At 30.4% G+C, this 72,089-nt stretch overlaps 4 protein-coding genes across 4 annotated transcripts; 2 read left to right on the plus strand and 2 right to left on the minus strand.

Annotated features, from left to right (window-relative positions):
• Nucleotides 1-15,141: 15,141 nt before the first annotated feature.
• Nucleotides 15,142-18,747, minus strand: LOC113868088. Its single transcript, XM_027503653.1, has 4 exons — nt 16,856-18,747; nt 15,897-16,463; nt 15,618-15,776; nt 15,142-15,531 (listed from the first exon to the last, which is right to left on the minus strand). Exons 1-2 carry the CDS (start codon nt 17,487-17,489, stop codon nt 16,030-16,032), a joined length of 1,068 nt encoding a protein of 355 aa, XP_027359454.1. The 5' UTR covers nt 17,490-18,747; the 3' UTR covers nt 15,142-15,531; nt 15,618-15,776; nt 15,897-16,029.
• Nucleotides 18,748-41,502: 22,755 nt separating this feature from the next.
• LOC113866585 (protein SINE1-like) lies at nt 41,503-44,848 on the minus strand. Its single transcript, XM_027501406.1, has 2 exons — nt 42,913-44,848; nt 41,503-42,003 (listed from the first exon to the last, which is right to left on the minus strand). The coding sequence occupies exons 1-2, from the start codon at nt 44,320-44,322 to the stop codon at nt 41,503-41,505; spliced, it is 1,911 nt and encodes a 636-aa protein (XP_027357207.1). The 5' UTR covers nt 44,323-44,848.
• Nucleotides 44,849-54,052: 9,204 nt separating this feature from the next.
• LOC113867556 (probable dolichyl pyrophosphate Man9GlcNAc2 alpha-1,3-glucosyltransferase) lies at nt 54,053-63,102 on the plus strand. Its single transcript, XM_027502947.1, has 6 exons — nt 54,053-56,101; nt 56,454-56,637; nt 56,746-56,853; nt 57,505-57,666; nt 62,177-62,429; nt 62,528-63,102. Exons 1-6 carry the CDS (start codon nt 55,713-55,715, stop codon nt 62,974-62,976), a joined length of 1,545 nt encoding a protein of 514 aa, XP_027358748.1. The 5' UTR covers nt 54,053-55,712; the 3' UTR covers nt 62,977-63,102.
• Nucleotides 63,103-66,301: 3,199 nt separating this feature from the next.
• LOC113867850 (NADPH-dependent aldehyde reductase-like protein, chloroplastic) lies at nt 66,302-67,521 on the plus strand. Its single transcript, XM_027503346.1, has one exon. The coding sequence runs from the start codon at nt 66,354-66,356 to the stop codon at nt 67,161-67,163; it is 810 nt and encodes a 269-aa protein (XP_027359147.1). The 5' UTR covers nt 66,302-66,353; the 3' UTR covers nt 67,164-67,521.
• The last annotated feature ends 4,568 nt before the right edge of the window (nt 67,522-72,089 follow it).

Here is a 72,089-nt window from a genome sequence, read left to right on the forward strand (position 1 = left end):
TATATTAATATAATAATTAAATAATTAAATTAATAATAATAAAATTAAGAGTATAAAAAATTTGTTAATATAATTTTATTATTTTATTTTTAAATTTTATTTCGTTTAATTTTAATTATGTCTTATTCTTATTTAAAGACTTAACTATTCTTTAACTTGTTTAAATATAATAAATATAATAATTTTTTATTAAATAAATTTATTATTTAAAAGGTGTAATCATTTATAGATATTTTTAATTTTTAATAAAATATAATTTCTATTTATTATAATTATAAATAAATAAAATTATAATATAATATATAAATTTAATAATAACAAAATTAAGAATATAAAAAATATATTATTAAATAACTTTATTATTTAAATATATTTTAATAATTCTATTTTTAAATTATAATATATATATATATATATATTTATTTATTTATACAGCAGATCTATCAAGCTTAACAAGCTTTATATATTTATTTTAACAGACTTTAAAAAAAGTTTAAACTTAATTTATTTATTAAAAAGACCTGACTTATCAGGCAGTCTGACATATCACCAGCGAAAAATCATACTACACCTCCCAACTCAAACAAATAAAAGTTTTGACGGTAAACTTTTGCAATATCCCCATTACTCATTTTGTGGCCATCTCCAACCTCCAACCTCATTTTGTGGCAACTTAAGTTCTTTCACAGTATGTTTGGAGATGAAATTGTGAGAAGCCTGTAGTCTATTAAAATCAACACCTATTTCCCTTGCATTATTTCTCACAACTCGAGGGTTTTGATGTAAGATCAGCCATATTACTAAGATCCAGCTGAGTAGGTTTTAATTCCCATTCTATATTATCCCCTTCTTCCTCCTTTGTCACTTCCCCTATTTCCTTTGGTTCTTCTTCTACCAGCATGACCCATATTCTTGCATACATGTCTTGGAAAAAATTTCTCATTACATCTAAAACAAAGGCCTTTTCTCTATCTTTCACAGTCATTTTTTTAAAATTCCATCCTCTTTGACTAATTCCAGTAATTTCAAGAGGTTTTTTAATAGAGTTTATACTTGTAGCAGCAGAGGCTGTGGAGATCAGACTCCCAAAGTATTTTCACGCAATGTCTTAATTTAATTCTATGTAATGATTAATAAATTTAGTTTTATTCCATGTTTAATCCCATCTATCAAAATCTTAACAATAATTGAATTTAACAAATTTTTAAAATGTAATAAATTGACGAACAACTAATATCAACACAAATAGTGTTCAGTAGTGTCAAATAAAAAATGGAGCGTGGCCAAGTAACATGAGTAACCCCATTTCCCACTGTTGTTCCTCCTGACTTTGGCCTGCCATTGTAATCTCGTACTTATGTTCTTGAAACCAAATTACTCCTATTATGAATCTCCTCCCATATTCCCACTTCCTTTCCTCAAGATTATTAGATTTTGTTAGATTTTTTTTCATCGATTAACTGCGCCAATCATTTCCGCCGGATCCCATCACCTGTAACTTTAGTTCAGCCCTCACCTCTTCTCTGAGACTATTCATAAAAATACCCTTCAAATATCCCTGTTCAGTGGTTCTTACAGACCCTGCATATTTCTCAAATTGCTCACGATATTCCGTGTTTTCTTGTTTTAACCCTAACAAGATTTCGCATGGATTCTGCATCATTTGAGGGTTGGAAATGCCGATTTATTGCTTGTTGGAACTGCTCCCAAGATACACTTCTGGAACACAGACTGAAACCACATTAATGCTTTTCCTTCTAGTTCAACCATGATGAAAGACATGCGTTCTCCTTCCAGCAGCCTACAACTGGAAATACCTTTCAATCTTGGTAACCCAACCATATGCATCTTCGCCCTCAAAAATTGGGATTTCATGTTTTATCCAACAATCATTCTTCTCTGTTCTGTACTCTTCTTCGTCTCTATTTTCACTTCCCGCATCCATATTTGAATTGCGGTATAAATCTTCTTGAATCTCACCTAGCCCCCGCAGGATTTCTTGAACATTTGTTTTTAGTTACGCGAATACGAGCTTCAATTAAAGGACGTCGCTCACTTTCTTCTTCTCCTAATGCCGTAACTCTTGATAAACTCATTTCCAACACTTCTACCCATCCCTCCATTCTTGTTCCCACCATGAATCGTGCCCATGAAAGTAGAGCTCTGATACCGGTTGTTAGAACTGGTTCTATACAGATGGAAAAACAAAACATTGTATTTATTCACAAGAATGTTCCTGATCAAGTTGACCATGAAACAGACAAAGATGTTACACCTGTTCACAAGGTATTCGAGACACCTTGAACTCTCTCCAACCTTACGATGACCCTGTTCATATCCCTTTCAATCCTGTCATATTTCCTTTTATATACAATCTCTCACTGACCATTCCCAACTAATTATTTTAACATATACTTGCTTTATTAATGGTTTGCTATGGATAAGTAGATAATTTGTGGACAAATGAATTGAATTGCTACCCTCACTTGGTATTAAATTTTTGGTTTGTAAAACTAAGTTGTATGTGTCTTTTCAGCAAAATCAAACCAATGTTAATGAAATTATCCTTGATTGTGGGTTTATTTGTTATTACACAAGTGGAAGGGAGGATTATATAGAATGAACAAAGAGAAAAAGTTAAGTACGTTTTCCACCCTACTTTTCGGTGAAGGCTAGCATGAGTTAGGATGTTAGGTAACTCACAAATAAGTTAACAAAATGATCTACTACTACAAGTTTTAAAAATTTAAAAATTAATCCTTATTAAATTTTATAGATAAAAGATACAAAACTCTTAAATATTTAAAATAGGTCATTCTTTAACATAATTCTTTTTTAGGTTAAGAAAGAACATAATTACTTATTCACGGGAAACTATATCATATTTTCTTAAACTTACTCCTATCTTTATTTTTGAAGAAAAAGTCTTTTCCCACTTTAGGTTAATTATGTACTTTGATTTGGACAAAGGGCTCCCTCCTGAAGAGATACTAACGGCCAATCTCATGCTGTCTCACCAACCCTCTCTTTACGACTTTAATGCTGGTTATTAAACCAATTGAAAGCTAGGCCCCAAAGTACCATTTCTTTCTAAATTAATATGATCTTTCATCCGTTGCAGTCAGGTAATTCTCTTTTAGAATCTTGTCATAGAAAATTTGTTCAATTTTTCTTTCTTCTATTTCAATTCTTTTTTTTTTTATTTCTCTTCCTTAATAATTTGCAAACCCATTTGTCATATCTATCATGAACTCTAAACTTACATAACCATTCTCCTTTTCGATTGTTATACTCTCAATTATAAGGTTTTCCTATTTAAAGACATTGTATACTCATCTCAATTATATACTCATCTCAATTATCTTAAAAATCATCATTTTTGTTTAATCAGAATAAAGGTAATGATTAAAGAGATTTTATTGAACAAAAAATAAAGCACGAATTCACTTTGCTGTAAATTTAGCTTAAGCTAGAATTATCCGCTTAAGCTAAATTTACACATAGATGAATCTAATTGGTTTGTCAAATTCACTTAAGCTAGCAAACACACGCGTAAGCTAATCAAAGACTGAGAAGAATTTAAATTTTTTTATCAAAACGAGCTTAAGCCAAAAGAAATGAGCTTAAGCTAATTAAAGATATAAATGAATCTAACACATATTCGCTTAAACTCATGGGTTCTGGCTTAAATTAATCTAAGACAGAGATAAATCTAATTTGTTCATCAAATTTGCTTAAGCTAACACATATACGCTTAAGCTAATCAAAGACTGAGATGAATTTAAGTTTTTCATCAAATTAGCTTTAAGCTACAACCTATAAGCTTAAGCGAATTGAAGACATATATGAATCTAACACACATTCGCTTAAGCTAAATCGTTGTGGTTTAAGCTAATATAAGATAGATTAATTTAAAATACTTGTTATAATTAGCTTAAGCGTATAGTTTAGCAAAAGCGAATTACAGCTTCATTTAAGTGATATTTTAGTTAAAAACATTAATTATTTTTCTATAAATAGGCTTAAATCCATGTTATGATTAGTAAAAATGATAATAATAAAATACACTTGGCAAATACAAAGTTGCAAAAATTTTATAAGGTACAATAACATTTTATGTTATTAGCTTTTAAGCCAAGGATATTGTTTAATTGAATTTAACACTTAATTGCCATACATCTCTTACTTTATGTTAATTTCTAAAAGATTAATCATATTTATACAAGATGGCATGATTTGAATTTTGTAAAAAGTGTTCAGAACTTGATAATGTATAAATAAATACATAGAGAATAATATGAGCAATGTAACAGAAGATAACTCGTTTCTCGAAGTACTTGGATCAACAAAGGTATCATCAAAGTTAGTTGAATAGTAGTGCATGTTTTTACCTTGGATTCAAATTATATTTTTAAAAGTGTTGTTTGCTCTTGTTATAGGGATTGGATGAAATTTTGTTAGACATAGAACATGAAGGTGAATTTCATTTTGAAGATGAAGACGAAACTGAAGTTGAGGAAACTTACGCCGATGATGCAAATGACACTAATATAAATGATGAAATGCTTGAAGGAGATGACAATGATGTGGTAATTAAAATTAATAGCTTGGAAGACATTCTTGAAATGGATCTGAAAAACTTTAGCCCTTACCAAATAAGAAATGTTCATTTCATAAGTTTAGAAGTAGCGTAATTGTTTTATACATAGTATGCAAGACTAAATGGTTTTTTTTGCTAAGAAATACACAATCCTTAGAAATAGTAAACATGAAATTTTGCAACAAACATTTATTTGTTATAGGTAAGGATTCTGTGTGAAGACTTCAACCAATGAGAATAGTGAACGTCAAAGTAAAACTCTAACCAGGTGTGGTTGCAAAACAAAGTTTAAAGTGCATATAGACATGAATTCTAATTGGTGGTATGCAACTAATTTTTTTTATGACCACAATCACGAACTACTAGATGAACAATTCTGTGAAATGCTTCCAACATATAGGAAATTGAGCAAGTCAGATATAATACAAGTAAATAGTTTCAAGAAAGTTGGTATATGGCCTCACCTTACATATGGTTCATTTGCTACCTAATCAGTCAGGAGGACATTGAAAAATAGGCTTTTGTCAAAAAGATATATATAATCAGATTGGAAGACAAAGAAAAATGCGTGAATCAGATTTTATGAGTGCTTTACAATACCTTAATGAATTGAGATTGATTGATCTGCTAATATTTTATCATCACACAATAGACGAGGAAGATAGATTGAAACATTTATTTTGGAGTGATGGCTTTAGTCAGATGAATTATAAAGTTTTTAGTGATGTTGTTGCATTTGATGCAACATACAGAAAGAACAAATATCATTGTCCAATTGTTGTCTTTTCTGGTGTAAATTATCACAACCAAACTACAATATTTGATGTTGCAGTTATAGAAGATGAAACTGAAGAAACTTATGTGTAGCTGTTAGAACAATTCATGGAAGCAATGGAAAAAAAAATACACCTATATCAGTTATTACTTATGGTGATTTGGCAATGAGAAATGCCATAAAGAAGGTGTGGCCTAATGCGCATCATAGATTGTGTGCATGGAATTTGCTTCGTAATGCAAATACAAATGTTAAGATTCTTGCATTTACTATTAAGTTTAAGAAATGCATGTTATTTGATTATTATGTGGGTAAGTTTCGACGTAAGTGGGGTGAAATTGTGAATAAGTTTGATTTGCAAGAAAATGGTTGGGTTAAGGAAATGTATGAAAAGAGAAAAATGTGGGCGACATGTCATATATGTGGTAATTTTTTTGCTGGCCTTAGGACTACTTCCCAATGTGAGGGTTTGCACTCCCAAATTGGAAGATTTGTTAACTCCAGGTGTACTTTAACAGAGTTTTTACAACAATTTTATATGTGCTTGAATTGCATTTGATACAAAGAATTTGAGGCTGACTTTTCTACCATGCATGCTGATCTAGTATTGCAAACAAATTATCAAAGCATTGAAAGGGCAACTGCTAAGGTATTTACAAGGGAAATATTTTTATTGTTTTATGCTACACTTATTAGGTCATCAACGATGATTGTACTTAGATGTAAAGAATCATTTACACGAAATATTTATGTAGTGTCAAAGTATGGCTGCTCTAAACATGAGTGGCATGTATCTTTTCATCCAATTAACTATGAATTTAAATGTGGATGTCAAAGAATAGAATCTTTTGGTGTTTCATGTAACCATATTCTAGCAATGCTCATTTTTTTGAACATTGTAGAATTGTCAAAATGTCTAGTATTAGATAGATTGACAAAGAATGCAAAGGACTCAGTTCAAGGCACTTTGAATAACCAATCAAATTATTGGGACTCACATTCTATTCCTAGACTTGCTGTATTGATGCATCAATATAAGGAGTTGGCTACACTTGCTTGTCAAAGTTCAGAGGATTTCTACAATGAAAGAGATAGAGTTACAAAAGCACTTGAGGTCCTAAGGTCAAAGAATGCTTCTATTGGTCAAAATGATAAGGATGAAGTTGAGATTATTCAGAATGGAGTAAAAGATCCAGCTACTGTTGGGAGCAAAGGTAGTGAAAATCGTTCCACATCATATATGGCAAAGAAGTCAAAGGGATCAAGAAAGTGCTCAGGATGTAAACGTTACAGTCATAATAAAACTACATGTCCATCACTTAATCAATTTCGTCAGATGACACAGTCTGCATTTGAATCAACTTTGGAGCATGAAGAAGATGATATGCCTCTAGACTTTGAGAATTATAATGCTAACTAGATAAGTATTGTTGAAAAATTTAATCCATAATTTACTGGATTTTCAATTTTACATAGTATATTTGTTAAATGTATAAATGTTGTATGATAAGTAAAACTTTTTTGTTTTAGGTATCAACTCCTGGGACAAATTTGAAGTTTGCATGCACAAGAGAGATATCCAAATATTTAACTTTGTTTTGTTTCGTTTGTTTTCATTTTTACATATTTTGTAAGTTTTAAATGTAGGATTGAATCTCAAAATGGAAAACAAAACTTTGGTGAATGATATAATTATCAGTTAAGATCATTTCACTTTATCAAAAATGAGCTAAAAAAGGAATCAATTGATAGTGATAATACATAAAGTGCTCATTTGCTTAAGCTACATATTATTTGCCTAGATTGTCACATTACGCACTTAAAAGCTAAAGTTATTTCGCTTGATCTGATGATACTTCACTTGAGCTATTTTATATTCGCTTAAGCTATTATGCTCAACTTAAGCCCTCCATGTTTATGCTTAAGCTAAATTTGCAGGTAAATATCATTTGTGATATTCGCTTTAAGTATTAATATTTAGCTTAGGCAAACCTGAATGCAATATTTATTTGGTCTCACTGAGGTTAGCCCAACATCAATGTTTTTCTAAATTTTTAGCCTTAGCTAGTTTAATTTTGCTTATACGAAATGGTGAGTGCTTAAACTCTTTTAATTCGCTTAGCACTGATCAACCATAATTTAGCTTTACCAAATTCTTAGGAGCTTGGGCAAGTCTATAATATTAATAATATATTTTTAATTCTATTATTATTAAATTAATATATTATATTATAATTTTTTTATTTATAATTATAATAAATAAAAATTATATTCTATTCAAAATTAAAAATATTTATACACGACTACATTTTTAAATAATAAATTTATTTAATAATAAATTATTATATTTATTACATTTAAATAAGTTAAAGAGTGATTAAGTCTTTGAAAAAAAAAGATGCAATCAAAACTATAGGAAATAAAATTAAAAAATGAAATAATAATATTATATTATTATATTTTTTTATATTCTTAATCTTATTATAATTAATATTTAATTATTATATTAATATATTATGTTTAATTCTTTTTATTTATAATAAATAGAAATTTCTTAAATATGAATTATATTTTATTCAAAACTAAAATTTTATAAAACAATGATAGAAAAATAAAATAAAAAAATTCAATATATATATATATATATATATAATAGGACCATATAGTAAATAATATAAATGATATAATTTTAAATAAATTATATATAATAATATATACTTTTTATAACTTATTACGTGTTTTATTTTTATTGGTATAAATTTTTTGAGTAAGGTACCTATAAAAAACAATTTAGACATAAAACACAGTTACACACTTAAATATAAATTTGTTAAATTTTAAATAGTTATTTTTAATGAATTTGACATAGATGTAGATATATTTTTTAAAAAAAATATAGTTGTTAATATATATTTGAAATTCAATAATTAATAAATATTTACATAAATAAAAATTTTAATTATTAATTAATTTATCAATTTATATATAATATATAAATATATGTTTTATGTATATTTTTATATTATAAATAAAAAATTTAATTATTAATTAATGTATTGTATTAGTAATATTTTTTATATTATATTGTAGTTAACTTTACGTATATTTAATAATTTTAAATAACAAATTAATTAAACAAGTAACAAGCAAGGTTCAAGCTTAAATAAGAAAAGATAACTTAAGTTAATTTTTTTTAAAAAAATGATTTTTAAATTTATCTAAGCTTAAGCGTACTATTGGTTGCATAAGCGAATAGGTGCGCCATTTGAAGACAAAATGTTTCAGTTTTTCACTTTATGTTTTTGTTTAAAATCACCACTTTCTCTTTCATTTCGCACTTCTCCTAACTTTTCCCTTAGTCTCTTCCATCTTCATTTGTTAAGTGAGTCCCAATCACGTTGTTGTCACCAAGTTCATTATTCCAATCAAGTAAGCTACTACATTGTCAGTTTTGTTTCAGTTCTTGCTTTTCAGTTTGAATCTAATTTAAACCTAATTTCATTTTTTGTTTTTGCATGATTTTGTATGTTTAAACATTTTAGGTTTTATCTTTTTGTCTAGTATTGTATGTTTCCAATTTTTAGTTTTGGATTTTGGATTTTAAATGTTTTAGGTTTTGGGTTGAGGTTTTGTTTGTGTAAACATTTGTGGGTTAGTATGTATGAACCTATGCATGCATTTGATGAAATTGTGGTCAATGAACAATAGATCTCACTTAAGCCTACATACTATAGGTGAAACATATTTTTCACTAGAGACCCAATGTGTTTCCAGCTAATTGATTGTTTTATATTAAGAAACATGTTGGCTTCTCCTCAAGTTAAAGTTTTTAGTGCAAATAATTGTATGAATATACTGGATTTACATTAGCAGTAATTGGTTTTCCTTGGAATAATTTTGCTTTGTTTTACTATTTAAATCTAGGATGGCCCTTCCTAAAGCAAGTCGTAAGGTCCTGGTGAGCAAAAAGAGAAAGGCTTCTCAGTTTGGTGAAGCTTCCCACAATGTAGCCCACCAGGAAGATGAAGTAATCCTCACCTCACCATCCACCCTTCCCCCATTAAATAGGTCAAGGTTTCATTGTAGGCCTAAACAACAAAGGTATGATACACTTGAGCACATGGAGCTTTTACTTGAGAGGAAGATCCAGCTAGAACTAGATGAATATCAAGAGTTTCAAGATGAGCTAAAAAGAAGGAAATGACATTTTTAGGCAAACCTTCCAAACCAAATCAATGAGGATATTGTGAAGGAGTTTTATGCCACCAATGCTTGGCCATTGAAACCTGGAGCATCAGAGCAAAAATCTTGGGTGCGTAAGTCAGTAGTGTTGTATGATCGCAATGCAATTAACGCCTTGCTAGGAGATCCATTGATTTTGGAGGAGGGAGAACTCTGCACTTATCAACATATGAGGAAGAACAATATAGGCATGGGCTTCAAAGATGATGAAGTGACAAAAGTGTTATGCCTCCCAAGCCACTCCTATGAAACTAATGGGCAGGGAAAGCCAATGCGATTCAAGAGGCAAAGTTTGAAGACCCTCACACAGATTTGGGCCTCATTCCTGTATGCAAATATAACTCCCACCACACACACATCGGATCTCATTATGCCAAGAACTTACCTCGTCTACTGCATCATGAAGCAGGTGAGTGTAGATATAGCTACAGTGATTTCTGAGGAGATTCATCATTACATAATCTCCAATTCGTCTCAACAATCCTCCACCTATTCTGCAACCCTTTGCAAAGCCCATGGAGTTAAGATTCCTGCATAATTACCACCTATTCTGCTTAAAAGACCCATCAATATTTAGTTCATAAAATATAATTGTGTTATCCATGCTGAGCACAATCCTTAGCCTGAGCATCAAGCTCCCACCCCAGCACCTTCTGCCCCACCACCTATGGAACCTTTTTTGATAGGTCATCTCTTGCACATTCAGCAATAGTTGGCTACAAACCACCAAGCCTATACAAGACTCAACCAATCATTCTATAGTTTTACATTGCATCAGCCACAAGGCATCTCTTCTTGTTACCCTTGGCCTACTCCCGAGGACTTTGCTGCTCATGTTGCATGGCCTGAGGATAGTTCAATAGTCTTGGAGGGAGAGGTCCATGTGGGTGTAGATGGAGTAGAGCCACAACCAAAAGAGCAACCTGAAACAGAAGTTGTGGACTATGCAGAAATGGAACCTGAGAAAGAAGCAGAGGACCAAGCACAACCAAAACCTGAGCATCAAGCAAATGGCCAAGCTAACAAAGAACCTAAAAAAGAAATAGAAGAGCAACCTGAAACTAAAGTTGTGGACCATGCAGAAATGGAACCTGAGAAAGAAGAAGAGGACGAAGTAGAGGACCAAGCACAACCAGAACCTGAGCATCAAGCAGATGACCAAGCTAACAAAGAACCTGAAAAAGAAACAAAAGAGCAACCAAAAAAAATAGGTAGAGGATCAACCACAACAAGATATAGAGGATCAACCAGAAACAAAAGCAATAGATGAAGTGAGAGAAGAAGCAGAAAATAGAAGTAGAGAAAGTGTTAGATATTCAACCTCTTTAAGCATGTGATGGTGATGACTTAATGTTTAAACGAAGAATGACTTGATGTTTGAATGACAATGTTTTTTGTTTAGCTTTAATGGATGCCAAATTGTTACCCTATATAGAGTGTTCAATGATTGGATTTTTGTTGAGCATAATGAATGTCAAAGCTTTATATATTGTTTGAGAAATATATTTGAAGTAGTGTAGGAAAGAAAATTTAAGCAATCTAAGCTTTACCTATTGTCCTTCGCTTAAGTTGTATTCAAACATATATAGCTTAAAAAAGGCCCACAACCAAAATGAGCTTAGGCCATAATACTCTACTTAAGCATATTAAAGAGAATTTGTGCAAATGCATAATTAGCTTAAGCCTAAGTAACTTCACTTAAGCTAGCTTAAGCTTATGTTCTTTAAAGCTTAAGCTACGCTTAAATAGCTTAAGCGATATTCACACAGAACAAGCAACCAAATTAAGAAAATCTTCGCTTAAGCTAGCGCATTAGTCGCTTAAGCTATAATCTAACACACCATAGTTAGGAATGAAACACGAATATGTGCTTAAACTAACATTATTCAATTAAGCGAATGATGCAAGCAATTCCCTATCTGCATAAATAGCTTGAGCCAAAACATTTAGCTTAAGCGAAGTTTTACTATTGAAGTTATTAGCTTATCTTCACGTAAGCTATGGATATTTGCTTATGTATTATTAGAATCTACTTGCATATTTAGCTTAAGCTGTCAAAGGTTACTCAAATGTGCTTAGTAATAAAGCTTAAGCCTATGTTAACTACCATAAGCAAAAATTGCACAGAATAGGCAACCCAATTATTGTAAGTTTTGCTTAAGCTTGTAATTATTAATTGAAGCTTTTTATGCAGGCAATTTCTTATATGCATAATTAGCTTTAGTGATTAAATGAAGCTTAAGCTAGGATGAAATTGCTTAAGTCGTGGTATACAGCTAAAGCTAAAATTACACAGAATGTATAGGAAGCTAATTATGTATTTTTTACTTTGGATAATTCACTTAAACTTGTGATATTACATAAAGTGCTCAATGTATTACTTTTTGTGGAGGATAGATGTCAAATGCTATAATATTCTATGATGATTATTTTTTTAATGTTAATTTTTTTAAAATCAAATATGCATTCACTTACGCATTAAAACTTACTATTTAAAAATACTTTAATGCCTTTAGAGAAATTTTTAAAAAACCTCAATCAAATATATGAAACTAAATCTCATTCTTATACTATTTCATAATGAAAAGCAACATGAAAGATAGATAAATGAATTCTTCTATGCTTAATAATCACTTTATAGCACTTGAATACGTGTAGGTGTGGTTAAAGTTGTTCACACTAGCCTCCAATGTAGACTTCACTTCATTGTGATGTCCTTCTAACAATCCAATTATTGTTTTTACCCGTACAATGTCCTCATCTAGCTGAAACATAACATTCATAAATTACTCAAATACATTCAATTTTCAATAGTGTAATTTATTTCAACCATTATTCTAAGAGTTTAAGGAAAGACTATGACTAAAATAAATATGAATGATGTTGTAACTCACTTGCCCATAGAGATTAGGTGAGAAGGAATTTTCCATATCCATCCAATCCAATACCCACAATGCAGAATTATAGTATCTAACAAAAAAAAATTTGCAAAATATTTTAACATTATAGTAAAGGTATAAGATACTAAACATTATAATTTTACCTATTTGTATTGTCAGTAATTCCATATGCCTCAGTTATATTACAATCAAGTACATCTTGTAGAATGTCATTTAGATAGTTACATGGATAGAAGCTTGATCTCGTCATGTGAGAAATGGTTTCACACTATAAATTTCCAATGAAGCGTAGTTAATAACCAATATTATTGAACCATTTGAAATTCCAATTCCACTATTGTAAGATACTTACCACTTTCCTTATTGTGTACTGTCTTAGATTCATATTTTGTTGTTCAGCATAAGAATCCAAGTGATAAATAACTTGATCCTCAATTGAGATAACAGTTAGGTACCAATGTCCACCGCACTCTTTAATAGGTACATAAATCTAATTAAGCAAAATATATAGTCAATTTTGGGATACAGTATAGCCATAAATGTTAAGAAAGAAAAATGACTTACATATTTCAAACTTTCAAATGCTGACATCCACTGCTTACCAAACTTAGTTATAAGGTCTTCAATAGTTTCACTTCTCATATATCTCTGAATAGAATAAATTGCAAAAATTAGCTCTTATTTGTTATTTGGTGTTTCTGTATATATTAAACTTACTGTAACCAATATATAATATTAAACTAAATGTAACCAATATATAACAATTAACCTTAAAAGATGGTGGAAGGGTCCATATAATTTGGTTTGATGCATGTATTTGCAACCACATAATTTTTGTTGCCTGAATTGCAATAACCTTTTTCATTTAAAATAAAAATTATTGTTACATTTAAGTAAAGAGTAAAATGTCAATTCATTGAAATTTTGAAAAGTTAAAACAGAATAACCTCACGCTCCATTATTCTTCCCAACAACCAAGATTGGAAATCTTTGCGAGAACCAACCATATCCCCTATCTTAAATATAATCTCACTATTATATAACATTATCATATAAAAAATATCATTAGTCAAATTGAAAAAACAACAGAAATAGAGATATAACACTGTTTAAGCTAATATTCACTATTTAACCCAAAATTGTATTGTATTTCATGGCTTAAGCTATTTATCTCCTGCTTAAGCGAATTACCTCAAGTGAGTCATTTTTTGTCCATAATTTTAGCTTAAGCAAAAACACACGACTAAGGCTAAAGTTGATGAATTTGTGCGATATAAAACGACCATTATACAGGGAGAACATGAGAAAGATTTAAAAGAGTATTAAATAATGTATCAATACAAATGTCATTTTCATGATGAATTGAGATTGTAAGAGTGAATGTAAAAGTATTAATTCTAAAAATATTGATCAAAAATAGGGTTTGTGAAGAATCCATTATTGTTGTCCTTATTTAGCTTTCAAGTGGGGGAGAACTTTCGTAGAATGAGCCCTTCGATCGCAGCATTCTTCGAAATCCCTCCTTCACCCTTCACCATGGTCTGACAATGATCGGATCCTATCAGACAGATTGATGTTAGCTTATTCATATTCATATGCATCTGTTGACCCTTGCCCCATCATCATTCCCATTTGATTCAATCAGTCTTCATAAAGTGTTCACTAGACTTCAAATAGATAAACTGAACATAGGAAATTGGATATCCTTGGGGATAATTTAATCTATGTATCCTATGAATGTATTGAGGAAGATGAGAGGGGTCTCTTATTCTATGTGGCAAGGAGTTGAGGCATTAGAAAAGTTTTCAAGATACAAAATAAAATATTTTGAAGGTCTAAAGAGAAATTATAAAAATTCTTATGAAGGATTAAATGATAAATATGTATAAACTTGTATTATTAAGTTACAAGTAAAAGATCTAAACCGTTTATAGATTTTAAAATACATCTAACGGTTCAAAAAATAGTTACTCACTTATAAGTTACTTAACATGCTAACTCATGCTAGCCTTCACCCCACTTTTTTAACCATTTATTTAACTATAAAATTGAAATTCAAGAACACTGATCATGCTCTAAATTCTTTGCTTAAAGTTTTGAAATTATACGGCAAAAAAATAACAATATTTTAATATTCTTATTTACATCATGCAACCTCATTATAACGTACTAACGAAAAATAAAGTCGTTTAAAAAATGAAGAAAAGAGAAAACATTATCCAAGAAAACATTCTTCATAGAAACTTTTTTAGGTATAACAATTCATTGACTCTTGTTTTTTTAGTGTTAAGAGGCAAAAAAAAAAAAAACTATAAAATTGTACTCAATAGTAAAATTTTTTAATCATGTTAAAAAAATACTTTTAATTAGGTTATTACATAAACTTGTACATTGGTCAATAAAAAAAATGTTACAATTATCTATATTTTGTGTCATGAATAAGCTATGAGTCATAATGTTTCTAGGCAGGGAACTATCATCAACCCACTAGTAAGTTACTAGCACAGAAATGACAAAAAGCGACTTTCGTTTGTTGTTAACGGATTTTTTCATTTATTACCATCCATTATATACCGGTTTACTTAGTTATTCGTAACGAAGTAAATAAACTAATTGTAAATCTGAAGAGGAAAGGTATCAATATATATATGGCATGGGACATTCAACCATCCATTAAAAAATAGTAACAATGTAGATATTACACCACGCGGAACAAGTTCTGTACAACTAGATAGATACAATGTTCTGGTGCCAACAAATAAATGAATTGAGCAATGTGACTGTCTCTGTGTGCAAGTTCACATACATAGCAAAATATGAACTCGTTCAAAAAAATATAGTATCCAAGAGGACTGCATTGATTCTTATACACCCTTCTTTTCTCAAGGAGTCAATGCTACTGATTTGCATATGGGGCAGACATTTTTCACAACCAACCAATTCCTTATACAATCTGAATGATATTTGTGCCCACATTGAAGAATTCCAATCCTATCTTGGTTCTTATATTCATCCTGTGAAATCATATACAAGCATTCCAATTAATGGTAAAAATGGATAACATTACCCCTTAGTACAAATATTATGCAATTATGTATACCTGGCATATGATGCAAATATCAGCTTCTTGTTCATCACAGCCTGCCTCCTGTGAGTTAGTAGGTAGTAAATAAGTTATTGTCTTCATTTGATTTGTAATCGTTTCCTCTGATAAAGTTGGGTTTCCATTGCCAATTCGCTCGCCCAATGCAAGAAGCTCCTGTTGCACAGTTCCAAAGAGTAAACAAATTAAAATTTTCTACAGGCACTAAATTTTTAGGATCCTAGATCTTATTATTCTAATTCACATTGATAATACATCAGATTTATGTCTACTTACCTCATAAGACATGTGCTCAATGTCCAAGCGCATATCTCTATGATGGTCAAACAGTATAGCAATATTCTGCAAAATTTATAATAAGACAATCAATATACAAAAGTAAAGATAAATATTGTCTACATAAAAAGTCCTACGGAACTATGAAGTACAAAAAGCAATTATGAAGAGAAATACAAAATATTACATCAACTTGGAGAGAGGCCAGGGGAGGAAGAGTTTGATGTCTAACAGTCACACTATGAGGTCGGTATATCCATGCACCTGCAGGTGGCACCGGAAGAACGCCCCCAGTGCCCATCTCAAAATTATTTTGTATGGAAATTTGAGCACTGCTTAAAGGATTTGTTGGAACTCTGTGTGAAACTGCAGTTACTGGAGGATGCAAGTTGAGGGAGTGACCTCTTCTCCCTTGTACAGGCCACATTTGATGATGAAAGGTATGGTATTGCGGGTTGACCAGAGCAGTATAAGTAAATCTTAGGTCATTTCTGCTGCCAGATGTATCGTGGTATCTCTGCAAACCCATATTTGTATTCTCTAATGAGTGTCCATCAGCATTGGGAGCTAGAGAATAAAACAGAGACAGTCAGAAATGCCTAATCCATTCACTATGCCAAGTATTTAAAGAAAATTTGAGTACATTGTTTGGCTATTGAATTGACATTGTGGGAGGCAGATTATACATGGAAAAATAACACACCTATGGATTTATTCAAATTTTATTTGTACAACTAGACTTCACAATAAAAAAAAAATATATCGCTTGGTTGATCCAAGGAGCTTAGTTAAGTTTCCTTTTTTATTAAAACACCTGAATAAAACTTTCTACATGCATGTTACCATAAATTATTCACTTTATTCACTCACCAATCACATCCAAATAATATTAATATACATGAACACGTCTAAAAAAAGAATAACAAAACAAAAAAATGGAGAAAGAAAAACATCTTTACCTTGTACAAAGAGCATTGGAAGAGACTGATTCCAAGCCAAAGAATGGCCATTATTATTATTGCTATTCAGCTGTTCAGCCAACCTAGAGTGAGGAGCTGGATGAAAGCGTTGGCCCGAATAGTTTCCTTGAATTGAATGGTTAAGTTCATGCACCATAAGAGGTGCATCTGATCTACTCCACGGACTAGAATGTGGTGGCGTACGAATTCCATTTTCAGCATGTCTTGCATTACGAGGACCAATTGAAGAACTAGCTGAAGCATTGAAATGTTGACTGTTTCCTCTGGTTTCTACAGAACGTTTGCGTTTATATGATCCAGTGGCTGTGAATGTGCTTGAACCTGACAACTGATCGGAGGTTATGCAATTTCGAGACACGGCATTACTAGATGGAGGATTCATGTCAGGAAAATATACATAGGCAGCAGCTGGAGCACTCATATGATGATTATGTTGACGGTGAATTCCGTGAATCATGGCATTGTCGTGAGCATCTAGTAAATAATGGGAATCTACATTCATTGCATGCACCACTGTGTTAATGTTAGGCTGAGCAATGTTGGTGCCTCTTGCAGGAATACTTTCAGAAAGAGAATGAATTTGCTGCCCTAATTGCTGCAAATCTTGATCCATGATGAGGAGATTTATTGATGCAGTTTAATTCTATAACAAACAGAATGAATAATTTCAATAATTTCAGTCACTAAAAAAATATTAGCAAATAGAAGACAAACCAAAAAAGAGTCTGCGCATGAAAATACTGACATTTCACACTTGAAATTTCTGATCAACTCTAGTCAAAAGTTAATGAATCCTTTCAATGAATACCTTATCATTACACCGTCACAGAAGTTATCCAATAAGAATGGAGATTAAGCATACACTGATTCATTAAGCGTTCCAAATTTTATTATTTTATTCAATAAATAGTTCAAATAAAATAAGCACAAATTGTAACAAACATGAGAACAAATTGTCCACAATGGCAAACATTAGAACTTAGTAACAAACATGAGGACAAATTGTCCAGAGATGAAATTTAATTATTAAGAAATATGAAAAAATAAGCTTTAGCATAATCATTTGAGTATGCATAGCTAATTCGTAGATGCATATGATCCCCAACCATCTAAAAACTATGATACATTAGGCACATCCAAAAGATGATTGTCAATTACTTAATGCAATTGTCTATCATTTCTGAAAAGCCTTACTACTATTTCAAAAACTTTCACCCTTCTTTTATATACATTTATCGATTATGAAAAGCGCATCCAATTGATACCCACGTCAACGTCATGACTACTACACAGATGCCATTTCAGAGTCCACACACATACGTCATGACTACTACTCAAGTCCCACTTCTTGGAAATTATTTACACTAACATAAAGATAAGGAAAATAAATTTAATTAAGAAGAAGAAGGAGGAGATAAAGCTACGTCTTTGGAGAGAAAACAAACTTCGAAGAAATAAAATACACCCACAAAGCCAAGATATGTATACAATGTAAGCATTCCAATTCCAAGCATAAACATGTCAGAGCCCTCAAGAATTAAAAAAATAATCAGAATGGTAATTAAATAAACAGAAAAGACAACTTTTACATAAAATCCTGAAACCCAAAATTAAAATATAAAAAAGAAAGCCAAAATCGACGAACTAACCGTAGCTGACACGTAAGTTCACCGACCAAACAACACCGAATTTCAAGAAAAAAAAAAATTATAGCTGGTTATCATCAAATGAAGCGGTTCGATGTTATGGAGAGAAACTGACAAGTGAAATTGAAGAAACGTGGACGAGCCAGAGGAAGAAGAAGAAGCGAGCGGGAAGAGAGAAACAAAAGAGAAGTACGAGAATTCAAGGAGAAAACAACTCAAGTACGACAACTTTAACTTTTTCAAAATATATATATATATATATATAAAGGTCAAAAATATTCTCAAATTCGTGTAAATTTAAAAAGATTTATATTAAAATGATAAGATATTATCTTTTATATATATAAATATATATATATATATATAATCAGAGTTATTTATTATTATAATTATAATAAAATTTACTATTATAATTTAAAAGGTTTAAAATTATTTTTTTATAAATAATAAATTTATATTTTATTTTATATATTTATAAAAAGTTAATAATTATTAAATTTTAAATATTTAAAGTTATTTCTATAGTTAATAACGTAATTACTTCATTAAAATATATAAATAAATTTGCTGAATTGTGTATTTATTTATAATTATTATAATATTTTTTTATAATTTAAAAGTTAAAATTAAATAAAATTATATATAAATATTTTACAAATTTATTATGAATGATATTTAATATTAAATTATTAAAATTTATAACAAATAAAAAATTAAAAAATCTACTGTAAAATGTTGAAAATGAAAAAATATTAATCTAATTATATAAAAATAATTTTTAAAAAATTTAATAAAATTCTCAAGTTATTAGTTAATTAAAAATAAAATTTTATTATTTGAAGTCTTATTTAAATTTAAATAACTTTAATTTTAATTTTTTTAATTGATTAATTTAATATATTTTATATTTAAAAATAAAAATTTAAAATAAAAATTGTACTTCAAATAAAAAAATTATGTTAATAAAATTATTAATTTTTATTATATACTATATTAAATATTATTTTTAACAAAAAGACAAATAAATTATAATAAAAATAAAAAGATAAATTTTATTATATTAATTTTTTATTTTTTAATTCTTCATATATTATTAAATAAGATTTTATCTCCAATTATATAAGAAATATTTGAAAATTTTTAATGATTATTTTTGTTATTTTATTTTATTTTTTTATTTTGTACTTATGTTAATTACTAAGAGTTACTTATTAATGTAAGTATATCTATATTTTTAAGTTAATATTTTTATTTTATTTTATTAAATTATATTCATATATTTTATTTTAATTTATTGAGTAAGTAAATTTATATTATTTTTAAGTGATATTATATATTAATTTTTTAAGTGATTAAATTATATCAAATTTATTTGTATTTTTTAATTAATCAAACTTACAATAGTATAAATTTAGATTATCTAAATTTATGTCTGAGTTTATATTTTAATTTTTATTTATAAAAATATTTAAAAAATAATAAAAATAATAAAACCATAAATTATAAATATATTTAAAATGACAGTAAATAGTTGAAGTTATTTTCACAACTCTTTAAATATTATACGCACTTCGTATATTTTTTTAACTAAAAATAAGTATTTATTTTTAAAATCTATTAAAGATAAAATTTTACAACAAATAAAATAAAAATTTAAGTTACTAATGAAAGAAATAAAAAAATTAAATTACAATTTTATTATTTTTATTTATAATATTTATAATACAAGAAGGAATAACTTTATTTTTATTATTTTATATAAATATAAAAAATGACATAAAAATAATAAATTTTTTACGTGTATTTCTAAGTGTAAGAATACTAAATTTAAGAAAAATAATTTATAAACAGTAAATGTCGAAGTAAAGCAGTCAAAAATTTAAAAGATTAAACTACTTTTGTTACATTATTATACAAATATTTTAAAGATTTTATAGATTTTGAAAACTAATTTGCAACCAATATCTCTATTATTTTTTATCAAAATATTTAGTTATTTTCTTATACATATCATTCTTATTTAGTTAATTTAATTTTATATTTGAATTATAATATTTTTAATTATTTTAAAATTAAATTAACTAATAAAAAATATATAAATATACTCGAGCAAATATTTGTAACGCACGTATATTTATCAGTAATAAAGTAAATGGGGATTGATTTAGGCACGTAAACTTGATTATTTAAAATTTGAAAATAAAATTAACATATAAACTTAAAATTAAAATACTTGTAATGGTTATATTTGTATGATCACGTTCCTTAAATTATAAAAGATATCTCTTTATAAACAAATTTTAAAAAAAAAAATCTAAATAAATTAGTGCTTGAAGAGTTAAAAAATAATATTGTTATTGAGAGTAAAAGTAAAATCTGAATTTGGCTTGAGGTAGAAAATATATTAAATGAAAAAGAAAATGTAAAGGACAAGAAGATCAAATGAATGATTAATCTTGATTCACCCAAACAGTATAAGAGATTTTTACCAACTTAACAACATCACATCAATGATTTATCTTGATTCATTAAAACCAATTCATGCGGAGAAAGCACGTGAAAATAAACTGTCGTTAAAATTTAATAAAAGGTGTTTATAATCAATTCATCTGGTCGTTCAAAAAATTGTAAAATCCAACAATTAATGCTGAATTTTAGTTCAATCAATACATTTTTGTAAAAATTAAAAATATCTATTGTTAAAAATTTAATGATTTATATTATATCAAATTTATTTAGCCGGTGATGATTATAAAAACAAACTATTATCTCTAATTTATTCATTTAACTTAGCAAATTTGAGTTATGATCCGTTAATACTTATTATTAAATTTAAACATTTATCTTATTTAATAAATTTTCATAAATATAAAGTTTATCAATGTAAATATTAATTTAAAATATTTTATTAATTAAATTAGCTTTATAAAATTTCATATTAAAATAAATTTTATCGCATTATATTATTTTAATAAGTATTATATTATTTTTTTTTGCTAGAATAAGTATTATATTTTTAAAATATAAATAAATATTGAATTTGATATAACAATATCTATAAATATTTAAGTTGTAAATATTTTAATATATATATATATATAATTATAAAAATAATATAGAATTATTTAACGGTTGAGTTAATCAACTCAAGTGTTGAGAGCAAAAATATCAAAAGTTGCAGTTACTGTTAACAGAGATCACTTTGTAGGCTATTCATGTAAACAGTAGTCAACAAAACAAATACCTATATATATATATATATATATATATATAAACAATAAACTACAAATGAAATTCAGTAGATGTATTTCTTTCAAGCTTAAATATGATTTCGGTTTCTACATTTTCACGAGTTTTTCATTTTTGGCCCTCTAATTTGTTATGGTTTTGGTCCCTATATTTGTATAACTTAGGTGTTTTGATCCCTCTCACTGTCGTGGTAACACAAATAGTCATTGAAACATGACAGTCTCTTCGTAAATCATGTCATCATTTAGTGGTTATTAGGGACCAAAAAGGCCAATTTAGAAAGATTGGAGATTAAAACTTAACAAAAAAAGCTTAAAGGAACTAAAACCAAAGTCAAAATGTAGGGATAAAAGATATATTTAATTATTTTATTTTAATCTTCATTCAATCTTATATGCATTCAGGTTTTCACTCGATAGCACCCACAAGGTTCTTATTCTCATTCATAGCGCACATCCTAAGTCAAGCATATATTTTGTTCAGTCTCAAGATACTAACACTTTTTTTTCATTCACACAGCAACGATTTTTCTTTCATTATTAACACTCTAACCACACATGGGGATAAGGGAGAGGGTAGAGTTAAAAAGGGCCACACATATTAATTGATGTATAAGTTGTTCATGAGAAGTTTGTTTGTTACACTTGCTTGATAGAATGAGGTTTTATCTTTTTAACCCCCATAAGATAGTCTTCCTCAAGACCATTAAAATTCAATCCTCACCCATTTTCAACAAAGCCTCTTTCATTGTTATTAGAATTCTCATTTTCCTCCAATAACCTATTATTGCAGTAGACAGTTACATATTCGAAATATAATGTGTAATTTCTCTGTGAATGACAGTTATAATAATATTTTCTTCTTTTTCAGCAATCCTTGCTCTGTAGGAGTTTCTGAAACTATGGGACAGAAATATTAATGGCTGCATTTCTGTGTTTTTTTACAATTCCTATAAATTAATCAACCGTGTTCTATCATATTTCCAATGATATTTCTCCTTATCCCAGTAATCAAAACAGGATTTCAAAAAAATTCTCAAAATGAAATTGTCTACAGATTTGGACATGATCCAAGGATTTGCTATCATTGCGCCTCAGGTTTCTTGTTTCAATCACAACCTAGTAAAATGGACAATAGTACTTGTATTGATTATGAGAATGCACAAGTTCCTCTCATGCTGTGACTGCAAATAGGACAAACATCAAATAATACAGGTCATCCGGGAATAAGAGACACAGTCAGCTCCACACCCTCAAATTGGAATCATACGAGGCATGTCCCAGTAAATGGAAATGTTAATCCCGAAATAGAAAATAAGAAGCAAGCTTTTACTCTCAGATCAAGACACTCAATGCCTCAACGTGACCCCATGAATCCTAATGCTACTTGTGCCCCCATACTGTTAAGAAAATTACGCCGAATTTTCTTGTAACGTCAGATTTGTGGAAGTAAAAAATAAATGCGGAATATTTGCACACACAAAATTGATAACGGAGTTCAGCCAATAATGTCTACGTCTCCAGACTGCTGCAGATATATTACCAAAAAAAAGAATACACTCAATATTTACATAACACTTAAAAATACTCACAACCACTCACAACCCATAACCCAATTATACCTAAAAGCTAAACTATTTTCTCTTTTTTTTTCTTTCTCTTATTTGCTCTCTATTTTTCTCTCAGAAATGGGATACAAAGAATGGATCGAAGAGCTTCGTATTTAAAGGCAACAAAGCATCACAATTTGCTAATTTTTCAACCAAAATTAGGCACCGAAAACGCTAACATTCAATCGAATGTTAGGTACCGAAAATGGCACACCGTTCTTGACTTTTCAACAATCTCCCACTTGAAGACTGATTTCAATCTATCTTCACACCTCAATCAATGTAGTAGTCTTTTCATGATCTGTTATTCTAGCAGGCCAACTGAAGTTGAATGTCAGCACCTCAATCAATGGTCACCACCTTTGTTAGCATGTCTGCTGTGTTCTTGCTTCCTATAATCTTTTTCAATGTCTGCACCTCATCCTCAAGCAAAGATCTGATGAAGTGATAATGTATATCAATGTGCTTTGTTCTAAAATGAAACGCTGAATTCTTCGCCAAATGTATTGCACTCTGACTGTCACTGTGCAAAACACTCCTTTCTTGGATGAATCTCAGTCTGTTAACAAACCTTGAAGTCATATCAACTCTTTACTGGCTTCTGTTACTGCTACATACTCAGTTTCTGTAGTGGATAAAGCAACAATCTTCTGTATCCGCGACATCCAACTAACAGCTGTAATACCAACAGTAAAAATATAACCGGTGGTACTTCTTCGATGATCGACTTCACCTCCAAAGTCTGCATCTACATAGCCTTGTACTTTTAATTCTCCTTTTCCAAAGTACAAACACTTCTTTGTTGTGCCTCGTAGATACCTCAAAATCCACTTGACTGCTTCCCAATGAGCTTTTCCTGGATTTGCCATAAACCTGCTTACAACTCCCACTGCATGGCCAATGTCTGGCCTAGTACACATCATTGCGTACATCAAACTTCCAATGGCTGAAGCATATGGAATCTTAGCCATGAAGTTTCTTTCTTCCTCCGTCTGAGGGGACTAATCCTTGGATAGGCGAAAGTGACTGGCCAAAGGTGTGCTAACTGGCTTGGCCTTGCCCATGTTGAATCTTTGTAAAACACGATTGATGTACTCCTCCTGGGATAACTGCAAAATTCCTCTTTGCTTATCTCTCGTGATTTGCATTCCAAGAATCTTCTTTGCTGGACCTAAGTCCTTCATGTCAAATTCTTTTGACAGCTGCATCTTTAGATCTTTAATCTCGTTCATATCTGAACCTGCTACTAACATATCATCAACATAAAGTAGCAAGATGATATAACTGGACTTATATCTTTTGAAGAAACAACAGTGGTCGGTATTGCACTTTTGGAAGTCTTCCTTGTGCATGAAGCTTTCAAACTTCCTATACCACTGTCTTGGGGCTTGTTTCAGGCCATACAAGCTCTTCTTTAATCTGTATACCATATTTTTTTTCCCTTCTTCTGAGAAACCTTCAGGTTGATGCATGTAGATTTCCTCATCTAAGTCTCCATGAAGAAATGCAGTCTTCACGTCCAATTGCTCAAGATAGAGCTCTTCACTAGCCACAATACTTAAGACAGACCTGATAATATTGAGCTTTACAACTGAAGCAAAGATTTCAGTGTAGTCAACTCCTTCTTTTTGCTGAAATCCTTTGACAATTAGTCGGGCTTTGTATTTCTTGGAGCCATCATGGTCCTCCTTCACCCGATACACCCATTTGTTGTGAAGTGCCTTCTTTCCTATAGGTAACTCAGCTAGTTCCTATGTCTGGTTGGAGATCAAAGACTTCATCTCGTCTTTCATAGCAAGCTCCCACTTATTGGCATCTATAGTCTGACATGCTTCTACATAATCTTCAAGCTCTCCTCCATCAGTTAACAACATGTAGTCCATGTATCTCCTGTTAGGCATATGAGGTCGAGAAGACCTTCTCAATACAGGAGTTGAAATAGGAGCCTCTGATGTGTCAAACTGCTTCTCACTGTTCTCTTTAGTTGATTCCTCTGACTGAGGATTCTCAACTATAGGATTTTCTGGGACATCATCCACTTCTGCATACACTGGCTCAATCTGTTCTGCATTGTTGGAGCTTGTGCTATGCTTGTCCTTGTACATCACTCTTTCATTGAAGATTACTTCTCTGCTACGGATCATCTTTCTATTTTCATCATCCCATAGGCGGTAGCCAAACTCATCTTCACAATAACAGATGAAAGTGCACTTCTTTGATTTGGGATCAAGCTTACTCCTGCCTTGATCATTAATGTGCACATATGCTACACAGCCAAAAACTCTAAGATGTGAGAGTTTTACCTCTTTTCCACTCCATACCTCTTCTGGTATTTTGTGCTCCAATGATACCGATGGACCTCGGTTGATCAAGTAAGCTGTTGTGTTGACTGCTTCTGCCTAGAACTGCTTTGGTAAGCCTGACTGCACACGCAAGCTTCTGTCTCTTTCAGTCAACGTTCGATTCATACGCTCAGCTATACCATTGTGTTGAGGCGTACCTGACACGGTCCTCTCCATTCTGATCCCGTGCTCATAGCAAAACTTCTTGAATCTGGTGTCTTCATATTCACCACCATTATCGGTTCTGATCTTTTTAATCTTCAATCTTATTTCATTTTCAACCATGACTTTCCACATCTTGAAAGCCTCAAATACTTCAGACTTATATTTCAGAAAGTATACCCATACCTTTCTGGAGTGATTATCGATAAAAGTGACAAAGTATTGCTTCCCACTAATGGATGGAATAGATGTTGGACCCCAAGCATCAGAGTGAACAAGCTCGAGTCTTTCCTTCTTTGGAGTTCTTCCACTTGTCTAAAAGCTAACTCGTTTTTGTTTTCCAAGTATACAGTCTTCATACATGTCAATTTCTACTGACTGAAGACCTGGTAGCTTACCGTTTGAGTGCATGATTTTCATCCCTTTCTCACTCATATGGCCTAGTCTCTGGTGCTATAGATTGAGATTTTCATTTGCTGCAACTGCAATCAGATGACATGCTCCTGCTGTCTTATAAAGATTACCACTCTTTTTGCCACGAGCAATTACCATTGCACCCTTTGAAATCTTCCAGTTATCACCGTGGAAGACTATTGTGTAGCCTTCACTGGCCAACTGGCTTACTGAGATTAAGTTCTTTGTCAGGTCGGAAATATGTTTGACATTTTTCAATTCCCATACAGACCCGTTCAACTTAACCTTCACTACACCCTTACCCACAATCTCACATGATTGGTCGTTACCAAGGTAAACTTTACCAAGGTTTCCGGGAACATAGTTCTTGAAGAATTCTCTTTGCGAAGTGGCATGAAAAGATGCTCCAGAGTCTAACACCCAAGACTCTTCCTTGCTCTCTAAAGAACATATCAACGCATTATCTACTCCAGAAGTGGAAGCAACATTTGCCTCGTCTTTCGCCTCCTGATTCTTTCGTGCACTCTTGCATTGATTCTTGTAGTGCCCGGACTTCCCACAATTCCAACACTCGATTGCCTTCGATTTGTGGGAACTATGATGACTTCTGGATTTGGACCTCCTGTCCTTTGATTTACCACGTTCATTTCCTCTGATTGAATTTCTTCCTCTTGACTCTGTATGTAATACTGAAGAGGTTGATGATTCTCCTGACTCTCTTCATCGGATTTCTTCATTGAGAATCAGATCACGAACGTCATTGAATTTCAACTTAGTGTCTCCCGTCGAACTACTCACAGCTTTAACAGTAGTCTTCCAACTTTTTGATAGAGAGGACAAAAGTGTCAATGCTCGTACCTGATCATCAAATTCAATCTCAACTGAACTCAATTAGGACTGTATTGAGCTCATTTATGTGGTGCGCTACTGATGCGCCTTCTGTCATCTGAAGGTTGAATAACCGCTTCATCAAATAAACTTTATTTGAAGCAGACGGCTTTTCATACATGTTGGAAAGAGCCTTCATAAGATCCGCTGTGGTCTTTTCTTTTGCAATGTTGAAAGCAACATTACGGGATAACGTCAATCGGATGACTCCAAGGGCTTGTCTATCGAGAAGATTCCATTCGTCCTCTTTCATGCCCTCTGGCTTTGTTCCTGTGAGAGGTTGATACAGCTTTTTCTGATACAGATAATCCTCGATCTGCATCTTCCAAAAGCCAAAGTCTGTACCATCAAACTTTTCATTTTCACATTTCCTTCATCTGCGGCCATCACTCCCACTCAAATATGACTTCTCCTCATAATCGTTTCTGACAATTTCTCACAAAAATTACAGAATTTCGAACCAACTCTGATACCAGTTGTTGAAAAAATTACGCCGAATTTTCTTGTAACTTCAGATTTGTGGAAGTAAAAATAAATGCGGAATATTTGCACACACAAAATTAATAACAGAGTTTAGCCAATAATGTCTACGTCTCCGGACTGCTGCAAATATATTACCAAAAAAGGGAATACACTCAGTGTTTACATAACACTTAAAAATACTCACAACCCATAACCCAATTATACCCAAAAGCTAAACTATTTTCTCTCTTTTTCTTTCTCTTATTTGCTCTCTATTTTTCTCTCAGAAATGGGATACAAAGAATGAATGGAAGAGCTTCATATTTATAGGCAACAAAGCATCACAATTTGCTAATTTTTTAACCAAAGTTAGGCACCGAAATCGCTAACATTCAATTGAATGTTAGGTACTGAAAATGGCACACCGTTCTTGACTTTTCAACAAAGACATGGTTATGGCTCTTTTAGTGCTCCAAACGAGGGTTTCCCTAAGCATCCTAGTCCTCCCAAGACACCAACACCTACTAGTTATGGCCTTTTTAACTTTCTAAAAGGCCCTGAGACACAAGGTGTAAACGCTGGGATGCATAGGAACAGAGAAGGAAGGGAACTCTCACGATTCTACTTTGGCAACAGTTCAGCCAGGAGTCTCAGCAAAATTGAGAAAAATAACAGACATCAGAGAAGGTGTATTAGCAACTCATGCATAGAATAGAAGAGGGGTTTGTCAAAGTTGAGCTATATATGATGGAAAACATATTACAATGAGACATTATCTTTTTCGGAAGCATGAACCAATGGTTGACACCCGTACTCCACAAAGCTTGCCGCTGTTTTTTCTATTTACATTGGTTGATCTATGAAAAGCTTTATTTTTTTAGCTGAGTTTTGGAGGGGATTTTGCATCATCTAATGTTGGTAGTTCTAGCATGGAAGTGAACAATTTTGAATGTCAGGGCTTTTTTTCTACTACCCCACTGAAATTTTTTATGTACTATGTATATGTTTTGCCCCTCCTTTATGGTTCTAAACACAACTAGTTCTGTTATTGTTTCATGTGTTCTGAAATTTTCCACAGCGAGAAGAATTTGAAGCTTTTAAGCTTCTGTGGAGTGAAGACTCTGATAATTAGTTCAAAGTTCAAACCAATTTAAGAATTGCTGAGATGTGAATGACATGACTAAGTCTGATAAAAAAGGATAAGTAGAGACTTGGAAGAACTTTGGAGGAAATTATTAAAAAGTCTATTGATAATAATATTTCTGATAATTTATTTTTATTTTTATTTTTTTTTAGTTCAATGATGCCGTGTGATCATGTAGTCCAACTCACCAAGTGAAAAAAGGCTTAGTTGTTGTATAATCAATGTTCTTAGGGTACTAGTTGACGTATTAAAAGTAGAAATTTTTTATTCAAAAGTGTTATTAAAGCAATTCTACAATGATTTCCAATGCACTCCAGCTTGATTTCTTAAAAAAAAAATATTTATTTATTTTCAACCAGTGCCTTTAGCAAAAAGCTAAAGTTAAACATAAGAAAAAGTAATTGGTGAAAGTGTTCCAACCATCAAGCCATCATTTCATGTGAGCAATGTGCATTATGCACCAGGCCCTTATAAGGATATCCTTAGTCGAAGACCCTCTTCTAAAGAACAAAAATTTTCAACAGTACTGCACAAATTCTTCCAGCAAAACAAATTAACCAACCATAGATAATGACAGGTGTGCTCAAACAACAGGAAAATATGTGTAGGTTTCTAGTTCTAATTTTTAGTATATTGTTGTCATCATCCATTATGTTCCATTTACTTAATTCGTAAATTGCTCTTATAACTAATAGAAAACACTAGCAATTCGAGGGGTGATCAAAATACACAAGTATAGGACCTGAACTCCTAATCACGAAGAAAAGGTTGGACAGAGATAGTATTTTGCCTTTCAAAATTAAACCTAAAGAGTCATGTCGCTCACATTATTGATTGTTTCAGATCATTTATTCCAGAAAGGTCCAAAATTTGTAAATGGTCATACCTTCATACAAAACATCAAAAGATTAGGGTAAAATGAAGAAAAAAGGAAGTGATGGTTTGTGTGCATACACAAGCTTACCCTCCAGTACATCTTGCTCTCAATAAGATTTAAATAAAAAATAAATTTTTAATATAATACTTTTCTGAAATGTTTTAGTTTTTATTACTTTTTATATTATTTTAAAAACTATATAATATTATAATAGTCTCAATAATTGTCTATCATAATTGGGTTGTTAATTAGCTCCAGATGGACAACGAAAGAATTGATGGAGATTTTTTAAAATGATCAGTTAGTTTATTCTGTTTCTAAGATGTTAAATTTTAAAAATTTTAAAAATTTTAAATAACAGACTTAAATTAAACAATTTAAATGTTAAAAAGGCTAAACGAAAATAATTAATAAAAAAATTAAAATTATACATAAGTTATAGTATAAGTACCAATAAGAAAAATTTTTAAATTAGTTTTTGTTTATCCTTTTCCAAAATTAAACAAACCTTTACCATATTAAATAGTTTCTTTTGATTATTTTTGAAACTATATTGTTCTGGATTCATCAACTTGTTGGGCTCTTGTATCAAATAAAAATTGAATTTGCTTAAGATAACCACAAAGAGAATAGGCAATTTATTATGTACTTGGATTGTGTAAATATTGTCCATCTCCCCATACATCTTGAGGACTTAGTATTATTGGTTTGAGGATAACAGCTTGGCCAACACATGTGTAAGAATACTTGCTGTAAATTTCAACCCGTGAGCCAGAACTGAAAAGGTACATTTCATCAAATCCATTTCTTCCAATTGACACTGAATTTCTTCTACCCTGAGAAAATCATGTCAAGAATTTCAAATAAAATATAATATAGTTTACCTATTCAATGGAACTAAAGTAAAATGAATTTAATTTCTCTATGTGAGGAGTGTGTAAGATCTTGTATGCATGTCAAGTATCATTAATTTCAAGTATTCATGTCAAGTAAAATGAATTTAATTGTCTGTCAGTTCTATCTCATCAAATATTCTCAACTTGTCTAAGTAAAAATAGTTTGTATTACCAAAGATTGCAAGAGCAACAAACCGCTGCTATACATAATAAACAGAGAGAAATTGTATTCCTTCAATTTTCTTATACAATAAAGAGAGTACGTGCTAAGAAATGGTTGACGTAACGAAGAGAAATAGAGAGAAAAAATAGTGCTTATGTAGGAATAATATTTTTTTAATATAATATGTAGGAATAATATAACTCAAATACATGAGTACCTATGGGAGCACATATGCATACCAAAAGCAGAAGACATATTTGAATGCAGATGATAAAATCTGAAATTGTAGCTGATAAAAGTCTGAAACTGTAACAGCAAATGAATTGAAGTATCTTTTAGCAATTTAGCATGTATGGCAAAATTGATTCAAGCATTTTGGTATATTAACAGGTCAATTCCCATATCGATATTTGTCCAGCACAAGCTAGTTCTAATTCTAATACTACCTTAAATTGAAATTTCTTTATAGAGCAAAATATTAAAGTATAAGAAAACTGTTGATTGTGATACTCCTAACTCTGGACCTGATAATCATACACACAATATATATATTATACACATCGACCTGTACATAACCAAGTTTACCTGTTTGTAAACAAAATAAATCCCCAATATTAACCACAGATGGTCTTTTATATATATATATATATATATATATATATATGCACATATCCTACTCAACCCTCTCCAAAACACGTCTAAGAACCAGGGTCATTCTTGACCTTTTTGAAACTCTAGGCGAAATAGAAAATTAGGACCCTTTAAAAAAATTATAAAATGTAATAAATAAAATAAAAGCATATATTAATAATTTTATTAAAATAATATATTTTTTTAAGTAGCTATAATTTTTTCTAATAAAATTATAAAAAAAATACTTTTATTCAAACAACTCTTATGTTATAATTAACTACAAAAATATAAAAAATCATAAAAAATGAGTTCTATAAACATTTTGAGATGCAAAATCATTAATGATAACATTAACATTAATGTTTTTTAAAAATTCTTTATCGATTAATAAAATTGTGAGACAATTCAACAGTTCTTGTGACATTGATGACCTTAAGTAGGTTTTGATTAACTTTAACTCTAAAAAACTTCTTTCAGTTGATGATATAGTCACCAGGACTGTAAAAAAAATTATATAAGTGATTAAAATATTTAGATAATCTACAAATTTGATAAACTCAATAACTATTTAATTTTTTTGGAGAAAATTAAAAAATTTTATGAGCTTTAATGTTAATAATAGTAAAATTTTGGAATTAAATGAAGTTTTGAGTCTACAGAAATCAATAAGCTGACTATGTTTATAGCAAATGAGGTACGAGGAATTAAAAAGTCTTTTTTATTTTTCTATTTTTTTCAACTACAAACTATAAGAGCTGAAATTTTTTTCAAGTAAAAGTAAGACACGATTTTTACTTTAGACCCTCTTTTAAGCTTGAGCCCTAGGCGATCGCACCTCAAAACTACCCTCAAAACTGGACTTGCTAAGAACCAAAATCCTCTAAGGGAGTATACTCCTCTGCATGTCCTCCTCGAGGTCAGTTGTAGTCTCCTCTTCTGAAGTGTCATCTGACTGGGTCCACAGGTCAACCATAATCGTGGAGAGGGAGAAGGTGAATGTGATGGTGGAGATGGAGCGGAGGACAAGGTCTTGCAGTAGACTCTATCACATAGACATCTTTCCAAAGAGGTTCTGTCTCAGGTGGGCAACAGAGGTGGTGTGGGGCTAGGCTTGGCCTCAACACAATCAGAGGTGGTACATGCTCATGTTGGGTATGGGAGTATTTCAGGTAGGCAGCCTCACACCTAAGAGATCATAATGTAATTCTCAATCTTAAAAGGCAATAAGTACATGAGTCTATTTTTCCTAACTTGCTCATATTCTATTTCATTTCAAGTGAGACTAATTCAAACTTGATTCTAACACTCCCTTCATAGTGGAAGTTTTCTCTCTCACAAGTATTCATGATCTATACCACATGGACATAGATTGTCATCCACTTAACGACTTTTTTACCGTAATATTACCAAAAAAAAATTTAAAATACTAAAATGGACCCTGCTTCAATATATTTACACGACTAGACCATATTTTTTAGCTATCCAGAATTTGATTCACTCGGAACCGAATTCTAAGTTAGTTTTTATTTTTTTTATATAATAATATAAATATTATTATTTTAATTATATTTATATGTTTATATATTTATATTTTTTTATTTTGTTAAAATAAATATTTATAATATGTTATTTTAATAAATATTTATAAATATTTTGTTAGTTATAAATAATAAAATCTTTTATTATTTGAATTATGTTTATATTTTTATATTATTTTAAAATAAATAAAAATAATATTAATTTTAAATGTTTATTAAAATTTATTTGACATATTTAAGATTATAAATAATATTTTTATTTTTCTTATTATATTATTTAATATAATTTTTTTTAAAATAATATTAATATTATATTCTAAAATTATATTTTTGGTTATTTAATATTATATTTTTAAAAAAAATAATATATTACAACAACAATTTAATTAAATTTAAATTTGTATAAAAAAATGTATTTAATATTACATATTTATAAAATAAATAAAGTATTAAATAATAACTAGTTTATTTATTTATTTTGAGATATTAATATTTATTAAAATTTATACATAATTATTTATTTTAAAAAATATGTTATTAATATAATAACTTTAATAAAATAATATTATGTAGATATATTATATATATAATTATATATTTAATATAAATTACAAATACTAAAAATTTAAAAGTTGCAATGACATTCATAAAATTAAAAATGACATTAAGAAAATTTTAAAATAATAACAACAACAAAAATTATCAGCGGGAACTAGAAGATTGAGCGATGTTTGGACATGTCTTCCTTGTGTGACCAGGGGTATGACAATAAGAACAATTTTTTTCCCAACTTTGTTGTTCTCTAATATCCATCTCTGTTCTTATCCTACTGAACTTGGGTCGACCCTTTGAAGTTCTTTTCAGTTCTGGATTTGGACACAAAATTGGGCCTGTGTAAGTTTCCCAATAGTCTTCGTGTCTAAGTTCTCCAAATTGACCTTCGTATACCTTATAAACTTGTTGTAAGGTATACACAGGAGATATGTAGATATCAAAGTTGTGGTGTACGTGTAAGCATGAAGCAAGTACATGCGAGCATGGGATTTGAACTTTTTGAAACTTGCCACAATCATACCACAGTTCATCTAACCGTACTGTAAATCTTCCTACGGGTCAAATTTCTGTCGAATGTTGTGTTTTTTTTACTAAAAATCTAGTGCTTGTTCTGTCAAAGGTGATGACTCTATGAGTGTTTGCCTTTGACTTTGCATCTTGAATTCCTTTAGTTGCAACCTCCGAGTACATATGTCCAGCATTGATCATTGTATCTACTTCCTTGCTTCTGTCAATGAAGAACTTATTGCAACGAGTGTATGTTGCCATGACCATAGAGCAAATTGGTAAGTTTCTGGTTTTCTTCAAGACCAAATTGATTGACTCTGCTAGGTTTGTTGTCATGTGTCCCCAGCGTCGTCTGTTGTCCTATGCCAGTGTCTATTTTTTCCTTGGGATGTTGTCCAACCATTGTGCAGCTTCAGGATTATTATCTTTTACTATGTTGTAGTAGTAAAAGAATCTTTGTTCAGTCATCCCATATGCTGGAAACAAGATTACAAATTAAATTAATATAATTAGCTAAACAATTGTATGAAATATTAATGATAATATAGAGTATGTAAAAAATTAAAATTACCCATATTAACGACATCTTTCTTCAGTGCAACATTTTTGAATCGTCGCATGAAGTTTTGTACAATGTGTCTAATGCAATAGACATACAGAATTATTTTCTGTCTAACCACTTCTATTTCTGGAGTATGCACTTCTTATGGCCTTATGACGATCTGAAATGAGGCACAACCCCTCTTGCGGGGTTACGTACCTCCTTAAGTTTTTTTAAAAAAAGAACCATGCATCGCTAGTTTCACCTTCAACCACAGCAAAGGCAATAAAAATTATGTTGTTACGACCGTCTTGTGCAACTGCCACTAATAAAGTCCCTTTGTATTTGGTTTGCAGAAGGCAAAACCATCAATGCATGCCTTGAAGGTCCAAAACAACCTCTTGAAGAACACATTTCCCTCGTCAAGCAAGCCATCGTTATATGTCGGTTGTGTACTCAATTTCCATATGAAGCTCAGAACATACAGTTGCATTGCAAGCAACTGTTTAGGTAACTTATGGTATGACTCCTCCCAAATTTCTGAAGATATTCTCAATGGTTGAATGAATAAAATGAACAAGGAACAAGCTTAGAAGGTTGAATGAATAAAATGAACACAAAAATGGCTATTTATAATGGTAACGTTGGATTCTCAATCATTCAATGCTTCACTATGTTTTACGATTGATGGTGACCTCTCCATTCACGCATACCAAGAGATAGTAACATCTCAATCACGTATCCCAAGAGATAGTGACTTCTCACTCACGCATGCCAAGAGATAGTGACGGCTCAGTCATGCAGACTAAGACATAGTGACGGCTCAGTCACGCAGACCAAGAGATAGTGATATCTCAGTCACGCATGCCAAGAGATAGTGACGGCTCAGTCATGCAGATCAAGAGATTATGACATCTTAGTCACGCATGCCAAGAGATAGTTACGGCTCTGTCACGCAGACCAAGAGATATTGATATCTCAGTCACACATGCCAAGAGATAGTGACATCTCCGTTTATCTATAAATATGTTCATCTAAGGCCACATGTTTTCATTCAAACTTTCATCCATCTTTGTTCTTCGTTTCTCCCTGTCTTTGCTCCCATTACTAAAAATGTTGTTTAGGAAGCAAAACGAACACAGGTCCGCCTTCATTGGAAGAACGGTAAGTTTTACACATTAGCATTATTAACTGAATATGTAAATCTATTATTCTACATATAATATTACTAATTTATTAATAACTGCAGGAAACTGAGAACATGATTTCATTTTTCTGTCATTCAATGTCAAAACCCAGTCCTCTAATTATTCCTATACTTGAACAACTTGGTTTTGCTAGAGTAGCAAAGCTAAGACATCTTAAGGTGGATCACGCATTGATAACAGCTTTGGTCGAGAAGTGGAGACCTGAAACTCACACATTCCATCTTCCAACAGGGGAGTGCACTATAACCTTGGAAGATATTGCACTTCAACTCGGGCTAAGAGTTGATGGTTTACCAGTCATTGGTGCAACAATGTTTGACTGGGAGGAAATGTGTGACACGTATCTCGGTATCGTGCCAGTCAAGAGAGAGTCGCTTATTGACTCTATGCTAAAACTAAAGTGGCTGAGAGACAACATGTTGTCATTACCAGAAGAACCATCTGAAGAAGAAGTTCACGCTCATTGTAGGGCTTGTATACTAGGTTTAATTGGAGGTGTTTTGATGCCTGACAAAACAGGCAACAAAGTATATCTTATGTATTTAGCTTTATTAACTAATCTTAGAAGAACAAGACGGTATAGTTGGAGTTATACTTGTTTAGCTATATTGTACAGGGAAATGTGCAGAGCCACGGAAGTTGGTAGCAAAATAATGGGTGGTTGCTCATCACTATTAATGTCCTAAGCATGGTATCGCATGCCATATATTGCGTCAATTTCTAGTAATTCACCAACATACCCTCTCATGTACAGATGGAGTGGGGGTAGAGTACTAAACGTTCGAAATAAACCTCACAATGATGTTATGGGGTACAGATCAATGTTTGATCACATTCAAGCTAATCAGGTAACTCTTCATATTTATTTTCTTATCTTTTACACATCATCTTAAGTAACAAAGTTAAATATATTTGTAATTTTTATGGGCGTCATATCAAGACTTGCAGACATCAATACTCATGGAAGTATATAGAGATGTCCAACTATGGACTTCATGTACTGCCATCCTTTGTCTTGCAATTGTTGAATGGCACCAAACAGATAGAGTCATACAGTTTCGTCTAATCCAAGAAGTCCCTTCTCCACCTAATAATTTGAATGACCTTCACAAAATTGACATGAGAGGAAGACATGATGAAAATTGGGTTACAAAACATTCTCAAAGGATCGAGATATGGAACAACATATGTGAGCTGACAATAACAAGTCATCCAATGCAAGGCCCATTGTGTCACACATAAGAATACATGGAATGGTACATTGTCAATTCTATCTATTTTCTATTTGTGCCACCACTACTACAAGATCTAAGAAGGAGCGACCAACAACTAAGGACTACTAACATATTTGAAACGGGTACGACTTCCACAACGTCGTACCATGAGACTGCATTAATTCCTCTGAACATTACGCCAGAAGCAAACATAATTAACACAAGACATTCGTTTGTAACAACATCGAAAGATTTTTTTACAAACTTATTTGGAGTTAATTTTACAACGCTATCTTCAGCACAAACTTACATGCAGTCTCTTTACCAACCGGATTTTGCTAATGAACCTGGTGATTCATCAAATGCATTCCAACAACTAGACCTTCATGATGATCAAAATCTTTCACAAGTTCATCCTGAAATTCTAGAGCAACAACTATAACACCTTATGTTTAATTTCAATAAATCATAATTTTACAAATTCAGAATAAAATAAATTTCATTTCAAATATTTTAAAATAAGGAAAGGGGTTAAAATTTCTATCAAGTTACTACTACAGGACCCATTTAAATACATTAGTTTCAAATTAACTAGTACAGAATTCACATCACATATCTTATCAATTTCCTATCTTCTAACTCAGCCACATCATAACATTCCACAGAATAATAGCAAATTATACATAAAAGAGTAGGGTAGAGTCCCCCCTTACCTCGAATTGAAGACCCACGCTCAAAGTCGACCACGGGAGTGTTCCCCACACAAATCTCGACCTAAACACAGGGTTAGTTTTCATGAGAACCCCAGAAATCACCCAAAATCAGAGAGAGGGAAGGAAAATTGAAACTCTAACCATTAAAATTCACATCCAAGCATTCTCCACACGGATTCAACATTCAATCAAGTTCCCGAATGACTTTGGAGGCAATTTAATCGGTGGAAAAGGCTTTGGGCATGAGAGGATCGAAGGAAAAGGGAGGAATAACTCCCTCCGAATCCGAACCCTCTTTAAATCCCTTTTTGGTGGTGACACTCTCGCTACAATGACGTCAAATAGAATGTGAACATTTGTGGGAGCTTACTTCGTTGCTGAACAACACCCCTTAGGCTTGGACATGGGTTTGAAGACATGGGCTTTGGAATAGAGAGATTGCGTTGGGATTTCCCTAGAATGGTGGAGGGCAATAACATTAGGGTTCATTTAGTGGAAGGGCAATGTTAAATGTTTTAATTTAATATAAAGTTGAGCTATAATTCCAAATTCTTATGGCGCGCTGGTGTATCTTTTTCAAGGGTGTGTTAATAGATGATGGGTGAGGGTAGTGGTAGAGGTTAGGGGTGGGGGAGGTGGGGCTGCGGGAGAGGAGTTGATTGAAGAAGAAGAATTAAGCTCAAGTCTTCCCTTCGTGTTTTTCATGCTTTCTCTTTGTAAATAGAACTAGAATGTACCCCAAATATCGAGTCTTAAATAAGCTTATCATTTTTTTTCGCTCAACAAAAGAACTCATTCGTTGTGATTATAATATTATATATAAAGCCAAGTAATGGCTTTGGGCCCTTTCAGTATTGACCTTATGAAGATCTTGCTTTGCAGCGGCGGTGGGCGATGGATTCATAGCCCAAGACATTTGGTTCCAAAACACAGCAGGGCCATAGAAGCACCAGGCAGGACCAGTCCAACCTTTTTACGAAACATCAAATTTGGGACTTAGTTGTGTAAGGAATCCAATTAATAATGAGGGAGAGGAAGGGGGAGGGGGGAGTGGGGAGGGGATGGGAGGGACTGTCGTAAAGAAAGAAAGAAAATTAGAAGAACTTGTATGTAATTATATAAAATAAGTTTAGGAGTTTATTAGTAAATTTTAATTTTAAATAAAAATAATAATTAATTAATGATGTGGCATGCCACGTAAGGTCTTAAGATAGTTATGTGGCATCATGTGGAGAGCAGGTTGGCTTAGCACTTAACAGAAAGGGGTTAACAATAGGGATCATTTCCTAATTTTCTACTTTAGAATGACCACTTCCTAACAAAAATATTTGTAGGGACTAATCACAAAAATGCCTATATTTATAGGGATCAAAAACATAATTAAGTCTTTCTTTTATTACTTATAAGGTAACAATATTGTATTAGTTTATTTCGTAACATGAAAAGTTATAATAAAAATTTTGTTACTATAATTGTCTCATTTTTTCTAATCTAGACTAATTAATTTTATTGCATTAATTAGGCTTCAAAGGTCTTAAAATTGAAGTCACTACAAAAAGAGTAAAAGAGTATGTTGGCCTTCAAATTTTTTTCTCCTTAAATTTTTGGATCCAGCCTATCCTATCATAGTCTAATCTTTTATTGTTCCTTCTAGCATGATTTTTTTCAAAAAAAAAAATTACTCAAATTGTGAAAGTTTTATGATTAAAATTCTTACAGATATCAAACAGCAGATTGGAGATTGCGTCCGATTCCTGATGAGATGTTAAGGTATAAATATAACATGAACTTATCAAATTTGATCTCTCCTAAATTCTTTCTTTGTTTTAGCTTATATTTTACTATTATTATATATTAATTTTGTTTTATTATTTGAGTTTGGTTTATATTTATCCTTACAAATATTTTGTCATAATCATACTAATTACTTCCGTCTTTTTAATTACTTTTCTAATAACAGATAATGCAAAGAAAATACACATTATTTGCTATACATATATGATTTAATGAGAATTGAGTTATTTGCCTTGCCTAGAGAGCCTGAAAGCATTGATACACCTTTAATGGAGGTAATTTTATTTTCATACATATTAATTATTTTAATTGTTTAAACTTCTACTCTTGTATTCTTGCAAGATTAGACAAGTTTGACCTTTTTCCCTATACATATTAAGTATTTATTAAATCTTTAATTAATTAACATATAACATGATGAACAATTAATTCATAAATACTTTTTTTTTATCATATGACTGATTTTCTTTTAACCATCAGGTCTACAAGCAAAGTTATAACGTTTGCATGCATCTATATGAAAAAAAAGTTCTACCAGAGTATTCTTACCTTCTTCATCTGTATGGGTATGTTACATTTTCAAGTGGGGTTTTTATTAATTTAGTATTTAATACAAATAGCAAGTTTTCTAAACCTTTTTTATTTTTTGTTTTATTTATTTATTGATTTGTTGTCTCTTTTATAGGAATATGATGTAAATTTTATTTTGCTTATAATGTCTTTAAAATAGAGTAAAATAAAATCCAATTACTATTTTGCAAAAGGTTGCAAGAGGCAGATTCTAATGCTAAACAGCTTGCCATTGTGTCGGTAAGTGACTCTTTAATTTCTTGTTTATAGAACTAAAAGATAATATTGACATATTACATATTTATATTGCATTTAATTTGAATTTTCCTATTCTCAATTTTCAATATCTATTATAATTCATGGTTCTATTTACATTGCTTTCAGGCTCTATTACGTCTAAAAGATGAGAGTACTGGATATATACTACCAAATAAACTTGTTCTTGAAATTGGTAAATAATATGTTTTTCAATAGTTAGAAATTTTTTGTTTAAATATTAACAATTTAATTATATAATATATGTTAATTTAAACTTTTTTTTCTTTTCAGCTAAGCATATGCCAATCACTACAAGCAAGCTATCCATGTTGTTGAAGTCAAACTACCCTTATCTTGACAACAATCTTGATGTTATCGTCAACATAATTTGTTACGCTATTGAAAATGCTGCTGCATTTGAAGAAGTTGCTAGTCTATTGAAAGAAGGAGCTGATATTGCTTCCATTAAGGAAGTAACTCAACAATTGAATAATGACACAGTTAAATATGAATGTTTAAGCATGAATTTGTCTATTTTATGTCTAGATATTGTTATACTTATAAAGATATCTATAAACTTGTATGATAGTGAATTGATTATATGATAATAATATTTTTTAAATTTATTTTCTCAACAATATTTATAACTATCTTATTAATTAGTATCACAGATTAAAACTTTTTATATTATACGTGAAAAATATTAATCTATTTCGTCATTAGAACTTTTATACTTAAATGCCTCGCCAATCCAATCATCAATCCAATTTTAAAAACATTACAAAAGATTGGCAACTTGAAAATCACAATATATTGTCAAATGGCCTAACAAATAGCATTTCAGAATTTCTAATGATAAAATGATTATGTTTTCCTAATATCTCTTCACCAAGATTTGTAAAACTTAATAATTCTTGCAAGTCATGCAACTAGATGAAACCTCTAAAGGCCAGATAACTTCAGATATTACATGAAAAATATATATATATAATGAAATGTCCATCGAGTTCCAAATACACGTAAAAATAACTGCATTTGCGCTTCCATCCACCAGAAGGTAGAATTCAGTCAAAAGTTTTTATATAGTCTACAAGAAAAATAAAAGCACAGAGTGTGCCCAATTTTACACATATTTTACTTCTACACTGAGCTTCCCAATATGTAGTTGGAATTAGCTTACACTTTCACAGAACCATTCTACAATTTTTTTAAATCGCAGATTGTAAACACTAGAATGAGAACATTATGTTGGAACAAGAAAATGGCCTTCTTCTTGACTATTGATCCATAGTAAAGGAGTAGCCATCGCGAGAAAAACAAAAGAAAGGCCACAAACAAATTTACGTTTAATCTTTTGAAGTGGCTTTTTAATGAGAACCGTCTGAGTAACATATCTACTTTCAGGAACCATCTCTACAAGCCTCTGCATATCAGCATCCCCAGGAAGGTCATCTGTTGATGAGACTGACTCTGCTCCACCTTGGAACTGAACATCACCATATAAGCTTCCATTCTCTTTAGAATCATACTTAGCATTATGTGCAGTGCCATTCTGATCATATTGAGAATTAGAATAAGATGCTGGGCTCCACTCAATATTGCCTGATGATAGACTCTTGATCATTCTATTTGGTTTTTCAGAATAATCTGAGCTCTCATCATTTGGGTCTTGAAGAGAGTGAATAAGCTTCCTAGGAGTCTTAAAGATTTTGATGCTGTCAACATTAACTTCCAGGCGTGATCTCTGTGTACAGGAGAGATGATTAAACTCGTTAGAATAAAGGAACTTTGTGATTTTAGTCACAAACATGCCAGCTTAGGAAATCATTGAAGTTTCAATTAACAAAAGAAGTTATTTGACTTGATGTACTGCCATAAAATCAGCAGCTTTATAGTCCACTAAAAATAAGTTTGCTTATAGTTTGAACTGATGTGTATCACAGAAAAAACTTATGCTAAAGTAATGAAGCATTCATGTTTGTGCACATATGGTGCATAAAAAGTTAAAAACCCCATGCTAAGTAAATGTAAGGTAGAAATAAAATTGTATTTGAGTAAATGAAATAGTATATCATGATCAAAACTATGTTCTTTGTGCTTTCCTATTTTTTGTTGTCTTTTCTTCCTTCAACAATACCATTGTTGTTAATCATTATTTATTTATTTTTCTTCATTAAGCTTACTTCAAAGATACTACTAACAAATATATGTAAAAGGATTTGATGAGAAAATGAATAACAGTTTGAATTAATTATAAAACTGCAAGGACATGTAATAATAATTACAGGGAAACAACACAATAGTAGAAATCATTGAGATAAAAATCTTAGACTTGAAAATTCTAACTAGTGGAAAACTAATAGATCATAGAAGTGCTAAAAGTGATGAAGTGTAGTACAAAGGATAAAGGGAATTTGGAAATGGAAAAAAAAAGCTTGAGTCTATAATACAATTGGGAATTGGTTATACAATGTGACATGCAACTGATACAACCATTTCATGTTAACAGGGGAGGGGAAGGAAGGAACAACTTTGGAAATGCACATTTGTAGATTTTAAGTTATGAAGTGAGAGGGCAGTAAAGCTGTCTCTATAGCAAATGCAACTTCATTCCCAGAACTTCAACAAAATGTCTAACATTGGATACACTTACTAGGGGACTTGTGCAGGCACTTCTGGATACTCCTTGCCAAGGACTTCTGTGCAGGAAACCACCAAATTCCTCAGTCAAATCATCCCCTCCATTAGAAAACTCAAGATCCACAGTGTGGTCCAACAAGGCACTTCCCTGTCCTGCCTTGGAGAACAAACCATCCTTGAGAGACACATCAACCCCTCCATTTTCATGACTCCAAAGCTTCCTATTCACACTCCTTCGCTCGTAGAAGTTCTGGGAAGGCTGACTTGTTGAAATGGGAGACTCAACAAGGGATTCATATCCGTGGAAAAAGTCTAAGGTACGCGACTCAGGAGAAACAGATGTAGGAGAACGGTCTCCATCACCAGAAAAACTTTCTCCCTCCATATAGTCTTTCCTACTGAAATTTGATCCTGTCACAGAACCGGGACTTTTCACACATCTTGCATTTTTATCAATGGCAATTCTCTTAGCAATTTGCAAGGCCTCAAATGCAGCACCTTTGACATATGCCATTTTGTCTGACTGACACAGTTCCATCACCTCAATTATCTGCTCAACCTCTGAAAAAATGCTCCTAGGATCTAAGCACTTCATCAAGAAGTTCATCATTTGAATGGCTACAAATCGCTTCTGAGAATTCCCCTCCAAAACATCACCGCCAGCATTTAGTATTCGCAGTCCAGATTGTATGAGCAATCTAGCATAGGCTTCAACAATCAAAGCATTGCGCTTCGCCAGGGCCATAACCAGACCCATGTGTGAATTAGTCTGAGTGGACTTTCCCTCCAACGCCACAGCAACATTCTGGCAAACCCTGTTGACCATTTCATCTGAGGCGAAACGCCAGTTATCCGAATCCACAAGAGCTTTCAAGCAAAGGGCCGCACCGCAAGTCAAACTCTCTTGAGAACTAGAGAGAGAATCAGAGAGAGGCTTACAAAGAGAGTGAATTATATGCCTCTTCTTCTCTTCAGGGGTTGTGGGGTCAATTCCATATCTTGCTATAGCTGGAACCACCTTTGAGCAAGCCTGCTGAAGAGGGAATGACCCTGCACTTGAAGCTAAAGTCTGAACTATGGACTGCATAATGCTGTCTATCATGGGAACAATCTTCACTCCATGAACTCGAGCAAGAACCTCATACAGTGAAATTGTGAATTCTCCAGACAAAGTACCAGTTTCCTTAGTCTCAGAAACTTGTGCAAGAAAGATAGGAATTGTCTTCATGTCTAAATCTTTCACATATGACTTCAATGCTCTCATTGCAGATTTGCGAGAATCTGCATCCTTATCAAGATTTTGGATCTCTCTTTGTAGCACTGGACTCAGACTCCTTCTCATTGTGATTCTGGAGCTAAAACCAAAACCAAGCACCATAAGCAAAAATAACAATGAAATACTAAGCACAATGTGCAAATGCATAAAAAGATAGATCAAAGTTTTGATATTCCATTGCAGAACCACCCCCCCCCCAATTAACTTCTACTACAAATTCGAAGTTCATAGCATTTTCAGGCAAAATGAATAAAGGATTAATCTTGTAAACGGGAGAAATGAAAAATTGAATAAAGAAAATAAAAAAAAAGCAAATTATTTGAATTAAAGTTAGTTCATAGCTCAAAATTACTAATCTTGCAAATGGGACAATTGAAATATTCAAAATTGAATGAAAAACAAAAAAAAGAAAATTATTTGAATTAAAGTTTATATCACAAAGTAACTAATATTGCAAAAAGGTTGAAAATTTTACGATATTTTGAAAAACATGTGGCTGCAAACTCAATTGCCCCCTTTCCGATCTTGAATCTTCACCAATCAAATAAAAGAAAAAAAAACTTTTGGGCCATTAACAAAAACAGTAGAAAGTATTATCCAAATAATAATAACAGCATAAAGGAACAAAATGGAAGCACATTAAGGAGTGTTTTCAGCTCCTAATCGTAAATCAAACACTACAGAAAAAAAAAAAAAAAAGGTTAAACTCAGTAAAAAAACAGAAAAAGCACCTTTATATGTGTAAGAATGAAGGACGATGTTGAAGGTGAGTTGTGCAATTGTGGGTAACACTTAGAAGCAAGGAAGAGCAAGAGAGAAATTAGGTGTATGGTGGAGAGAGAATGAGAGACAATGTCTCTGATTTTTAGGGATTGTGTAATACGAGCTATGTGTGTGTTTGAATTTCCATTTCTGGCTTAACGTTGTTGGATTGTGTCGTTCGTTTGAATCATTGAAATTTTGAGTTGCTTTCTTTTTCAAAACTCTTTTGTCCAAATTCCACCGCTATCCTTTCTGTGTGTGGGTCCTACCATATTTTTAGAGACTAAAAACCCCTTGTTGGACCAAAATACCCTCCTCCAATGTTTTTAACTTTCTATTTTATTTATTTTTTGTTAAATTATAAATTTAGTTTGTGCAAGCGACACACTTTTTTAATTTGGTTCTTATACTTAAAGAGTATAAAATTTGGTTTCTATTTTACAATTTATATTAATTTTAGTGACAACGTGACTTTATAAGGTAAGAGACTAAATTGTACAATTTTTTAAATATAGAAATCAAATTGAAAAAGCATCTTAGATACAGGGATTAAATTTATAATTTAAAATTTTTAATATTTAAAATGAAGAAAATTATAAAAATATTTTAGCTAAAAGTTATGGTAAATTAGTATAATATATAATTTATAAATAAGTTATTATGACTGTAGACGTATTCTTTTTATATATTTTAGGTTAAATGTTATTAAATAAATTAATTTTTATGTCTATTAAATTGTGTTGATAAATATTAATTAATAAAAAAAAGTAATTATTAATTTATTAATGTTAAATAAAATTTATTTTATTGAATATTTTGTTAAAAATAATTAATAAATATTATTTAATGAAATTTTAATTAATAATTGCCTAAACAAATTTTTTTGAATTATAATATATTTTATTTAAAATATTTTGCAAAGAAATGACTAATAATTGATCAAATAAATATATTTGAATCTATTATATATTTTTTTAAAATTATAATTAATAAATAAAAAATAATAAATTTTTATTCAAAGTATAAAATAATTTATAATATATTTTATTAATAAAAGAATTAATACAGACTTTTTATTGATTGGAATTGTAATTAAAAATTGATTAGAGTAAGTTATTTGAATGTATAATATATTTTATTAAAACAATATTTAGTAATGTATAATATAATTTATTAATAAAAACACTAATGCAGGATTTTAATAAAAATGTAATTAATAATTAATTAAAGTAATTTATTTGAATGCATAATATATTTTATTAATAAAAGAATTAAAAATAATATTTAATAAGAAAGTAATTAATAATTGATTAAACAAATATATTTGAATGTATACTTTTTAAAATATATATATATATATATATATATATATATATCATACAGAATATTTAAATTAAAACAACTTAGTAATTTATTTAAATAATATTGTAATGCTTTTTATTTTATGAATAAAATATTTAAAAAATTTACTTTGAAGCAAAAAGATCTTTCCCAGAGAGGATAGCAGCAACAGCTCCAACGGTAAGGCCAAAGCTGATGCAGTTGTACTGAAATACAATAAAATGCAAGATTCAAAAATTAAGGCACTACCAGATCTGACACTGAAAAATAAGTGAAGAATAACAGGCATAGAACATAAGAATGTTCCAGTAAAACCTAAAAATGACCATGATCAATTAAGAATATAAGGCAATGTGCCATGCTAATTCACTTTTATTGCTCCTTGAAGGTTGATTGTCATGAACAATAACAAAGTACAGGACAGCTGGAAAGAATATCAGGACATCAGATGATAACACTGTCCACCTCATGAGTAGTTTTCTGCAGAAGTAAACTACAGTTAAAAACACTAATAAAAGTAGCAAAGTTTTAGTTCGTTTCAGTAGAAGGACTAACAAACAAATTTGAATAATTCAAACACTGAATAGTATGCATGATTTGAAAAGTGGCACTGAAATACCATTTCACTGTTCACAGAATATGTTGAATTACGAATGGAAAATGAGTAAAGTGCACACCCAAGAGATGACTCAAGACCTCTGGAAGGGAGAAGGGAAACAGAATCAGGGTGGAAGAATATTGAGGAATAGCCCATGAATGTAGCTCTGGTAATGGTAAACACTAAGAGGCGGGTAGTCAAGTGACCAAAAGTTAACATCCTAAAATTTTACTCCTATTAAAGTTACTAATTATATCAATTTAAATAAATTAAAATTAGATCATCTATTAAAAATTAAAATATATTTAATGAAATTTACTAAAAAAAAAGACAAATTAAAAAATATAATTATAAGATAACTCAATTTTAATAAAAATAATTATTAAATTTTTTTTAAATAATTTTAAACCATCTAAATTATAAATTACAAAAGTTATAATCAATTGAAAGAAAATAAAAATTAAAAATTAAAAATAAGTTACAAAATTGGTTTAAAAAGACTAAAATACTCTTAAAATAGGCTTAGAATGATTATTTAAATTGGACAAATAAATAATCATAGAAATTTCTAAAATTTGGACCAAATGAGGTTATAGTTATTCAAGAATTGAGTCCAAACCTCAAATAAAAAATTTAAACTAATGAAAGGATCAAGACAAATGGAGTAAAACTTCTAATTTTTTAATCTTATCTCATCCAATCTAATTGACACAGTTTTGGATATAAAAAGAGAACTCAATTTATCAATAATTGGACAAAGAATTAGCTGAAATAAAGTAAAACAATAACAAGGAAGACTTAATTTACTAAAACTCTTTAAAAATGACAGAGTCAATAGTTCAATCTCTAACTAAGAAATCTAACCAAATACTAACCAAATTCAGCTAAAAATAGTGTTATGTGAGAAAAAATAATTAAAATGAGTAACCAAGAACTAAAATAGCACACTTAGGCAAACTAGATGACATCATAAGGGTAAATATCTACTTTAAGCATGATTATTAGAGATTGCTTTTTACCATGATAAAATCTGAATTTAGAAAAGGTTTCAACAGCAAAGCTACTCCAATCAAACCCCTCCACGTGGTGGTAAACTTCCTACCCCATAAAAGCCAAAAAAAATTAAAAACATCTCCCAAAGACAAAGCCAATTTCACATGTAAAATGAAGTAAACTTGAAGATTTAGCCAAAATTTCTAAATCCAGCCAAACCAAGCTCTTTTAAACATTTGACCACATCCAACACATACCAAAAATAAACTCCACCACTCAACAATATTACTCTCCAAGCTAACTAAGTAGGAAAAACTCCAAAAGCACTAACAACCTTACCACCAAATTAAGTAAAATAACTCAAACATTTAAGGACTTTTTTGGGCACTCTCAAAACTGACTTGGAAAGGTAGTAAAGAAGCTCAAACCGGACCAAGTGAAAGTGAAGAAAGAAGAGATCAACACATCTTTGCAACCACACTCAAGAAGACAAGACAAAATCAAGTAAGGAAGGGGAGTATAGTTCACAAATTACGAAAATAATTTTGCTATTTAATTTTTTTAGTGAAGGGAATCCCTTAACCTTTGTATTAAATGAAAATTTTATAGTTATAATTGATATATGAAAATAAAATTGATTGGAATAAGAAAATCTAAGGAAATCATTAAAAATGGCAAAAACATAAAATTTTGCAGAAAAATCTTAACAAATTGTAAATGAGTATTTTGAGAGAATTTTGTTGATGACTTTCTTTATTATGCATTATTATTATCATGCTATTATAATGATTATATGTGAATCCATATATTAAAATTGTTTAAACATTCTTTTAAAATTTTCTAAAAAATCAAGTGTTTTCTTTCATAAAATGTCTGTTATTTCTATAAATATCCTTTTTCATGCATGATTTGAGTTGTAATTTTTTTTTTTATCACTATATGGCATAAATACACTAACTTTAATTAAAAATTCATGATTAGACCTAGGTAGAGCATAAAAAAAAATCATAAATTTTTAATAGAATTTACTGTTGTGAGATAGTTATAACTATTTTTGTATTATTTTTAATTTTAGAAAATTCAAAAAATTACAAAAAATTTTCTAGAGTATCAAAACATATTATTTTATTATTCTAGAGATCTTGGATTTATTTTAAATTTAAATGTATTTTTGAAGATTTTGGGTAAAAGAGCTAAAAGAAAATGATCTAAAATTGGAAAATAACTAAGAAATAATTTTGGACTCAAGGACATTTTTGGAACCTCTAGAGTATGAGATACATATGAATTTGACTAATTTATTGAATTAAATTTGAAAGATTGGACCTTTAAATAAGAAAATATCATGATTGGATCATAAATAGGCTTTTCAAAAAAATTTAAAATAATTAATCACATGAGTGGTAGGACTAAAAGAATATTTTTGACCATATTAAAACTTGGACAATGACTTAGAGGTAAGGAAAAAATATGCTGCACAACTTGAATTCATCAAGTTTGGTTAAAGGACCTCTTTGCAATTAACATATAGTAAAAGGATTAAAGTGCAAATAATGTAAAATATAAGACAACCTTTGCAACAAAAAAAAGTATTTTATTCATATAAACAGTTATATTGTAAAAAAAATTCCACTGGTTTTACTTTATTTAGATTTAAATTAAATTAGTTATGATTTTTCTAAGTTTCTGCTACATGAAAATAATATTTTGAGAGCAATATGCCTTGATTCAATTTTGTTTTAATATATATGTAGAGTTATTTTATATTTATTTTTATATTAAAATATACTTCTTAATAGAATGTTTCTCACTAATTTCACTTGATTTAGATTTGAAACAAAATATATATGAATTTTTTAATACTATAATGTGTGTAAATGATTTCCTGAGAATAACTCACTTTAAAATCTTTTCGTCTTAAAATTTATGCATGATATTATTTTATTTATATTTTTTTTCAAAAATTATACTTCATAAAGAAATTATGGTCACTGAGTTTGCTTAAATTGGAGTTAAAATAAAATACTTATGATTTTTCTAATATGTTGTTGCTGAATTATGCTAACCTATGACATATACTGATGAATTAAAGCATGAATTGATCTCTATAAATAATTTTATTTTGAATATATTTTTACTTAAAAATAGACATAATAAGGAGAATAACCTTACTAATCTCATTTTTTGGATGAGAATTGAATTTATTAGAAAGTTTACAATTACTAGAGTTTGGAAATGACATCATGTGAACAACAGAAAGAAATTAGGTTAAGTGTTACTTTCTGTGTGTTTTTTTATTTTTTGCAAAGAAGATACTTAAAGAAAGAGAATCTTATTGACTTTATGATTTTTGAAGATATAATGATTTAGTTACAAAATTTTCATTATTTTGGTGTTGGAAATGTTATTTTAGGAACAATAGAGGAAAACTAAGTTACAAAGGGCTCTCTATAACAATGATTTATGTTTTTATTTTTATATGAAATTACACATGTAAATAAAACCCAAATGATTTCATGATTTTTAGATTTGTATTAAATTAATTATGAATTTTATAAGTTGGTGCATGAAATCTAGAAAAATCTGAAAATAGTCATGTCCATAAAATGAATGATTATCTTTGTTTTGAGGGATGAATGATTATGATAGATATGTATCCAATGGATAAATTAATGGCTAAAATTTGTGTTGTGATTGCAAAATAATTCATAAAGATAAAGGTTGAAAATGCCAAGTATAGGTGAGAGACAAATAGTGTTGGTTTTAACATAAGGAATAGCAAAGTACCTAAGTCCTAACAAGAGACTAAACCTAGCTAATTTGTGTTATAGACAGTGAAAAATAGTGTGAAACACTAGGAGTGACCATAACATATTTTGAGCACTATTACTCGGTTCCTTGTTTGGGATATTGTACTTATGACACTATCTAAATTGCGGGCACGAAACTTCTAATCTTCAATCCAGAAATTAAGTAGAGAATTAATTATTCCATAAAAAAAGAATAATATATATAAAATACTCTGAGATGGTTTTTTTGAATTTATTAGTGATTATATTTATTAAGCAATTAGTATTGCCTTATGAAATAATTTGAGATGAGCTAGATGACTAGAAAAGAGTGATATGCTCGAAAAAAAAAAAAAACAAGGAGGGTATATGTAAATTATAAGTGCTTAGGATCTTTCCACCTAACCTTAATTTTCCTTTGATTTGCAATATACTTGAATAACCTAGGAAAAATAGGAAGTATGTATTATATTATCTACTGTTGAACAATTACTTTGTATGTATGCTGATATATATTATGTGTGGGATATATGCCTTCATTTATTTATTTAGCAATTTTAATTTATTAGAGTATCTAAGTATGATATAGTAACATAATAATTGGAACGTTCCATAAATCATTGCTTGAGCTTAAAATTTTGACTCGACTTTTTAGCAACCCATTTAAAATGGCTATTCTATTTAATCCTAACTTGGACGACCCATAAATAAAGTGAGCTAGAGTACTCAAGAATGGGGATAATTCATGAATCATTTCCTCTTGATGTATTACAACTTAAATAGTTTATCTATTTTGAGTTTTTGATCTTCGAAGGCAAAACAAATTATACCAAAATATCATAATAATATAAATTTTAAATAATTTACATTATAATGAGACAAATGAAAGAATTACAAATTTTTTCTTGAAAAAACTAACATCAAAATGATACACGTGACAACACCTTATTTGTTGCTCCAAATCAACTAACGTCATTAAATCAGAAGTTGACATATATTGCACATGTACAGGTGGGACAAACATCACTAACTCTATGCATGACATGTGTCACACATGCACTATTGTTCTAATTAGAGAGACACTATTCTTGTAGTTGTGCCATGTGTCCCATGCAAATGAAATAATTCTTTATATAGTCTGTTAGTAAAGAACTTAGTGAAATTAAAAAAGGAATAATAAATAATTTTCTTTTACTAATTTTGTAAAGCAAGTTGTGCACCAACAATCAGAGGGGCCAACATTGACAAAGAAAAAATTTACATGTGTATATATATATATATATATATATATGTTTTAATTTTTTCAATTATTATTTGACTACATAGTTATTTTGTATTAAAAAAATAAATATTTATCTAATTTATTTAGCAATTTTTTATTAGTTACAATAGTTTATTTTTTGAAATAAAATAGAAAAAATTATGTTGTTTATTTTTTTAATTATAGTTTGGTCAGTCAAAATTATTAATTCTGTAGTTAATTTATAAAAATTTAAAAATCTATAGTTAGGTTAATAAAAAGTAAAAAATATATAGTATGAATTTTGAAATGTTAGGATAAGAATTTGAAATATATATAAAATTTATTTAACTTAATAATATTTGAATAAATAAATAATGTTATATTTATATTTTAAATTAGTAGTAAAATATGATTTTAAAAAAATATTAAAATATTTATTTGAAACAATTAAAGTAAAATTAAAAAAATATTATTTTTGGAACAAAAGTTATAAAGTTTAGTTTAGTTAATATAATTTTAAAAATGTATAGTAATATTTTTATATGATATAATTTTAAATAAGTGAATAAGTATATTAAATTTAGAAAAATGATGAATTTATTAAAATAATAAATTAAGAAAATTAGCATATTAAATTATGTATAATGAGTAAAATAATTTTTAATGTTGTTATAGTTTGTAAATATATACTTGAAAAATAATATTTTAAATATTATATTATGTTTAGTAAGATAATTTAATTACAGAAAATAATAGAAATAAAATAAAATTATAAATTATATTTAGTTGAATTAATAAAATTAATATTATTGTTCTGTTAATTTAAATTAGTTATTTTTATATTATGTTTAATTATAAAACTTGAGAATAAAAAAATGTTAAAATGATTATTATAGTTAACAATTATAATATTATGTTAATTAATTTATTTATTAAACTTAGAAGGTATATTATATTTAGGTAGATAAAAATATTTGTAAAAAATGATATAAATTAACTTACTGCAATATTTTTATGATAATTAGTATTTTAATATTAATATAACACATCACTATATTTATTTTATATATACAGAGAGAGAAACATGATATCCTACTATAGTCGTTGTAATACAAATTAATTAAGTACTTATATTTAATTAATAATTTAGCATGATTAATTTGTTAAGTTGAATTTACTATGTTATTTTATATGTTATAATAATAACAAATTTAGTTATTTTAATAGTTTGTAAATATATTTATTTGTATAATTAATTTTTAATGTAATTTTTTATTATTTAATTAACTTATTAAATATTATGATATTTTAACATGAATGACTTCATAACATATAACTCAAATATTGTCATTGATAATTATTGCATAAAAGTATTTATTATACATTAAAATTTATTAATTTACATTTAAAATAATTTTATTATTTTTTAATTTTATTTTAAATTAATTTTTTTAAATCATCAAAATTAATATTATAATTTATTTGTAAAAATTTTTATTTTCTTCAAACATTAAATTTTACTTTTTTCATAAAATTTAGTATTTAAATACATAATTATAAATTTTAATTCATCTTTTAAATACTATTTAATTAAAATACATTAATAATTAATATATTCAAGTAAATGCATTCAATTAAATTAAAATATTTCAAAAATTACCCACAATAATATTTGATGTTAATTAACAATAATAAAAAGAACATTTAATAAAAAATGAAATTTGAAAAAAAAATAAAATTCATGACGTGTGTCACCTGAAGCCTATTAGTTATGAGTTTTCATTTTATGATACTGTGTTTCATCCTGTAAATTGTTTGAAAATTACGGTATTTTTTGTAATTTTATTTACTGCAAAGGTCAAACAGCCCCCTCCGCTAACACCACCATCTGAAACACAATTTTCAACCTCAAAAGCGAAGAAGGCTTTCGTAAGTTAACCCTAAATTCAACAATTTCTTTTACTTTTACTATTAATCTTCCTAATAATTCCACCAGGGTGCTTTCAGTTTTCTTTTACTGTCATCTTCTGGTCTTTGTTTCTCGGGGTGAGTGTGGAGAAAATGAAGGGGAATGAATTGATTGGTGTTTTTGATTTGTTTTTTTGATCGAAAATGTGGTTTTTTTTTTTTTTTTTTTTTTTTTTTTTTTTGCTTTTGATTTTCTAAGGAGGGGATATCTTGCTGTTAATGCTTTTTCTCAGCCAAGCAGAGCTTTAGCTTCAGATTAATTTTCTGACTTTTTTTAATATCTAAAATTGTTTTTTGTTTTTTCGATTTTTGACTTGTGTTGGATATTAGAAATGCATCGTTTTCTTTATTAATGAACTCCTAGATATGTCAATCATAGTGTTGCATATGTTGTTTTATGGGTAATAGAATGATGTATATGGTTCTCTGTATTTGGCTTGTATGTTAGCATCAAATTTAGAAAAACTCATCTTTTAAATGGTAAGTAGAATTTTAGTCTATTCTTGTATCTGTTTTGGGAGCGAGGAGTATGTATACATCATCACTTTGTTCATTGAATTAGAAAATGGATTAAATTGAATTAGCAAGTGGATGTACATTTACTTTTGGGTGTTGTATATTTGATGATTATTTTATATAGATTCAGACTATGATTTACTTCAAACTTGAGACATGTTTAGGAATGCTGAAGATAGAGTGGAAATCAATCACCACATTTAATCTTTATGCTGTATGTGATCATTTTGTTGGTAGCTGAGAAAGTTTTTAAGATTAACATATTTTCTGGTATAATGCTTTTGGAAAGCCAACAATGCCAAAGCTTCATTAAAATAAGCTAAATAGTTTGCCAGTTGTTCATCTTAGTTCATTTTCTGACCTGGCTTTTTAGGAAGCAAGCAATGTTAAAATTAGTTTCAAATAGCCCACAAAATCTTAGCAGTTGTTTGATGTGTTCTATTATTCGTGTGGCCTGAGGTATCTTTTTGCTACCAAGGTTGCTATAATTTCATCAAAAGGTCCTTCACACATTATTCTGTTCCCATGTATAGTTTATAAACAGAGGGTTTTATGCTGGCCTCAAATGAACGTGTGGATTCATTCATTTTTATGTTTTGGTCATTGAATCATTGGTGGGCTTCACACAGTTAAAACTTAAAACATGGGAATTCTTAGCCCTGTTTGTACATTCTGTCATGCTTTTCTCTTGCCCTTATTGAAGCTGTTATGGGAAAGGAGGCATTCTGCACTTGTGCCTGCAAATTACTTCCTTGTGGTTTAGGTGCCATGCCATTTAGTGGTAACCACTCTTTGATGGAATTGGAATAAGAAAAAGGACAAAGTGTTATCCTGAACTATTTCTGATTTATTCATATTACATACTTGGATAAATAAAATTATTTCACTTAACTTTTTTATGCTTATTTTACTTAAATTTAATCTTGACCTTCTATTATAATTATATGCTCTCATGAGTCTCATCTCTAACATGATTCATGCTTATAATTCAGATGCTTTGAATAATATGTAAAGGCTACTGTATGAGCATATAATGTGATGTTGGTATTGGACTTCTGGTATCTGCAATTCTTGTTCTGCTTAGTAGCTTCATCATTCGATTAAATATATTTATTTGTGTGTATGTATTAGTTACTGATTGAATTGTTGAAGAATAGTTTGAATAATATACAATAAATTCATCTTTTAATTTTTTAATAGTTACTAATTGGACTGTTCAGGAATAGTTGAATAATACACAATGGCTGATGGGTCTTCTTTTTCTTTTGAATTTTCATTTAGTTTAAGGAATCAACGTGGTGAATGAAATCGAGTTGATTTTGCTAAAATGGGGAAGGGAAGGAAGGTGAAGGAAACTGCAAGTGATGATGATTGTTGGTGGTGGTTGGTTCAGCAAGGAAAAGCAGCAATATTCATCACTATTGGGATGTTTGCATTGTTGGTCCGTGTGGCTGTGTCACTGCACCATTACTCTGGTGCTGGTAACCCTCCAAAGTTTGGGGACTATGAGGCACAGAGGCATTGGATGGAGATCACCCTTAACCTTCCAATTAAAGAATGGTACAGGAACAGCTCAAGCAATGATTTGAGCTATTGGGGACTTGACTACCCGCCTCTTACTGCTTACCAGAGCTACATTCATGGGCTTTTCCTCAGATTCTTCCACCCTGATTCTGTTTCCCTTTTCACTTCCAGAGGTCACGAGTCCTATCTTGGGTGTGCACTTTACTCATTTTCCATTCGTAATTTAACATATTCTGTGAACAGTGAAATGGTATTTTAGTGACAATTCAAATCATGCATACTATTCAGTATTTGAATTATTCAAATTTGTTTGTTAGCCTTTCTACTGAAACAAATTTAAACTACTTAAGGACTTTCTTTATATAATTTAAATCAATGAGTGAATTATGAGGGAGGTACATTTTCATGGACCAGAACGATGGTTTATCCATTTAGGATCCTATGAATGGCTACTCAATTTTCACTTTCAATTTTGTTGATGAATAGTGATTATTTTAACTTTGCTACTATTATTACTGTTTTTAACTGTGGTTTACTTCTGCAGAAAACTACTCATGAGGTGGACAGTGTTATCATCTGATGCCCTGATATTCTTTCCAGCTGTCCTGTACTTTGTTATTGTTCATTACAATCAACCTTCGAGGAGCAATAAAAGTGACTTAGCCTGGCACATTGCCATGCTTTTGCTAAATCCATGTTTGATCTTAATTGATCATGGTCATTTTCAGGTTTCACTAGAAAATTCTTATGTTCTATGCCTGTTATTCTTGACTTATTTTCAGTGGGAGGTCTGGTAGTGCCTTAATTTTTGAATCTTTCATTTTAATGTATTTCAGTACAACTGCATCAGCTTGGGCCTTACTGTTGGAGCTGTTGCTGCTATCCTCTCTGGGAAAGATCTTTTTGCTTCTGTTCTTTATTGTCTAGCTCTAAATCATAAACAGGTTAATCTCCTTCATCATTGCATGTTCTATTTTCATTTGTTTTGTTACTTCCAGCTATTTTTACATGATCTATGTTTTCATATACAATTACTCAACCCTACCCAAGAGGAGATATTATTCTAATTTTCTATATGAGCTAATATTGTTTAGGTATGCTTTTTCCTCTTAAAGGCATTTTATCATTTTCGTTTGCCAGGTGCTTCATTCATTTACAGGTATTATCTGTTATGTTGGTGTTAAGTCAGGAAACAATTGGTTGGATCCTGTAGATAATTTTTACCTTTTTCTTGGTTGATTCTTATAAGCTATTGATTAATTTGCATGTCCCAAATTGAATCATGATATACTTATTAGCCTATATATCTTATGGAATCAATTTAGTGACTTTATGACTTTGTTTTTGTCTTGTGTGGATTACAGTGAATAATTGAATTTAAATTTTTTAGTTGTGTTGTTGATTATGATCTTTAGTTAACTGAACTGTATAGGTGCCAGGACAATAACAAATGGAAGTAGTGGACTAAGTAGCCATGTCAGTGGATAGACTAAGGACATCATGAACTACATCTGAAATAATAATTACATGCAGTCTCTTTTTTTAATTTTACTTTCCTTCAAGGAATATAACTATTTTATGAATTTTTTTTCCAGATGAGTGCATATTTTGCACCTGCTTTCTTCGGCCATCTCTTGGGTAAATGCCTGAGGCGTAAACATCCAATCCTTGAGGTGTCAAAACTGGGATTTGTTGTTTTAGGAACCTTTGTGTCTGTGTGGTGGCCTTATCTGCATTCAACGCATTCTATTTTGGAGGTAATATTGCTGTTTTTGCCCATTACAAATTGCATTTCTATTCTAAACTTTTCATTGTTTTATATTATTCTTACATGGAAACTGTTAATATTACCTTTACTATTGTGCTTCCCTTGAAAAAAGTGGTTTCAGAAATTTTGTTTTTTAATTTTCATTTGGTTGTCTAGAAATATATATGATTTTGCTGCCTTTTGCTTATGTTATTGATCTCACTTGTGTGATATCCAGCTTGGGCTACTAAAATGCCTCATGTTTGGGATTTATCTCGAAGGCTACTGTAAATTGATTTGTATCTTTAGTGATAGAAAGCTTTGTGGAGAAATTGGACAATGTATCGAAATGCAAGAAATAATGTAATAATGCTGAAAATTGGACAAAGAATCGGAATGCAAGAAATGAGAGTAGAAAAGCAGTGAGTGAAGCATGTTTTAAGGCTTTTGAAGGGTTCTATCAAGTCTTGGGACTAAGTATGATGAAAGGAGGATTATAAACTTGCCAAAAGTAGAGAAAGAAAATATAGAGATTTGGATTAAGTTAGATGTATTAAGGATTAAGAAGGAAAAATTTTGGTTTTGGATCAGGACATCAACAACAAATGGGAGAAATATTTCTATAAAGTTTTTAATGAATGATAAGGAGCAAATGAAAATTTAGCAGCATTAGAAGTGTGAGCAAATGATCTAAATTTGACATATTACTATAGGATTAGAGTTGGAGAAGTAAAAGAAGCTATTAAGAGGATGGAGAATGATAAAGCGGTTGACTTCGATAATATCCCTATAGAAGTTTGGAGAAACAAGGACTGGAGTGGCTCACTAAGCTTTCTAACAAGAGTTTTAGATCTAAGAATATATCAAATGAATGGAGGAAGAATACTTTGGTTCCAATATATAAGAACAAGGGTAATATTTAAAATTATGCAAATTATAGAGGGATTAAACTTATGAGTCACACTATAAAGTTGTGGAAAAAAGTGATTGAACATAGAATACTGGAGGAAATTGAGATTGTGAAAAATCAATTTAGTTTTATACTAAGAAGGTTTACAACATAAGTTATATATCTTTTATGAAAGATGATAAAAAAACATCTCTAAAAAGAAAAAGATTTACATATGGTTTTTACTGACTTGGAAAATACATATGATCGAGTATTAAGAGAAGTGTTATAGAAGACTTTAAAAAAGAAAGATATTCATGTATCATATTCGGGGGCTAGAATACAGTTTTGGTTCTTGTAAATGTAACACGTTTTGTGGTCTTTATAAAATTGTTAGAATTTAGTTCCTGAAATGTTAAGTAGGTCGGATTTAGTCTTTGTCATTAACTTCTCTTCTGTTAAGTGCTGATTGACGGATAGAGAGTCAGCTCATCACTGCCATGAATTATTACATCATTTAATTTTTTAATATTTTATTATTTAAAACTATGCTTAAATATAATTTTGATTCTTATAAATATAACACATTTTACGATAAATCTTTATAAAATGTTTTTGTTAAAATTTAGTTCTTACTGTTAACCTTTCTTCTGTGAAGTATTGAGCTGATTGATAGAGAGCTAACTCCACACTTTTACGTTACTGTCCTGTCAGTTAATTTTTTAAATATGTTATTATTTAAAATTAATAGTTGCAAATAAGTTCCTGAATATATTTTATATATTTGCAAAAAAGTCCTCCTTCAACCTCTCTCAAAATCCCAATTTCTCCCAAACCAAAAAATCCTAACCCTCACAAAAAATACACAGTTAAAGCTAAGCATCATAGCAAGAGTATTACCAATAGGAGCTTGAAATACATGCTCAAATTCTGCATTCATAACCTGAAACTCATTTGGGACCATGATTTAGATGGCAATGACATCTCTGTGATCCAGTTCAATACTTGATAGAAGGGAGGTTGGTAGCATGAACTAAATCCTAACATCTTAACATTTTAGGGACAAAATCCTAATAAAAAACTTTATAAGAACTTATTACAAAATGTGTTATATTTATAGGGAACAAAATTGTATTTAAGCCTAATTTTAAGTAATAAAATATTAAAAAATTAAATTATGTGGCAATATGTTGCAGCAACATAATGGTAATGAATTGATTCTTTGTCAGTTAGCTCAGCACTTAATAAGATAGCTCAACACTTAATAAGAGAGTTGAAAGCAGAGACTAAATCCTGACAAATAACTTTATTAGTACTTATCACAAAAATGTGCTATATTTATAAGGATTAAAACTGTATTTAAGCCTATATTATGTATGAGAGAGCATCTACATGTGTGAGAACTTCTCGAGGCGTATCTAAGGATTTGACAATAGGAATAAGTTTATATCAAGGCTCTGCTTTGAGCCTTTACTTGTTCAAGCTAGTCTTAGATGTACTTACAAATGACATACAAAATATATCCTTTAGTGCATGCTGTCTGCAGATGATATAGTGTTAGTTGAAAATTTGAAAGAAGTTAATGCTAAACTTGAGTTATGGAGGTAGCCTTTCGAATCTAAGGGTGTTCATTTAAGTAGAAGTAAGACAAAGTATATGTATTATAGGTTTTACAAAAAAACAAGATGAGGATCATGTGTCAGAAATTAAAATTGGAGATGATATGTTTCAAGTTTTCAGTTTTAAGTACTTGGGATTGATTATATAAAATGATGAGAAAATTAATGAAGATATTACTCATTGAATACAAGTTGGGTGATTAAAGTAGAAAAAAGTATTAGGAGCTATTTGTGACCATAAAGTACCTATCAAGTTAAAAGGAACATCTTGTGTATTTTGCTGTTATCTACTTTTTTATATTGAACAGATAAGGGAGCCCATGAAATTGGTTCTATTTGCACTTGGGAGTGATGTTCTTTTGTTATAGATGAGTTTATGTAAAATCTAGATTGTTTATAGAAATTATGTTATTGCATTGATGTTTAATTGCCAACGAAATATTTGGCTGTATCTTGCATGTTAAGTTCATGTTTAAAGCACTTAGTAAAAGTGCTAGGTATGGCAACCAACTTATTAAGTTCAAGTTTAATTGGTTTCTGTTGGTAATGTCACTTTATGAATTATGGGTGGGTTTCATAGATTGTGGATGCAATTATTCTTGCTGTTGCTTCTTGAGGGAGTGTAGATATTGCTTTGGATTACCTAACTACGTGAAAGAAAGCATGAAATTGAAAGTGAAAATTTCTTTAATCAAGGTAGATGTTGATAGTTAGGAATGAAATTAAATTTGAGTTAAAACTTGCAATTGTTGGAATTTTTTGGCCCATAGGGCCCTGACCCTAACCCTGGCCTATGGGCTTTTTGGCCCATAGGGTTTTTGGCACTAACCTACATGGGCTAGGGTTAGAGCTGGGCCAATTGAACTTTTTGACAGCTCTACATAAGAGCCTACTATATGACGGTAAGAAGGGATGCTTATATGCATTTTGGAACAAGAAAGAAGCATGCATATGTTATTAGGTGAATTTTCAAATAAAGAAGCAGATTCATGAAATTTATAGATCATGATCTCAACACTCAACAGTCAACCCTCAAATGCATAGCTCATACAAGGCTATGTTTCCAATGTTGTGTAGGGTGTTATAGGAGTTTGGAAGCTTACTACTCATCTCTTTTGTTTGGAATATGCTAGATGGTTATCAATACAGTTGTTTGATGGGCACTGGATTTGTCATCACACCTGTGATTTTCTTCTCTTCTGAATATTGTAATTTTGGGAAAATGAAATGAATGTGTTCTGGTGGTGCGCACTATCTTTTTGGGCTCGAGGCTTATTTGGTTGGAGCAAAATGCTAGTATTCTCAGCAACTGGTCTTTGGATGTGAATTTTATTTGTGATAGGATTCAGGTGATACTTTTTCCTGCTTCCTTGTGGGTTTATGCTCATGCTTCTTTTAAAGTGGTGTCTATATTGGTTATACACAATTATTTAATAGCTTCTTTGAGTTGTTATCATCATCATCATTATTATTTATCTTTCAGTACTGTTAGGAGAATTCTTGATCTTCCTGCTCTGTATTTCTCTTATGTTGCTGTAATTGATGTATGTGGATAAAGTGATACTTTAAACATTATTATCCAGTATGCTTGAAAATTAAATAATGTTGTCTGTTTCCATCGTTGCATACCAAATTTACTATAGGAAAAATTCAACCACTTACTACAGGATTAAAGCTATAATTTTATTTGAACAAATTATTCACTTTAGTGAAAGATTCATTATCATTCTTGAATTACCAGGCATGCTTACCGATTTTCATTGTTACCTATTTTCCAAAATTAAAACTGTTCTGTTGCTTTACTAGTTTGTGAAAGTTCCGCTAATATAGGCTACAGTTTGGAGAATATCAAGCAAGATTACAAATTACTCTTAGCTAAAGGCAATTGGTCTAAGTCTACATTAGGCATATTAATATAAACATGGCAGTAGTATAAGTTTAATCCAAGCTGTTGATTGAGACATTTGATCCTTTTAAGGACCTTTATTATTTGCATGTGGCACTTGTGACAGGTCCTCTCTCGTCTTGCTCCTTTTGAAAGGGGAATATTTGAGGATTATGTGGCCAACTTTTGGTGTGCCTCTTCTGTTCTTATCAAGTGGAAAAGATTGTTTACAACAGAGTCATTGAAGCTTCTCAGCTTCATTATAACAGTTATAACATGTCTTCCTTCAATGGTTCAACAAATAAAGTCTCCTAGCAATCGAGGTTTCCTATATGGGCTGCTGAATAGTTCTTTCTCATTTTACTTGTTTTCATTTCAAGGTTGGTAGTATTTTGTTTCTTTCACATTTCAGAATTGTGATAATTTTGTTAAGAACAATCTTATGAGAACTTATCCGTGCTCCTTTTTGCCCTTTCAGTGCATGAGAAGTCTATTTTGCTGCCACTTCTTCCAGCAACCCTGCTGGCTGTTGAAGAGCCTTTTATTTTTAGGTGGTTCATGCAATTTGCCATGCTCTCCATGTTTCCTTTGATATGTCGCGACAACTTGGTTGTTCCATATTTGGCTTTACTTGCTTTCTTTATCCTGATACTCAATGCCCCTGGTCAACACGGAATTAGAGAGAGTAATTATTTTTATAAGTATTTGGGCTCAACAACTATGCACCTTATTTTATTTTGCTCTTTTATTCTTCATGTAGTTTACTTGACCATGCATCCTCCTGAGAAGTATCCTTTCCTTTTTGAAGCAGTAATTATGAATCTATGCTTCTCTCAGTTTGTGCTTGTAACTCTTGGCTGCAATATAAAGCAGTGGATGTTAAATAAACCCGTGAAATTAGAAGAAAGAGAAAAGAAGCTCATTTGACATTGGTTTTACTTTTTAAGTTAGATGGGTTGTTCATGTTAGACAGTTGGCTGTGGAGGTGGCATGTTTGATGCATTTCAACAATGGTTTATAGAATGTGAGTTCAGAACTTGGCCTGCATTGACCTTAACTGTAATGATTTTATAATCTTTAGTCTTCAGTGTTTGCTGCCCTCCTTGATTGTTCTTTTTCCGTGTCTATATTTAATCAGATTTTATTGGTACTACAGAAAAACCTTTTATATGTCCTTCACCCTACCAGTAGTCTATTGATAAGCATGCGCAAGCAAGCTGGACTATCTGCTCTAATGTATTCTTTATTGCAGGCTGTTAGAGATTACGATTTTTTAAATCTGCAAAAGAGAAAGTAAATTCAATAAGAATTCATAGACAACTCCAAATCAATATTTTAATTATAATTCAAATCCTAAAGAGAATGGAAAGCGAAAATTTTCTCTGCTCATTTTATAGTTTTGTAACAAATTTGGGTTTCGTTTTACAAATAAAATCTCAGTATTTTTCTAATGTAATAATGTGTTTTTTTTTTTTTCATTTTATCAAATTAATTTATTATTTTTCTTCAAGTAACTATTTAATTATAAGGATTTACTTTTCTTTAATTTTAAGTAATATTTAATTTTTTTAATCCACATTAGACTTATTCAGGTAATTTTAAATAACTGTGAAAATAAATATTTATCTATTAAATTAATTTTATTTTATTTTAACTAAAAACTTCAAATGTTTTTATTTTTAATTTTAATTCAATTTTTTATTGCTATTAAATAATTTTTTATCAATTGAATTAATTTTAAGATATTATAGTTTATATTTTTTATATTTTACACAGTTACAAATACTCATAATACTATAATAGACAAAATACATTTGAGTAATTTTTTATGCGAATTTCGCTCTTGTATGAAGCATGCTTGTGGTTTTAAAACTAGCAATCATTTCCTGTGTTTCACAAATAATTTCAATTTAAAAAATGAAAATTGAAATAAATACAATATATTATGAGAAAAAGAATATAAATAGTACAAATTTAGGACAAATAAGAAAAATTAAAGGAAATGATTTAAATGTATAAATAATTAAGACTTGGAATGAAAAAATGACAACATTCAATAACCAAGAAAAGATTAGAAAGAGGTATATGATCTATCTAATCCAAAAAGTGGAAGTAACAATTAACTTGAGACAACTATGCCCCATCAGTTTATGCAATGTCTCATACTAGCCCCTTACTAAATTTCTTGCAACTAGAATGAGAGATCACATGAAAAAATTAGTAAGTTTCAGTTAGTGTAGCTTCTTTCTTGAGAGGGACAATAGTGATAATATAATTATAGTTCAAGAAGTGATTCACTCAATGTGGCACAAAAAAGGCTTAAAGGATGGATTGGTATAAAAATTGACTTTCACAAGACATATGTTAAACTACAGTGAAAGTATGTTAGGGACACATTTTACGAGAGCAGGTTTTTCAACAACTTTATCGATGTGGTTTGGAACTGTATATCCTCCCCTAACATGTGCTTAGTGAGTCCTCAAGTTTCCCAACAGATTTTCATCATGAAGACATCATTCATTTGTTTGACAGACCTTATTCCAAGCCCACCACAATCCTTGGCTTGTAGATATTTTGCAATGTTAGCATATGGACCTTCTTTACTACTCCTGATTCTCTTCAAACAAAATTTCTACAATTTTTGTACAACTCAGCACAAAAGGATGTCGACCAGAAAGTAGTTTACATAACATAGCTAAGAAGTGCAAATAATACTAACTTTGTCAGAGTTCCACCTATGTTAAAGGCAATGTTCTAGCTTTCCAAGAATTTAACCTTTTGATTAGCCCTTTTTTAGAATGTATTGAAAAGTTTGTCCACTAGTTCTTTTGTGACAAAGGGACATTCCTGATATTTTTCTAGATTATCTATATTTTGAAATCCTAATTCAGGGCTGATCTATTATTGCATGTTATGATTGATATTATTGGAAAAAGAATATTCTAGTCTTGTCTTTGTTGATCTTCTAACTTGAGCTAGTACTAAAAAATCTAAACATGTTAGCATAATTTTATCTTGATCCAAATTTGCTTATGCAAAAAGGATTAAGTTATCAACAAAGGATAATTGGAAGATTTACTGCCTTTGTTGAATTGGTTTCTAAAATTAATTAAATGAAAATAGACAATCTATGCATGTGACAAATAAATAAGGAGATATGAGTTTTTCCTGTTTGATCTACTAAAAGTTTTATTTGAGAGCTTGAAGAAAGTGAAAAAGAAAGTATTTAAAAGGTAAAGGAAGAGAAAGAAAGAGAATTAATACAAAATTCTCTAAATTGAAAAAATTTAAAAACATATAATAAGGAAAGTTTATAAATCTTCCTCCTCTTATATAAATTTTTTTAAACAAAAAATTACATTATATAAATCTTCTCCTTACCTCTTTTTTCTTCTTAAAAATCAACTCCTAGATAATGCTTAAATGGTGAAAATGATTCAAGGACTTTCCCGTTCTATATAAGCACATGTTAAGGGAGGAAATACAATGCCAAACCACATCCATGGAGTTATCAAGAAATTTGATCTGTTAAACAATGTCCATAACAAATTTCCATCATAATCTATCGTAATCTCAAGATCAATCTTTATAACTAACCGTCCTTTGTAGCCTCTTTTGTCCCACATTGACTGAATTGCTTCTTGATTTATAATTATATTATCACTAGTGTTTCTTTTCCCCTAAGGAACGAAGCTATGCGTGAGACTGACTAAATTTTTCATGTGATCTCTCAATCTAGTTACAAGTACTATAGTAAGGACCTTGGGTGAGACATTGCATAAAATGATGGGGGTGTAGTTGTTGCAAGGTAATTGTGGGTTCCACTTTTAAGATTAGGCAAATCATAGTATCATTTACCTCTTTAATCTCTCTTTAATCTTTGTGGGTTGTTGTTGAATACTTGTCTTACCAGATTGCATAGAGATGATCCCACAAATAAGGCCATTGAATTTGGTTAAAGATGGGTTATATTAGAGTCAATAAAATTAAGCTAGCCACTTGGGCCATTAGAATTAGGAGGACTCAAATAATTTTGAGTTTTTTTTTTATTGTATGAGAAGAAAACGTGCAAATAAAATATGATATGAGTTAGATGCGAGTTGACTCATAAAACTGGCTCTTGCATTTTTAATTTTTTAACGCATTGTTCTTTTATTTAATTTAATGATCCAAAAAGATAATGGCATATGGAATAAACTGTGTGAACATGCATTATTGAAATGGAGTAATCATAATGTTATGGTTATTATTATTAAGAAGAGTTGGCAGCAGCAGTGTCTAGCCAGCAGAATCAACCCATAGAGATGGCTTCACCACAACAAAGCTGCGCCACTTCCACCCAATCACTGCCACTTCAAGACCGAGTTGCAATCGTCACTGGCTCGTCCCGCGGAATCGGTCGAGAAGTCGCTCTCCATCTGAGTTCACTCGGCGCCCGACTCGTCATCAATTATTCCTCTTCCAACTCGCTCCGCGCCGACTCACTCGCCGCCGATATTAACGCCGCCTCCTCCGCCACCCTCCCACGCGCCATCGCATTACGCGCCGACATCTCCGACCCTGTCCAGGTCCAATCCCTCTTCGACTCGGCCGAGCGAGCCTTCGACTCACCGGTTCACATCCTGGTCAACTCAGCCGGAACCCTCGACAGCACTTATCCCACCATCGCCAACACCTCCGTCGACAGTTTCGACCGCGTCTTCGCCGTGAACGCGCGCGGCGCGTTCCTCTGTGCGCGTGAGGCTGCGAACCGCGTTAAGCGCGGCGGCGGAGGGAGAATCATTCTGTTCTCGTCGTCGCAGGTGGCGGCACTCAAGCCGGGCTTCGGCGCGTACACGGCGGCGAAGGCGGCGGTGGAGGCGATGACGAAGATTCTGGCGAAGGAGCTAAAGGGGACAGGAATTACGGCAAATTGCGTGGCACCGGGGCCAATCGCGACGGAACTGTTCTTCGGCGGGAGGACGGAGGAGCAGGTGAAGAAGATCGTCGACGAGTCACCGTTGGGGCGACTTGGCGAGACGAAGGATGTTGCTCCTCTGGTAGGGTTTTTGGCTTCTGATGCTGGTGAATGGGTCAATGGTCAAATTATTCGTGTTAATGGTGGTTATGTTTAGCGTTCTAATTGCAAATTATGTGCATTCTTGACGTTGATCAATTGCAATTGCATTGCATTTATAAATGATTTTGTGAATTGTCATAAATTGCTGTTAAATTCAGTTGTTGTAACTTGTGATTGTGATATCCCACTACTAGTATCCTGATTTCTGAATCTGAGAAATATCATGTTACAAGTTTACATATTGTTTTGTAAAATTGTAATTAGGACTTTATAGGAAGCCTAGCTTATTTGGCAGAGTATTTCTGTTGTGAATACAGTGTATATAAACCCAAAATAGCTTCAACTTTGCATGCTAAGTAGTCAGTTTCTGATTGGTCTCTTTTGGTTAATAAAGAAATTGTTGGTACTCTTATAGCAAGGAATTTTTTCTTGTTCCATATCCTTACGTATACTAGTCCTCCATTATAATATTAGAATGAAGTTCTAATAAGAGACTGTGATAACCATGTAGCTGAATCAGCTTACAATAAATGGTATGTATTTTGATAAATTTATGGTCTGACAACACTTGGCAGTATGCTCAGAGCTGCCAACCTGTTTATTCCTTTTAAAAATACCTCCTACCTATACGTCTATATTAGAATTTTCCATATTCAATTTTATCGTATGATTCAACAGAGATTTTAGACACAGTATCATCAATTGGTCTATTGTCACAGTGTCATTGAAGAAAGGGGGAATTAAGAAACCTGCAGAAATTATAACAGAAGCATATTTTTGCAGCACGCTGGATTGTATACTTTCGATCTGGATACAATTTTATTTTGAAGCTGTTACTTTTTCAGCTGTCCGGCTGTACCCAGTTTATTGATGACTGTTCTTCAGTGGTCAGTGGCAGAGAGCGTATAAATACTAGTGATAGTTATATTACCACACAGTAGTGATGACTAATGCAATACAATAATTCATCTGGTTTTATTGACTTTCTGCGTCATGCTTTAAAGGAGTTTACCTGTTTTACATTTCTTGGATAACTGTATGAATGAATTCTGATTCTTAGGATAAGAAATTAGATGTAGGCACACACGAAAGTAGTCAAAGTTGAAGACTCGCTATCTAGTTGCTAGCTATAAAATTCTGACCCTCAAAACTTTTGCAACACAATTATCTTTTTTTCTTTTGATAGATGTCAAGTGCATTGTTATGAACACACTATTATAGCAGTGGAGTTCCATTGCTCGGTAAGAAACTTACCCTACCATTTTTTTTAGTACTTGGTTGTTTTGCACATTATAGTTAATTTTAGCATTATGAGATATATTAGAAAATGGTTGGTATAGTTTTTTGTTCCTTTTCCAAAACTTGATTACGACATATCGAGCATAATCTTACCAAGCAGCATTGGAGCGCGTCACTCGTAGTGTTATAGATCACATGAATTGCAGACTTATAAAGACCAATTATGGCACAAAACCAGGTTATTCAGAAGTTAGTTGGGACATTGAAGGAGCTGGCATCATTATTCAGGATATACAAAAATTGGGTTAATATCTAATTATAAATCATGAAGAAATCTTTACAACATAGGTCTAGCATAGTGTGCACAATTATTTACGAAATGTCAAAAGTTCAACCCTTTCAATTAATTGTGGTTTATATAGCTGTATAAGTTTTAAAATAAAAGAGACAATAACAATCTTCGTGGTGTACATGATAATATATAAGTTATGAAAGTTGAATACAATCATAATAGGATAAGAATAGAATGATTCATATATCTTACATTTGATATACTCAAAGACAACTAATTAACATCATTATATTATCATGTTTATTTTAACGCGATAGGATAAAATTTACACTAGATAAAGAGATAGAATAAATTTTTCATATTCTATTTGTTAAATAAATGTTAGAAATAAGATAAATTAAAACAATATTATATAATATTCTCTTATCCCATTATCTATACCGAGTTCGTTGTCCACCTATGGTTGTGCAGGGTTTAGGCCAACAAATCACTAAGAAAATAGATACTTTGTTTTTTGTCCAATAGAGATACATTTAATCTTTTTATTTTTGTCAATAATGGTAGAATTAAGTTTTGAATAGCCCAGTGACACTTACAAGCATTGAAATTAAAACTTACATGAGATATTAGAGAACTGAAATCTCTACAAAGAATGATATAATAATGCTTCAAAAAATAACTATAAAAGTGCACAACATGCTTACTCAAAATCATAAAAAATATATACATAAAAGACCTTGATAGCTTCAAATTAGTTAAATATTCTCTACTTGTTGTAATGAAGCCTCATGCAACTAGAGAAAATAAACCCATTCTTTTGCTTTTTCTTCATTTGCTATCTTTTGTTTTTTCCACGCTATGTTGTTGTAATGGGCTTTACTAGTACTGTAACCATGCTTCAAAAATCATTAAAAACACTTGAGATAGTTTTAGCCATTAGAAGTAGAGGATGATGATGTTGACTAGCTTCAAACAAGAGAAGAAAAGGCTAATAAAGTTAAAGAGATAGTAGTAGGTAAATAAATATTGAAAGAAAGGAGGAAAAGAAGAAAAGAAAGAACCAAAAATAAGGAGAGGAAGGGAAAAAAAAAAAAAAACTCTTACTAAAGAGAAAGGAAAGCTCACAATAATAGAAAGAAAATTTCATAAAAAAAAAGTTTAACGATAACTATTTAAATAATTGGTTGACAATAAATAAATGTTTAACTAATTGATTGTAAATAAAAATATTTAATTTAATTAATTTGTTGGTAATACATAAATGAACAAGTAAAATGAGTGATATTTAATTCTAACATTACACTAGTATAAATTGTATATTTTTTTAAAGTTATTTAACAAATCTAAACTATTTTATAGTTAATTACATTAAATAACTAATTTTGATTATAGTGAACTATTTTAAAGATAGAATATGTTGTGTTTTTATCAAAATTTACAAGCAATAATAAGATAAACAATATAATATTTTAACAGAATTAATTTTTTATATATAAAATAAGACTTATTTAAATCATTTTTATAAGTTAAGGGACCAAATCAGAAAAAAAAGTTAAAAGACCAAACCAAAATAAAATTGAGTTAAAAGACTTAATAAAATTAAGACCATGCATCCCACCAAATTTCTTAAAGTTATAAGGAAACACTCCAACTCCAATCCAAAAGATGTGTAAAAGTATGATGAAATATCTTTTTATATTATATTTAGTGTAGTTTAAAACTTTAAAATAAAATTAAGTAGAACTAGATATCTAAACAAATTGACTTTACTAAGAAAAATAAAACTTAAAAAAAACATATTAGAAAAATATGTTTCATTTAATTTTGTGCATGCATCAAATGGACACATCAGTTGGATAAATTGTTTTAAGGGTTTTCTTTTTGGCTAAAAATCTTTTGTTAGATTTTTAATATAATGTTATTAAGTTTTTAAATGCAATATTAATGTGGAAAAAAAATTTCTTTTTAAAGGTGGTTTTCAGCAATAATAGTGTTAAGAAAAAATGAATGATAGATGAAATAATTTAAGAATCTAACGGATCAAAATGAAGGAAAAATATATACCACATTATATATAATAATATTATTTTTGCCATATTATCAATCATACTTAACATGATACTTTAACATTCTAATGCTACAGTAGATGGTTGAAAGGACTAAATTAACAGAGTCAAAGATAAATATTAAGAATGATCAACGATGTAATAATTTTAAGGATTAAATTAAAGATTTTCTTTAAACTTAAATAAGTTTGACTTTTTTTTAAAAGAAAACAATCACTAATTTTTTTGAAGTATTCTTTAAATTTTTTAAAAAGTGAGCAATTGTTTCCATAAATTGTATACCTCCAATTTTTGTTTTGAAATCATTAAAAATCCTAGTAATTCTACATTCTTCTAATATATAACTTTAAAGGGCATATTAGTCAATCTAATAAGGTTACACACCCATCAAAGGATATTTCAAATTATGTTTTGAAAAACACAAAATGCTACTTTGTATCGCTTAATATTCGTAAGAATCTTACAAACGATGTGATGTTTAATACTCACAGGCATGTAGAACGTAGGTCATTGTGAGTGCAAATCATTGGTGTCTTTCTTCTTATCGATCCTGTTCTTGCTCCCTTACCATCATCACTCCGCATCCTTCAATATGTGATTTGTGGGTTTCCTGATAAATTTATATAATAAAGATTTTTAATATAAGTATACAATAATAGAAATTATGGTATGTTCTCGGAAATAAATTTTATAGAGGGTGTAAGACGCGTGTAGTTGAAAAGAGAGAAGTTATTGCACATTTTCAACATAGAAATGTATAATGTATTGATACAAAAGCAAATGAAGTTTGTAGAGTTTTGGAATTATAATATCACATATATGTTGAAATAATAGTCATTGTATGGTTAATTCTGTATTATCAATCAAGCGTGATAATGTATAGAAAGTAATAAGCTATTAGAAAAAAAAGAAAAAAAACCAGTTTACACCATAACCAATCTAAAATGTGACTTTTTTTTACCACTTTATCCTTGAAATGATGTAGAATATAACTTTCTAAATCAGTTATGTTATAATTGATATAAAAACTATAATTTAGATGGGCTCAATTCATAATCTAAAATTCCTACACTTTCTACATATTTTGTAAGTAAAACTAATGTACAATAGCTAAATTATAGTATAACCAATGTAGAAAATTAGAAAATCATCATTTACTATATCAGCTATCATTTAATTGATGTAAAATATTGTAATTTATTATATCAATTATATTTAAATTGCTTTAACTTAGAATGTCATTTTTAATTGATGTAAAAAGTGGTTTCATCACTAGTGCCAACTACCATTGTTATTGCTTGTTTAGCTCTCTATTTCCTTTTCTCCTTTTTTATTCAAGATCCATTCTTTGTTTTAATCAATTCTGTTAACATCATTTATAAAT

The sequence above is a fragment of the Abrus precatorius genome, unplaced genomic scaffold, assembly GCF_003935025.1.
Source record: "Abrus precatorius isolate BTA unplaced genomic scaffold, Abrus_2018 Scaffold5, whole genome shotgun sequence".
Taxonomy (NCBI): domain Eukaryota; kingdom Viridiplantae; phylum Streptophyta; class Magnoliopsida; order Fabales; family Fabaceae; genus Abrus; species Abrus precatorius.

Coding starts and splice junctions, on each gene's coding strand:
- LOC113868088 (XM_027503653.1), bottom strand. CDS start 17,489: ATGGATCAAGATTTGCAGCAATTAGGGCAGCAAATTCATTCTCTTTCT. Junction 16,464..16,855: donor TCCAATGCTCTTTGTACAAG/GTAAAGATGTTT, acceptor TTTATTCTCTAG/CTCCCAATGCTGATGGACAC.
- LOC113866585 (XM_027501406.1), bottom strand. CDS start 44,322: ATGCATTTGCACATTGTGCTTAGTATTTCATTGTTATTTTTGCTTATG. Junction 42,004..42,912: donor GTGCCTGCACAAGTCCCCTA/GTAAGTGTATCC, acceptor TCCTGTACACAG/AGATCACGCCTGGAAGTTAA.
- LOC113867556 (XM_027502947.1), top strand. CDS start 55,713: ATGGGGAAGGGAAGGAAGGTGAAGGAAACTGCAAGTGATGATGATTGT. Junction 56,638..56,745: donor TTGATCATGGTCATTTTCAG/GTTTCACTAGAA, acceptor AATGTATTTCAG/TACAACTGCATCAGCTTGGG. Junction 56,854..57,504: donor TAGCTCTAAATCATAAACAG/GTTAATCTCCTT, acceptor TTTTTTTTCCAG/ATGAGTGCATATTTTGCACC.
- LOC113867850 (XM_027503346.1), top strand. CDS start 66,354: ATGGCTTCACCACAACAAAGCTGCGCCACTTCCACCCAATCACTGCCA.